General features: G+C 47.2%; 2 protein-coding genes, 2 long non-coding RNA genes and 1 pseudogene across 4 annotated transcripts in view; 4 read left to right on the top strand and 1 right to left on the bottom strand.

The window, feature by feature from the left end:
- The first annotated feature begins 8,163 nt into the window (after positions 1-8,163).
- On the top strand, positions 8,164-9,602 carry LOC123465803. The gene is made up of 3 exons (XR_006641113.1): positions 8,164-8,462; positions 9,061-9,145; positions 9,562-9,602. It is a non-coding gene; the product is annotated as an uncharacterized LOC123465803 (long non-coding RNA).
- Positions 9,603-11,326: 1,724 nt separating this feature from the next.
- On the top strand, positions 11,327-16,621 carry LOC102398118. Its single transcript, XR_006641147.1, has 3 exons — positions 11,327-11,337; positions 12,019-12,706; positions 15,786-16,621. It is a non-coding gene; the product is annotated as a leucine-rich repeat extensin-like protein 3 (long non-coding RNA).
- Positions 16,622-20,405: 3,784 nt separating this feature from the next.
- LOC102398873 lies at positions 20,406-21,719 on the top strand (annotated as a pseudogene).
- Positions 21,720-28,041: 6,322 nt separating this feature from the next.
- BTG2 (BTG anti-proliferation factor 2) lies at positions 28,042-32,176 on the top strand. Its single transcript, XM_006072404.4, has 2 exons — positions 28,042-28,285; positions 29,708-32,176. Exons 1-2 carry the CDS (start codon positions 28,168-28,170, stop codon positions 30,040-30,042), a joined length of 453 nt encoding a protein of 150 aa, XP_006072466.1. The 5' UTR covers positions 28,042-28,167; the 3' UTR covers positions 30,043-32,176.
- A 28,620-nt stretch (positions 32,177-60,796) lies between these two features.
- FMOD (fibromodulin) overlaps positions 60,797-60,948 on the bottom strand; it is a 10,105-nt gene continuing 9,953 nt past the window's right edge. The window contains exon 3 of the mRNA XM_006072403.3: positions 60,797-60,948. This exon is cut by the window's right edge and continues 1,468 nt beyond it. The gene's annotated coding sequence lies outside the window, so the exon portion shown is untranslated.

The following is a 60,948-nucleotide window of genomic DNA, read 5'->3' as shown; positions in this document are numbered from 1 at the left end:
GATAGTAATCCTCTTCCAGTAAGATCACCCTTGCCCTTAAGGGACTTCCAGAAGCCACTGGCACAGCAATCCTGGAGAATTCCTCCTGAGTCACCTACGCACCTTTCACCTGCTGACCTAAGTGTTGGACCACTGTGTAAAGAGTAGGGATACATTGTGATGGGGCTTCAAACAGTATTCCATTTCCTTCCCTCCCAGGACTTCCTTTCTTTTGCCTTGTAATTACCATCCATTCTATAGGCCCCTTCTCACGCAGCAGGCCCCCTTTTCCTTCTCTGAGCCCTTAGGAGCGCCGGGGGGCAGTACCATCATCTGAGCACCGATGGCCAGGTTGGCTGCTGCACTGTCAGTGGACCCTTCACAGACATCCTGCTTTCTTCCACCCTAAATAGACTGTGAGTTTGCCGACAGTATGCACGTGCGTGCTAAGTTGCTTCCATTGTATCTGACTATGTGTGACCCTATGGACTGTAGCCCGCCAGGCTCCTCTGTCCATGGGATTCTCCAGGAGAGAATACTGGAGTGGGTTGCCATGCCCTCCTCCAGGGAATCTTCCCAACCCAGGGATTGAACCCCTGTCTCTTATGTCTCCTGCATCGACAAGTGGGTTCTTTACCACTAGCGCCATTAGCTGACAGTACAGACTCTGCCTAATTTACCTTCATCTGCCAGTACCTATGTCACTTATATGCAGAACACATCATGCAAAATGCTGGGCTGGGTGAAACACAAGCTGGAATCAAGACTGCCGGGAGAAATGTCAATAACCTCAGATATGCAGATGACACCACCCTTATGGCAGAAAGTAAAGAAGAACAAAAAAGCCTCTTGATGAAAGTGAAAGAGGAGAGTGAAGAAGTTGGCTTAAAACGCAACATTTAGAAAACTAAGATCATGGCGTTCAGTCCCATCACTTCATGGCAAATAGACAGGGAAACAATGGAAACAGTGACAGACTTTATTTTCTTGGGCTCCAAAATCACTGCAGATGTGACTGCAGCCATGAAATTAAAAGACACTTGCTTCTTGGAAGAAAAGCTACAACCAACCTCAATAGCATATTAAAAAGCAGTGACATTACTTTGCCAACAAAGGTCCATCTAGTCAAGGCTATGGTTTTTCCAGTAGTCATGTATGGATGTGAGAGTTGGACTATAAAGAAAGCTAAACGCTGAAGAAATGATGCTCTTGAACTGTGGTGTTGGAGAAGATGCTTGAGAGTCCTGGGGACTGCAAGGAGATCCAACTAGTCCATCCTAAAGGAGATCAGTACTGGATTTCATTGGAAGGAATGATGCTGAAGCTGAAACTCCAATACTTTGACTACCTGATGCAAAGAAGTGACTCATTGGAAAAGACCCTGATGCTGGGAAATATTGAAGGTGGGAGGAGAAGGGGATGACAGAGGATGCGATTGTTAGATGGCATCACCAACTCGATGGACATGGGTTTGAGTAAACTCCAGGAGTTGGTGATGGACAGGGAGGCCTGGCGTGCTGCAGTCCATGGGCTGACAAAGAGTTGGACACGACTGAGCGACTGAACTGAACTGCCAGTAGCTACATTATAGTAGAGGCCCACTAAGTCATGAGTCTGTGGCTTTATGAAAGAAAAGCACATGGAATGCAGTTATATTCAGGGTTTGGTGTATGCTAGGGCACAGAAGGGGCTCAACAGTGGAGTTCTCCTTTCTGTGAAGCTCTATCATACAAGGATTAACTATGGAGGGGGGACTACACAGCAACATGCCTTGATGTTAGAACTAAATTGCCTACCTATTTCCTCTTACTATTACCTCCAGGAATAACAGCTCACATTAATATAATATTTACTGTGTGCTAAGTACAGTTCGAAGCATTCCACAAGGATTATCTCATTTAATTCTTATAATATTTCAAGATAGGGAACATTATTATACACGTGACATGCATTTCAGAATCAGAGCTATTTCAGGGATAAAGACTATGAAGTGTTGGTGGGAAGGCCAAACTTGTGTGCTGAGAGATCAACGAACAGATCAGGAAAAAGGATTTCATCCGTGTGTAAACCCCACATATATGAAGTAGCATAACATTTTCACAGCAGAGTCAGTTCCATCTCTATCATGCCTTCAGTCCTGATACGTCTCAGGAATGTCATTCAGAATTTCCCAGTTCTTGAGGTTTAACCTTCAAAAACCCAACCCAGGAATCAAGGGTCCAATGTTTGTGAACATTTATTTGTATGCTGGCCATTTTTTACTTATTCAACTGGCTTTCTTCCCATTTGAATTGGGAGTGAAGTAAATATGAAATCACCCTTCCCTGTCCTTATTTCCCACCTGCTTCCCAAAAAAGTCTTCCTAAGAAAGGATCCTTCCCTCTTTAACTTCCACCAGACAGAGACCCTATGGGGCAGGGCCATGTCAACCCACTCAGCGGGACCTCTCTGCTCCTCCTTGCCCCACCAATCCCATGACTAGGAACCTCTCTTGATCCTCTGTCACTAGTGGTGAGCCCTTGGCCCCACTCCCAAGCACCTCTCTCTATCCTGAGAACATGCTCTCTGGGCTCCCAGCTGGGAGTGACACATCAGATACTCCTGGGTGCTCCTGAGTAGTAGAAAGAAGACAGAAAGGCAAGGACTGGTGACAGGGTGTGAGAAAGCCAGAGAGCAGGAGAGACTGGAGAAGGCAGCAAATCCATTCCCCTCCCTCTCAGCTTGGAAACTGGGCTTGTAAATAACATCCGAGTTGTCTCTGCTGCTGTGTTTGAATCATGGCTTTCTACACCCCAAATAGACCTTGACTATCTGCTCCAGGCATTCCATGGGCACCCGGGGTAGGACTGGACCCTGTCGTCCCCACTCAGGGCACTCTAGCCGCAGGATCCAGGACTCATAGGCTAACGGCAGGGCTCTGCTGAAATATGGTCAGTGTGACCTTTGCAACAGGCCTGTGTCCCTGCTTTCAACAGTTCATACGTGTGACAAATGTTGCTGTATTTTCCCCTGGAAATAAACAGATTCAGATATTCAGGGGGCACAAGATTGGGCTCAAAAGAAATGTGTGTTTAAGCCCCTATAGAAATTCATCCACTCACACCTTCCCCTCAACAAGTTTTGGGCCTCCCAAGAAGACTCTGAATGTGCAGTGAAAAGACCCCGTGCAATTGCTGCTGGAAATGGCTGAGAGGAGGCAGGGTGGAGGAGAGGACGGTCAGAGCTATACAAACACGCAGCTGGGTGTTCTGACCACTATAGTGTGTCTCCATGCCACCCTCCATGCCTCCTGCCCTTTCATGTTTTATGCTCCAATAATTTTTCTTCCTTCTACACAGCACAGAAGTGACTGAAGAATCTGCTGCCTCCCCCAATGCCCAGCTCCCTGTGCTAGGGTAACCCAAACAATTTAGGAAAGTGAGATAAGATTCTTGCTGCCATTAAACATGGACAGGTCAGAGCATAGTGCTCAGCTGCGTGAAACTCCCTGGCTGCTGCTGCTAAGTCGCTTCAGTCGTGTCTGACTCTGTGCAACCCCATAGACGTCAGCCCAACAGGCTCCCCTGTCCCTGGGATTCTCCAGGCAAGAACACTGGAGTGGGTTGCCATTTCCTTCTCCAGAAACTCCCTGGCTAGTCTGCAGGGAAACAGGGAGACCAGAGCAGCTGGGCCATTAAACATGGATGGAAACCAACCCATGGAAGAAAGAGATGGCACTTCTGTTGGCCAGAGGGAGGGACAAGGAAGATTTAGCAAAGGTCAGCAGGGCTCATACTGAGCAGTATTTAGTCTCAACTACTCACACCCTTCACATTCTGTCAGTTGGACAAAAAAAGCATGGCCTCTAGAGTCAGGCTGACTTGAATTTAAGTCTCCATATGGCTTTAAGTACCCTGAATCTTAGTCTGCTCAATTATGTGCTTGCTTGCTAAGTCGCTGTTCAAGTATAAAATGGGCTTAATACTTAATTCCAAAGATTGTTATAAGGATGAAATGAAGTAGCATTTATAACATATATAGCACAGAGTTGGGCCAAAAGGGGTTAGTACTCAAGGTTAATCCTCCTTCCCCTTCCTCCTGGAGGGGGATGAGTTTCTTCCCAGGGACACCTGACTCCTGCGACTTCCAGAAACCCTGATCGCATTACAGTGTGCTTGAGATGGTTGGATGGCATCACTGAATCAATGGACATGAGTTTGGCTAGGCTCTGGGAGTTGGTGCTGGATAGGGAGGCCTGGCGTGCTGCAGCTCATGGGGTCACAAAGAGTCGGACATGACTGAGCGACTGAACTGAACTGAATTGAACTCTTACCCCATTAGTCTGGAAGCACCTTGAAAACAGCTATCTTGGCACTACTGATTTTCTACTACCCAGCTCAATGTCTAGCATATAATAGCTGTTTGGAGAATGTTGAATTAAATTGAAAAAAAATATTTTTTTAAAGGATGTAAATTGGATCAATGAACTACAGGCAAATTACAAAAGATGAAAGGAATTGAGGTCATTTTGCGAAGAGAAGGTCATCACAGCCTGTCGAAGCTCACAGGGACCTTAGGAACAGTTGGTTCAACACACTCACTCACTAGTAGTGAGTGTAGTGGAAGGGACTGAAGCTCAGCAAATTGATGGCAGAGCCTGAACGTTCACAGGGCTCTTGAGTCCAGGCTCCATGCTGGACGACCAGCCTCTGTCCGCCTTCTCTGTGAGCAGGGCAGGACACGGCCCTGCTCAGGTGACCGGAGAGGTTGTGTGACTGACTCTCAGCCACAGTCTGCCCGGGGTGGACCTGGCCCCAGCCAGCTCTCTGGACACTGGGGCCAGCGCTGCCAGCCCTGGGGCTCCTGACGCGTCTTGTGTGCAGGCTGAAGGGCGCTCAGCTTTGCGGTCTTGGTTCTAGCAGTGGTGTCACGTAGTTCCTGTCCTCTGCGAGGTCAGGGGTTAAGTGGGAGGATGTGAGGAGGGGAGAGGAGTAGCCCTTTTCCCTTCACACTGTCTGCTCCCAAATAACCCACTACCTGTTCTTAAGTCCCCCTGTCCTTGTGGGACCCTGAGCTCTGCCCCCATGGAGCCACCTTGCAGCTTCTGCAATGGAATAGCCCAGGGCCACGCTGGACCGGCCCCTCCTCACTCTGAGTGGCCTGCTAGAGCTGAGGTCCCAGGGGGCCTCTCTGATAATATCTTTACAGGCTATTCTGTGGGACCATTATGGAGGTTAAATGATACAACATATATGAAAGTTCTGGAATATAAACACCGTCATTATATAAAATATTTGTCAGGTGAGGGACTGAAAACAATCAGGTCAGGGACGCTCCACCAGGCAGATTTCTTACACTGAAAAGACTCTCAGACTTTCTACCTCCTGGTGCCCAGAGCGACTGCTATCCCATCATCACCCAGAGGAAGGGACTGAACTTTTTGCTCTTGCTGAACCAGGAGTTCAGAAGCCAAAAGATGTGTGTGTGTGTGTGTGTGTGTGTGTGTGCGTGCGTGTGTGCGTGCGTGCGCGCATGCACTTGATTCAGAAGTGTCAGAAGTGTCAGGGAGAGAACTTTCTTTCATAATAGCAGAGAAACAGAATAGGAGACTTCTTGAAGTCCTTTCTCATAATAACAGTATTCACTGAGCCCTAAGTGTTATGTACCCCTTACCTCATCAGCCACAAACAATCCTATGTGATAGAAACTCCTGTAGTTCCCATTGTACAGATGAGGGGGTTGAGGCACAGAGAATATTAGGTTGCTTGTTCAAACTAAGGTTTGAGCCCAAGCATTTGACACTGCAGCCTGAACCCTGACCCCTCATTACACAGTTCTGACTCTGTTACAGAAGATCATTCTGGGGGTGCTTGCTGGGTGAGGAGCAGCTCTTGTTACAATGATCAACCACAAGGAAATTTCTCGGGACCTTTGGAGAGAGATTCAAAACCCCTCTCCATTCCAGTTCTAGGTCTGCTCAATAAGCCAGAAACAAAGCTATCCTGTGCCTTCTAGAACCTTCTGCTCCTTGGGGCAGCAGGGAGTTTATTTGGCCAAGGATTCACACCCTAGAGGCTCATTTGCCTCAGCAACCAAGGGCAGCTCACAGATGGCATGCAGTGCCAGCCAGCTTTCGGACAGGAAGCTGCTGGGTATGCTTGCTCTCTGCCACATCTCTGAGAGATGACATGGCCTGGGAGGGACACTCTTCAGAGCTGGAACCATGAAACTTTATCCTCTAAAAGGACGGACTCCCCCTCACCCCACCCACAGGGTTTGGCTTTGCTCAGTTGCCTGGTGGTTCAGCTGGTAAAGAATCTGCCTGCAATGCGGGAGACCTGAGTTCAATCCCTGGATTGGGAAGATCCCCTGGAGAAGGGAACTGGCTACCCACTCCCGTATTCTGGCCTGGAGAATTCCATGGATTGTATAGTCCATAGGGTCGCAAAGAGTCAGACACAACCGAGCGACTTTCACTATCTGGCCTCCTCCTGGAGGCAGCTGACTTTTTGAATGCCTACTGCTACTACTAAGTCGCTTCAGTCGTGTCCGACTCTGTGCGACCCCATGGACTGCAGCCTACCAGGCTTCTCCGTCCATGGGATTCTCCAGGCAAGAACACTGGAGTGGGTTGCCATTTCCTTCTCCAATGCATGAAAGTGGAAAGTGAAAGTGAAGTCGCTCAGTCGTGTCTGACTCTTAGCGACCCCATGGACTGCAGCCCACCAGGCTCCTCCATCCATGGGATTTTCCGGGCAAGAGTACTGGAGTGGGGTGCCATTGCCTTCTCCCTTTGAATGCCTAGTGGATCCCAAATTAGCTTGATCCATAAGTTCAAAATACACAAAACCCCTCTACAGCCAAAAATTGACTTGTCTATGAAGCCTCATGTGTTAAAAATAAAGTTTTACCCCCAAGAAGCTGTCTGGCTGTTTGCCCTCTCCCAAGTACACGCTTCAGTTCAGTATACTTGTTACTCTACACTGTGGGGTAACACAGGGAATGAGCTTAAATTTTCATGATGCTGAGAAAGGGGTAGAAGCAGATAAGACAAGCACACAAAGAAAGAAAGTGTAGTCACTCAGAGGTATCTGACTCTGCGACCCCATGGAGTAGCCCACCAGACTCATCTGTCCAAGGAATTCTCCAGAGAAAAATACTGGAGTGGATTGCCATTTCCTTCTCCAGGGGATCTTCCCTACACAGGGATCAAACCCGGGTCTCCCGCATTGCAGGCAGATTCTTCACCATCTGAGCCATACCTAAAGGGAAGCAGGTAAGACAAGCACACAAACCATGGAAAAAAACTTAAAAGATGTTTCCCACACCCTTAAGTAACAGACACTCTTCTCCATGGTACAATCTGGGTAAGTCCTGAGGACACAGTAGCTGCCCAAGGGGGGGAGACTTGATTTGATGTTTGAGGAAGGTGTCTCCCTTTTGGAGATGGTGGTGGCCTGGGCTCTGTGTGAGTGGCAGGCAGAAGTAACAGCGCACGCTTACAGCGCTTACACCTTCACCACCACGCTTCATTTGACCCTGATGACCACTCTGTAAGCAGATTCCTCCACCCTCGTTTCTCAGACGAGGAAGCTGAGGCTTAGAGACATTTCTGAGTGGCCATGAACTCAAGTGGCTTCTGACTCAAGTTCTTTCTCTTATGTGGCAGTTTGCCTGGGGAAGTCTTGTAAAAGCTCACAGAGCAGGAAACCTTGTCTTCTACAAAGGCAGCTTCCTCCCAAATTTGGGCAAGGCCCACTGCAGGCCTTGGAAAGTCACAGTGGTAAAAAGTAAGGGGGCCATGCTGATGAGGGCTGGTGGCTGGACAGCAGCAGGAGCAGCCAGGAGTCCACGGGCCTAGCTCGGGCCAGGCTGCCCACCCCCCGTGGGGTGGCTCCATGGCCCACAGAGATGGGGGGCGGGGGTGGCCCCAGGCCCGGGCGTGGAGGCCTAGCCTGAGGGGCACCTGACTGAGTAAGGGATTTTGGAGGCCAGGAGCAGGCGTAAGATGAACTAGTCTCCTATTTTACTACCAAAGAGGGCGGTTCTTTGTTTCCAGGAACCAGCAGGAGAGGAAATGGGCTGCGGGGTTGAGGGTGTGGGGCAGAGGAGTGGGGGTGGATTAGAGCTCTTGCATGAGGAAGTAGAACCTGTTGTCAAGGGACTTCCCTGTTGAACACTTGCTCTCCTCCTGGGAAGAATGGAGCGGCAGGGATTAGAGGCTGGCAGAGCTTTCTCCCAGCCCCAGGAACCTAGAGGAAGACCAATCAGCACAATGTACCCTGAAGAAATGGGGCTGATCTTGGGCTTTGTGTGATGGGAGCAGCAGGAATCCCTGAGTCTGAGCAGCGCCAGGACTTGGCTCCCCTCCTCCCCTCTTTCTGCCCTTCTCTCCTCCACAAGCTCCCAGAGGACACAGACTGCTTCCCCAAATCTACTGTGACACCGCCTTCCAGTTCCATCACTACTAGATTAAAGGAAAGCCATGATGGCTGAAGCACAGGGTGCGTGTGTGTGTGTGTGTGTGTGTGTGTGTGGTGGGGGTGATTAGGTATAGGAGCTGAGGCTCAGAAAGAATTCGCCAAGTGGATAGTTGGTACAGGGGGACAGTTTTCAAAGTCTTTTCACAAACTTTTTAGTCCCTTGACTTTCACAAAAATGGACAGCAGCCAGAAAGGATTCTCCTCCATTTCAGTGACAAGGAGCTCGAGGCCCCAGGAAGGGTATAGCCAGCATGGAAACACCTATTTTGTGCTTCTGCACTCACTGTCATTTCTTTGAGGCCTGGCTGGAATCAGGACGAAGGAGAAACTGGCGGAGGTGATGAGGTACCAGAGGGGTAAGAACACTGAGGGACAGGGACCCCCAAAGGCAGCCCTGGAACACCTGGTGTTGCTGGCTAACTTTCCATGTGGGGTTCTGGAAAGGACTTCTATCACTGCTACTACTACTATTGGTAATAACAGTTACTATTTATTGTTTTCCTTGTACCAGATACATAAATACTGTGGAAGGGATTCATGTACAAAATGCTTTCAAAACATGATCATCTTTAACCCTCAAAAGAATCATAAGATAAATATTTTTCTTTCTATTTTTCAGACAAGGAGCTTGAGGCTCAGAACTTTCCTGAGACCTCACAGGACTCCCAAGGCCACTCTCATAACCACTGAGCACTGCTGCCCAGGTGAGATACAAAAGCTACCCCGTTGTTCTTATTCCTCTATACCTTTGGCATCATTCAGCCCCAGAACGCTGGTGCCTGAGAAAGCACACTGTTCATGTGCTTCTCAAGGCAGAATACTGGTTTGCCATTCCCTTCTCCAGTGGACCACGTTTTGTCAGAACTCTCCACCATGACCCATCCGTCTTGCGTGGTGGCCCTACACAGCATGGCTTATAGTTTCATTGAGTTAGACAAGGCTGTGGTCCATGTGGTCAGATTGGTTAGTTTTCTGTGATTGTGGTTTTCTTTCTGTCTGCCCTCCAATAGAGAAGGATAAGAGGCTTATGGAAGCTTCCTGATGGGAGAGACTGACTAGGGGGAAACTGACATTACTTTGTCAACAAAGGTCCATCCAGTCAAAGCTTTGGTTTTTCCAGTGGTCACGTATGGATGTGAGAGTTGGACTATAAAGATATTTGAGTCCCGAAGAATTGATGCTTTTGAACTGTGGTGTTGGAGAAGACTTTTGAGAGTCTCTTGGACAGCAAGGAGGTCTAACCAGTCCATCCTAAAGGAAGTCAGTCCTGAATATTCATTGGAAGGACTGTTGCTGAAGCTGAAACTCCAATACTTTGGCCACCTGACGTGAAGAGCTGACTCATTGGAAAAGACCCTGATGCTGGAAAAGACTGAGGGCAGGAGGAGAAGGGGACGACAGAGGATGAGATGGCATCACCGACTCGATAAACATGAGTTTGAGTAAGCTCCAGGAGTTGGTGATGGGCAGAGAAGCCTGGCGTGCTGCAGTCCACGGGGTCGAAAATAGTCGGACACGACAGAGCAACTGAACTGAACTGAACTGAACTGTTCTTCATAGTCTTAAATTCCTAGGCTTAAAACATTTTTACTGCCCCACCATTGCCCCCAAACCACCAGCCTAGGCCTCAGTGGTAGGGTGATATCTGCAGCCACGGCAAAGGGCAATGTGGCCACATCCTGGGCAGATCCTCTGACAAGAAAGGTCACTCTCTCCATGCCTGTGACTCCCACTCTCTGACTGGGGCCAGACCTTGGAGTGGGGTACAGTTTCACCCAGGCAGTTCTCTACCAGGGGAACTAGAGAGAGGAAGTGAGTCTTTAGGGACGGGAGAGTGGGTGGGTGAAAAGGGACCGCCTGGGAGGCCCCGGGGACTTTCCCCTATGCCTGAGCTCCTCTGGGAGGGCAGCCAAGTGCCCCTGCACCCCAGCCTCTGGCTGGGTTTCTGACTCTTCCATGTTCTGTTTCTGTCACACCCTCTGTCGTGTAACCCCCCTCGCTTCATTTTAGAATCCCTTTACCACCCATTGTTCTCCTCACCCATTCCTCCCTCCCAACTTCAGCTGAGACAAGGCAGGCCTGGGGGAGGGAGGCGCTCCAACAGGTTCCACCCTGGCAAGCTGAACTCAGAAATGAGCAGCGCCCCCACTCCTGACACTGCCCCCCCACCTGCTGGAGGCTCCATGAAGCCTGGTTGAAATGTGAGCCTTGAGCTTCTCTTGTGATTTCTCTTCCTTTTCTGTTTACTGACCTGGAGAAGGAAATGGTAATCTACTCCAGTATTCTTGCCTGGAAAACCCCATGGACAGAGGAACCTGCTGGGCTGGTGAGTCCATAGGGTCACATAGACTCGGACATGACTGAAGTGACTTAGTACCTGGCACTAGGTACCTTGAAACCTTCCTTTTTTTCTGCTTCTTCCCCTTCAACTCCCGGGCCGACCTGTTTTTATTTGATTTGGCTAGGGTGGTAGGGGGCTTCACTGGTGGCTCAGAGGGTAAAGAATCCGCCTGCAATGCAGGAAACCTGGGTTCGATCCCTGGGATTGGTAGATGCCATGGAAGAGGGCATGGCAACCCACTCCAGTATTCTTGCCTGGAGAATCCCATGGACAGGGGAGCCTGGTGGGCTACAGTCCATGGGGTCGCAAAGAGTCGGACAGGACTAAGTGACTAAGCACAGCACAGCACAGCAAAAGGAAGCAGCTTAGTTAAAGGGAAGCCAGTCCCTTACACCAGTGCCTCCAGTGAGACTTTCGAGGTCTGAGAGTCTCTGGAAGCACAAGTACCAAGACTCCTGATTGTTTAGCAAGGGAAACAATGGAGAGCTGCGATTGTCTTACCCAGCAAAGTTGCTCATCTGTCTCCAAGGCAAAAATACACACCATGGCTCTAAGGTGAAAAGCGCGTGCTTGACAGCTAGAGACAAAACAGACTGCCCAGAATACAAACACCTGCGCCCTCAAAAGGACGGAAAATAATCACTCACGCGACCCCCGTGGTGAACCCACATTTACACACACAGAATAAAGAGGAAGTTCAGAATTGGCTGCCCTGGCACGAGTTAACCTTGCCGGCCCGCCCCCGCCCCCGCCCCCACCAGCGTCACGGCTCTCCCAGTTGAGTCGGGGCCGCCCGCTCTCCCTGCCCCTTTTCCTCTCCCCTCCCCTCCTCCCTCCTTCCCCCTCTCCCACCAGCGTCACTGCTTTCCCAGCCGAGTTGAGGGCGCCCCCTCCCCTGCCCCTTTTCCCCTCCTCCTCCCCTCCCCCCACTGCTCTCCTCCCCTCCCCCCTCCTTCCCCCTCTCCCACCAGCGTCACTGCTCTCCCAACCGAGTTGAGGGCGCCCCCTCCCCTGCCCCTTTTCCCCTCCCCCTCCCCTCCTCTCCCCCCATTGCTCTCCTCCCCTCCCCCTCCTTCCCCCTCCCTCTCCCCCGCTAGCGTCCGAGTTCTCCCAGCCAAGTCAGGACCGCCCCCTACCCCTGCTCCGTTTCTCCTCCCCTCCCCTCCCCCCACTCCTCTCCTCCCCTCCCCCCTCCTTCCCCCTCCCTCTCCCCCGCTAGCGTCACTGCTCTCCCAGCCTAGTCGCGGCCGCCCCGCCCCTTTTCCTCTCCCCTTCCTGTCCCCCTCCCCCCACCCCCCCACTCCTCCCCTACCCTCCCCACTCCTTCCCCCTTCCTCTCCCCCGCCAGCGTCACCGTCACCGTTCTCCCAGCCAAGTCCGGACCGCCCCCTCCTCCTGCTCCCTTTCCCCTCCACCTCCCCTCCCCCCACCCCACTCCTCCCCTCCCCTCCCCCCTCCTTCCCACTCCCTCTCCCCCGCCAGCGTCACCGCTCTCCTAGGCGAGTCGGGGCCGCCCCCTCCCCCAGTCCCTTTTCCCCCTCCCCCTTCCCCCCACTCCTCCCCCCCTCCTCCCCCCCACTCCTCCCCTCCCTCCTCCTTTGTCCCCCCCACCCCCCGCCAGCGTCACCGTTCTCCCAGCAGAGTCGGGGCCGCCCCTCCCCCCGCCCCCCACTCCTCTCTTCCCCTCCCCCCTCCTTACCCCTCCCTCTCCCCTGCCAGCGTCACCGCTCTCCCAGCCGAGTCGCTGCCGCAGGCTCTCCCCATTGCTGACGTGGCCACCGCAGGTGACTACCCGACCACCGGAAGCGCAGCCCTTGTAGGGAGCAGAGTCCTGAGAGCTCCGCGGGGCCGGAAGCCGGGCAACAGCCGCCCGAGGTCTCTCGCCCTACTCTCATCTTCCGAACGACTCCCCGGTCCCGCAAAGGTGAGCCAGTTCGGAAGGAAGAGGTGGGTTTCCATCTCCAGAGAGCTGGAGCGCCCAGGGAGGCAGCCTTCCCAGACACTGTCTCCCAGAATGCTCGTCTTATGTTTCTCCTGAGACGTTCAGAGCAGGACTGAAATGCAGATGACAGCTGGCCTTTGATAGACACACTCAAATGATCCCCGTCACGCTCTGGGGCCCTCAAGTCCGAGCCAGAGGCTGTGAGGATAGGCCAGTGCTGCGTGGTGGGAAGGACAGCCTAGCCTCTGCTGGGTAACCTTAAACAAGCCTCATAGTTGCTGCCAGCCTCATTTTCCTTATCACAGAAGTATAGAAGGTTCTTGCCTTATGGAGTGGTTGTGAGCATCATATGGGCGTTCAACTTGTTCTTATAAAACAGCTTTGGAAACTAAAGTGCTGTGCAAAATTCTGGTGGTCATTTTGTACCCTCAGTTCAGTTCAGTTCAGTCTCTCAGTCGTGTCCAACTCTTTGCAACCCCATGGACTATAGCACACCAGGCCTCCCTGTCCATCGCCAACTCCCGGAGCTTACTCAAACTTATGTCCATCGAGTCGGTGATGCCATACAGCCATCTCATCCTCTGTCGTCCCCTTCTCCTCCTGCCTTCAATCCTTCCCAGCATCAGGGTCTTTTCCATTGAGTCAGCTCTTCACATCAGGTGGCCAAAGAATTGGAGTTTCAGATTCAACATCAGTCCTTCCAATGAATATTCAGGACTGATTTCCTTTAGGATGGACTGGTTGGATCTCCTTACAGTCCAAGGGACCCTCAAGCGTCTTCTCCAACACCACAATTCAAAAGCATCCATTCTTTGGTGCTCAGCTTTCTTTATAGTCCAGCTCTCACTGCCATACATGACCACTGGAAAAACCATAGCCTTGACTAGATGGCCTTTGTGGGCAAACTAATGTCTCTGCTTTTTAATATGCTGTCTGGGTTGGTCATAACTTTTCTTTCAAGGAGCTAGCGTCTTTTAATTTCATGGCTGTAGTCACCATCCGAAGTGATTTTGGAGCCCAAGAAAAGAAAGTCTGTCACTGTTTCCACTGTCTCCCCATCAATTTGCCATGAAGTGATGAGACCGGATGCCATAATCTTAGTTTTCTGAATGTTGAGCCTCAAGCCAACTTTTTCACTCTCCTCTCACTTTCAAGAGGCTCTTTAGTTCTTCTTCGCTTTCTGCCATAAGGGTGGTGTCATCTGCATATCTGAGGTTAGTGATATTTTTCCCGGCAATCTTGATTCCAGTTTGTGCTTCATCCAGCCCAGCGTTTCTCATGATGTACTCTGCATATAAGTTAAATAAGCAGGATGACAATGTACCCTGGAAGAGCCTATTCAGGTGCCCCTTCTAAGGAAGGGAGCAACAGAAGCCCAGATGCTGACTTGGCTTCCAGAACCTGCCTTTCTGGAGCCTCACCCAGCCACTCTGGGATGCCCTTTGACCCTATGGAAAAGCTTAAGCTTTATAAACAAAATCACTTGGTGTCTGCCATCTGTGCTGCCGTGGCAGTGATGGACTGTTTGGGGCCCCCACTAGTAAGCAAGTGTGGTGAGCATGCTTGAGATGACCTTTCCAGTTAAACCTGGGAAGGAAACCAGAATTGCCAAAAGCCAGTGGGGGAGCAGTCGTGTGAATGCTTGTACAGTACTGAACTGTCTTCTGCCCCTACTAATAAGACCTGCAAATCTAGCTCAGAACTTCCAGGGCCAGCAAGCTATTTCATACTGGACACCAACTGTCTGCTACTGCCTCCATTCCAACCCCCTTCATAACTTCAGACTGTGTTTGCTGGCAGCTTTGCATGTAAGTCCTCTGTATGCATGCCTCCTCCTTGGCCCCAGCTTGGAATTTCTTGAGGTCAGGAATCATTTCTTTCAAAGTAGACTGAAGAACTTCCACCTTCCACCCTTGAGGATGGGGACCAAGCCTCCTTCCTTTTGATCACTTTAAAACAAGGAGGAGAAAAGGTGTTCAGATCCTGGGGTCAAGTGATTGATTTATGACTTATATACACATGGCACCGAGACATGGGAGGGTCAGACAAGATGAATCTCCGCAATACTCACCTCGCCCTCTTTCTCCACTTCCTGGCTCAGTGATCCCCACAGAACCCCTTCCCTGCCAGGGAGAACTGTGCTGAGTTGCTGAGAAGTAAGTTGCACAGTGGGCTGGCAGTTACCCTCCTTTTGGAGGTGGTTGTCCTCATTAAAGATCAGGCGCTTGAGTGTGACACCTAAGGCCATATTCCCAATGGGTGTTTGTCAGCTGAGGTCCACTGCTTCTTAGGTGCTAGCCAAGATTGGCTCAGAACTTCATTCTAAGGCCTATAGCAAATCCAGTGCCCCTCCTCAAAATATTCCAGATTCCTCTGGGAGCAAGGTTGTCTCTAGTTTTGAGCTTCTCTTTTTCTTAAGTCAAATTAGTTTAGGAGTTGTGTTGCTGATCCATGAGTGTTTTTGCTATATGAGCTGATTGCAGGCCCTTTCCTTACAGATTCTTCCTGTTTTCTTTTGCATGGTAATTCAGCTCTTTCTAATCCCTACCCACACTTCTGTGCCTCTCTACAAATTCAGTGAGATGGGCCCAAACCTTCTGTCTGTTCAAGTTCTTATGCAGATTCCCTCCTCCTGTAATCTGGCTATAAAAGGGTGGTTGGTGTTTTCCTGGACTTACATGCATTTTTAAATAAGGATGCTTGGAAAAGACCCTGATGCTGGGAAAGATTGAGGGCAGAAAGAGAAGTTGGGGAGCAGAGAATGAGATGGTTGGATGCATCACTGACTCAGTGGACATGAGTTTGAGCAAACTCAGGGAGATAGTGAAGGACAGGAAAGCCTGGCATGCTGCAGTCCATACAGTCGCAAAGAGTCAGACATGACTGAACAACTTAAATTCTTCTTTGAATTCAAAACCTGGGGGTCAGGGAGTTGTTCTCTTTCTAGGAGCTTACCCATCCCCACTAAGAACATAATTCATTCTGCTCAACTTTAGGGGCTCAACCTTCTCGAAGCCCTGTTAGACATATCTCATAATATCCCTGTCTCCACTCTCCTCAGGAGCTTTCACCGTGGGACCACATCTCTAATGCTGAAAAGCAGCTGAAAATACCCAGGACCACCTGACTCTCTGACTCAGTGGGACTCAACCCCTGACCTCAGGGGAGCTTCCTGAGCCATGAAGGAAGCCTTGAGCTGAGCACAGAAGGAAACATGGGAAAGGATGTTGATTATTATTTTCCCAGCTATTATCCTGACCTGATTACTCTTGTCATTATGGGCTCTCACTAAAGGTCAGTTGAGGATGACACTAAATGCTACTGAGAATAACTTCAGATTCCTCAGATCCCATGTTCCTGCATTAGGGATTCACACAGATTATGGAAGCGGCAAGGTGGGTCTCCTGGCCCACACTCTCTTATTATAGATATGCAGAGTGTGGCTCAGGGAGGTGACTCCCAGTCTGCCCACCAGGCTCCCTTCTGTGAACCACGTGGATGAAATGCTCAGCCTTCCTGGGCTGGGAGCCATGCGTGGCTGAGAAACACCTTGGGCCCTGAAGCCAGAGCTGGCCACTATGGTACCTCTTCTTTAGATTCTTCCTCGTGTCCCCATTTCTTGAGTCTGTCTTTCCCCACACGTTAGCCCCTTCCCCGGGGGGTTTCTGGTCATCACAACTGTGATGCCAGCTTCCTGCCTACCCCAGACACCTAGCCACAGGAGGCCCAGCCCATTAAGGTTTTGCCAAAACAACATCTGCGGCAGCTCTTCTCTTGTTTTCTGTCTGGAAATGAAGGGGGTTTGTCCTGGGCTTCAGGGAGTGAGGATGAGGAGTATTTACAACGTGTCTGTCCTCTCAGTTTGGGAAAGAGGCAATAAATTCAGCTTCAGATGTGCTGCTGTCCCCAAGTCCTGTGTTCCACTGTTGAGTTTCGGGCACTTGCAGTCACACCTTCTAGCACTGTTGGAGAAGGCCCAGAGGGTGAAGGTGTGGAGGTCACATTCTTGGGGGAAGGGGCCTCCAGGATATCAGACTTTTAACAGTTTCTATCCTTTTGCTCTTATGATGCACCTAGGGAATTACAAAGGCAAAAAATCATCTCTGGGGACCTTTCCAACCAAATCCTGGTCTGACCATCTGTCCACATCTTCCCTGCTCAAGCTCCCACCCCGCCACTCTTTCACTCTCTGTCACGCACACTCAGGCCCTACTGCAGGCCCATGCTGGTGAAGGAGATCGGAGCTGGAGCACTCCTCTCATGGGTCAGCAGCTGAGAAGCGACCCTCAAGGGCACCGCCGTCTTTGGGGGAGCAGATCCCCTTCATACCGTCAGCCTGTGTCACAAGTCTGATGAGTTAGTAACACTTTCCATCACTACCCCCAGCAGGAGAGAGAGCCTGCATGAGCCAGTGCGGTGAAGGATGGCGTGAAGGTGTGAAAGGTGGCTTTGGGAAGCGAAAAGCAGGCCCTGAGAGCCCAGCCCCAGGAACCTGGAGGCCTCAGTCTTCCAAGCCACAGAGGCCACCTGCAGTCCCCTGACTGACCCCTGGGAGCAACTCTCTGGGCCTCATGTCTTTATGGCTGAGACCCTAGGCTCAGCTGTCTCCCGAGGCACAGGCAGGACTGAACCTTCACTCCTTCCCACACTGGCCACTGTGCAAGGGACAAACACACTCACTCCCACACCTCTGTGTAAGTGCCCTCCACTAACATGACTCCCCCCACCTCCCTCCCGAACCCTCGCATCCAGCAAAGTCCTTGCTAACCTCAACCTCATCCAAGCACTTTCTGCAACTCCTGACCTTACCTGAAACAGGACCCTCTCGAGGGGAGCTTGTTGCTCCATCACAGCCCACACCCCTCCAGGCCCACTTGGTGAGTCTGCATCCTCCTGCTGTGCCTTCCCTATTCCAACCATCACTCCTCATCACTTTCTCTGAAGGTCGTTTCATCCTGCTGTACCATCATCTTTGACCCTCCTGGTCACTCTTTCTCACTGACCCCGTGTCTTGCCCCTGCAAGGCTCCCAGTCTTTCTCTCTGTCCCAAATTTCTGCCTCCCGCTGAGGAAACATCACCATGTGTATGCACAGCTGAATTTTTCTGCCCCATGGGCTCTCCACCTCCCACCCCACCTGACCGTTTCCTGCCTTCAGCCTCCCAACAGCTGCCACTTCAAAACCCACCACTGTTCCTCCAGAGCCTGGCACCAAGAGTACTCAATAAATACTCCCTAAGTAAGAGAATAAATGAATGAGGGGATGAATGAAGCATGTGTCACAAGAAGGGATGTGGAAAAATGGGAAGGGCTCTCTAGAGGTGAGAGACAGAGGTTCTAGTCCTAATCCTGCCCTAAATAGCTGTGTGACATTGGGCATCTTTTCCCATCTCATGGTCTCCTTTTCTTCATCTGAAAAATTAAAAATTTTGTGTAGATGATTTCTGAAAACCCTGCTTCTGACTGTTAGCAATACCAGGCTGTGGTTTACTTATTTATGATATTTATGTCAAAAATAAGTGTACATACTTATCTATGATATTTAAGCATTACACTAAGCACTTTCTATATATTACTATTCATCTACCCAATAACTCTGGGAAGAACTTATTGTCTTCATTATAAAGATGAAAACAGTTGAGGATAAAAGAAATTAAAGATTTGCCTTGTCATAGATAGTAGGTGGCCGATTCAGGATTAGAATCCAAACAAAAACTTGTTTTTGTTGTGGTCAACAAAAACAAGTGTGTCTGAATGTGTCTCAAGTATCAAGATGAAAGAGGCCTCCTGTTTAAAAGAGACTGCTATTTGCTCTTCTAAACTAGGCCTCTGAGGGAGCTTTCCCTGGCAGTCCACTGAAGGGGGCACAGGTTTGATCCCTGGTCAGGGAAGCTAAGATCCTGTATGCCATGTGATGCAGCCAAAACAACAGCAATAGTAGATAATATTAATAAAGGATAAACAAGGTGACTCTGAGGTGGCCTTCAGAATGCTGTCTGGGGGTACAGACCACTTTTTGCATAGGCCTGATCCCCACCAGTTCAGCCAACAGTTATGAGCCTGGTGCTGCAGCAAGGGAGGCGCTGACACAGATCACGGGGTCTGGGCAGATGTGGCAGGTGTTTAGGTGCCCTAAGAGTGCCTCTGAGACAGGCTGTGTTGCGTGAGGTTCATGGACCATTGCATCAGAGTGGCCTGGGTTCTTATGACAAATAGGCCTACATCTCATCTCAAACCACAGAATCAGAGCCTCAGGGAAGAAAGAGGCTGCTTAATCTGAATTTTTACCAAACTCTCTAGTGATCTGAGTTACTATACTAAGACGTCCTAGGGTGCGGGAACTTGAATGCCAGAAAAGGGATACTTGATTAATGCTGTAGGCAATGGGAAGACTTTGAAGTCTTTTAAAAGCTGAAAAAGTGACATGTTCAGGATATTGTTCAAAGAAAATTATTCTGTCAAGTCTTCAGTGTGGATTGAAGTAAAGAGAGACTGGAGAGCAGAATAACCAGTCAGTCAGTCAGTCAGTCACTCAGTCATGTCCAACTCTTTGCGACCCCATGAACTGCAGCACACCAGGCCTCCCTGTCCTTGCCAACTCCCAGAGTTTACCCAAACTCATGTCCATTGAGTCAGTGATGCCATCCAGACATCTCATCTTCTGTCGTTCCCTTCTCCTCCTGCCCTCAATCTTTCCCAGTATCAGGGTCTTTTCCAAGGAGTCAGTTCTTCGCATCAGGTGCCAAAGTGTTGGAGTTTCAGCTTCAACATCAGTCCTTCCAATGAACACCCAGGACTGATCTCCTTTAGGATGGACTGGTTAGATCTTCTTGCAGTCCAAGGGACTCTCAAGAGTCTTCTCCAACACCACAGTTCAAAAGCATCAATTCCTTCGGCGCTCAGCCTTCTTTATAGTCCAACTCTCACATCCATATATGACTACTGGGAAAACCATAGCCTTGACTAGATGGACCTTTGTTGACAAAATAATGTCTCTACTTTTTAATATGCTCTCTGGGTTGGTCATAACTTTCCTTCCAAGGAGTAAGTGTCTTTTAATTTCATGGCTGCAATCACCATCTGCAGTGATTTTGGAACCCCCAAAAATAAAGTCAGCCACTGTTTCCCCATCTATTTGCCATGAAGTGATGGGACCGGATGCCATGATCTTAGTTTTCTGAATGTTGAGCTTTAAGCCAACTTTTTCACTCTCCTCTTTCACTTTCATCAAGAGGCTCTTTAGTTCTTTTCCACTTTCTGCCATAAGGTGACCAGTAGGCTATGGCAATAGTCTAGATGGAACAGAAGGACTGGGGAGGGAGAATTTTGCCCATGGTAAGAGGCAAAAGCAGGAACGATATTGCAAATGTAGTTGTGTTGTTGTGTTGGTCAGTTGCTAAGTCATGTCCAACTCTTTGTGACCCCATGGACTGCGGCACACCAGTCCTTCCCTGTCTTTCACTGCCTTCTGGGGATTTTTGTCCCTAGAAGGGACAAAAAAATTCATGTCCATTCAGTCGGCGATGCTATCTAACCATCTCATCCTCTGCCACCCTCTTCTTTTACCTTCAATCTTTCCCAGCATCAAGGCATTTTCCAGTGAGTCAGATCTTTGCATCAGGTGGCCAAAGTATTGGAGCTTCAGCTTCAGCATCAGTCCTTCCAGTCAATATTCAGGGATGATTTTCTTTAGGATTGACTGGTTTGATATTCTTGCTGTCCAAAGGACTCAAGAGTCTTCTCCAGCACCACACCTTGAAAGCATCAGTTATTTGATGTTCAGCCTTCTTTATGGTCCAACTCTAGGCCTTGGCAACTGATCAGAAGGGGTAGGGTTAAAGATGTCGGCCAAACTCGGCCTGGTGTCTAGACAATGAACATTAATGCTATTTTGAAAGAGAATGAAATCAGAAGTTGAGCATAAAGGAAAAAAGTATCTTGACTTGTTCAGTCTGACACGACTGAGTGACTGAACTGAACTGAACTGAGCAAGTCAAGATAATTTTTTCCCTTATGCTCAACTTCTGATTTTATTCTCTCAAAATAGCATTACCATTCTTGTTACTGGCTTGTTACAGGCTGAGATTAAAACACCAGAAAAAATATTTCAAAATGTCCAGTTCTCAGCTGAAATAAAAAGCAGTTGGCAGTTCATCAGGAAAGTTAGGGTTAGAAATGATAGTTTGACATTTGCTCTGTATAGGGAGATGCTAATTCAAACACTTCCAGGATCAAGGTAGATAATGCAAATGAAGATTAAGTATATAAAAATCATAATAAATCCCAGCCTTTTCCCTTCGGCTCACCACTGGAAATCCTGGTGTCACCATGGGCCGCTGCCCCGCCCGGTGTTATAGATATTGTACGAACAAGCCGTACTCAAAGTCTTCCTTCTGCCGAGGTATCCCTGATTGTAAGATCCACATCTTTGACCTGGAGTGGAAGAAGGCAAAAGTGGATGAGTTCCCACTCTGTGGCCACATGGTGTCAGATGAGTGTGAGCAGCTCTCCTCCGAAGCCCTGGAGGCTGCCTCCATTTGTGCCAACAAGTACATGGTGAAAAGCTGTAGCAAAGGTGGCTTCCACATCCGAATGTGACTCCAACCCTTCCCTGTCACCTACATCAACAAGATGTCCTGTGTTGGAGCTGATAGGCTCCAGACAGGTATGTGTGGTTGCTTTGGAAAGCCCCAGGTCACAGTGGCCAGGGTCCACATTGGCCAAGTCATAATGTCCATCCGCACCAAGTTGCAGAACAAGGAGCATGTGATTGAACTCTGCAGGGCCAGGTTCAAGTTCCCTGGCTGCCAGAAGATCCACATCTCCAAGAAGTGGGGCTTTATTAAGTTTAATGTGGATAAATTTGAAGACAGTGTAGCAGAAAAGCAGCTCATCCTGGATGGCTATAGGCTCAAATACATCCCCAGTTGTGGCCTTTGGACAAATGGCGAGCCCTGTACTCACAAGATCCTTGGTGTTATCCCCTCCTTACTCATGCCCACCAATAAATCCTACTTTCCTATCAAGTAATAATAATTATAATAATCAACCCCAGCATCCAGGCATGGTAAGTGATAATCACAACTTGGTCTTAGCAGGGATGCTATAAAGAGTGGGTGGGAACTGGACAAATTGAAGGACACATTCCCTGTCTTAGGTACCAGTCATCGGTAAATAAGAATGTGGAATCAGTGTAAACAGATATGTTAATTTTTAAATAGAAATTATAATTCTAGGGTTTTATTTTGATACAACACTGCTGCTGCTGCTGCTGCTAAGTCGCTTCAGTCGTGTCCGACTCTGTGCGACCCCAAGATGGCAGCCCACCAGGTTCCCCCATCCCTGGGATTATCCAGGCAAGAACACTGGAATGGGTTGCCATTTCCTTCTCCAATGCGTGAAAGTGAAGTCGCTCAGTCATGTCCGACTCTTCGTGACCCCATGGACTGCAGCCCCCCAGGCTCCCCATCCATGGGATTTTCCAGGCAAGAACACTGGAGTGGGGTGCCATTGCCTTCTCCGGATACGACACTACCTAATAGTTAAAAATTGAGAGCTAATATTTTAAATGCTTAAGCACTATTCAAACCAAACAATGTATATTGTGATTGAGTCTGCTTCACAGGCTTCCAACTTGTGACTTCTGAGCTATATGGACAGTAACTGGTAGAGAGAGGAAATCCAGAGACTGTGTACTATGCAGAACCAAGACCCTCCTCAGCTCCCAAGTTTGCCTGTAGGTAAGCCCGGTAAAGCTTAGGCAGGCCTGTTATTTTGGCCACCAGGTGTCCGATGGGCTCCCAGGTTGGGTGGCAGGCTGTATCTGTCATGGCTGTTTCTATTCATCACTTGGAAACTGTGTGGGAAGCTACTGAGGGTGATCCAGTGCAGGTTAGAGGCTGCACGCCGCCAGCAGCTGCCCTCTGTGGCGATCTTCAGCCTTCACTCTGAAGATTTTGTGTACCTCAGAGCGTCTGAGTCCTGAAGCAGATATCTTGTTTAGCAGATCTACTTGTTCGCTTTCCTATAAAGAAGTTCTCTTGCCAAATTTAGGTGTTTTTTGTGCAATGGCATCTTCTTTTTGCATCTTCCTTCAGAGCCATTGGGAAATGGGTTACCTTTTAGCTTTCTGACTCTTCTCCAACCCTCAAAAGTTTCTCAGAAATAATCCTTACAGACTTGAAAATTTTTGTGACCAGGGGATTAGAAAGTCCTTTTCATATTTATATTTTCCCAAGCCTTCCTTCAGTCCAGATGGGTAGTTTTCCACTTAACCCTAATCATCTTTGCACTACATGTTTCTGTCCCTGTTCTCAGTTCACTTTGGGGTGAGGAAAGGGAATTAAAGACAGATACTTAAAAATCACTAACATCCCCAATTTCTTAGTCTTCTTTAACAAGTTCTAGGAACAATGTTATCTTCTTTTTGTCCTTGATTCCTGTTCCTGATTCTAAAGAGTAACTCTTAGACTGATGGTCTAGAGCTGATCTTGAAGGGTACAACTTTGTGAGACAGTGATAGGGAACTCAAAAACATGTCCTGAACATTATCCAATGATGTTTGCAAAGAATTATGAATATACTTAGCAATATTTTCACTCTGATTAGAAGAGGCATTCATCCTCCCTGGGTGATGTTTCTTATCAGCTCTGGGCAGCAGAGCAAGGTTATCACCGATGAGGCCTGAAGAGAGGAAAGATCAAATTAACATCTATACCAGCCACACTTAGACACACCTGCCAAAATATACACTCCACCCAAACACAAACACTTCACAAAATGATGTCCTTAAATATATACTGCTTCTACTGCTGCTAAGTTGCTTCAGTCGTGTCCGACTCTGCGACCCCATAGACAGTAGCCCGCCAGGCTCCCCCATCCCTGGGATTCTCCAGGCAAGAACACTGGAGTGGGTTGCCATTTCCTTTTCCAATTCATGAAAGTGAAAAATGAAAGGGAAGCCGCTCAGTCGTGTCCAACTCTTAGCAACCCCATGGACTGTAGCCCACCAGACTTCTCCATTCATGAGATTTTCTAGGCAAGAGTACTAGAGTGGGGTGCCATTGCCTTCTCCATCAATATATACTATGTACATGCTAATATCTGCAAACATATATCCACAGTCCCTTCTATCCACAAATATCATACACATTTAAGCATGTACATTCATATATACTGCCTACCTACCCACACGGATACGCACATACATACACACATACACATACACACTCACACACTGACTTACTGAAACTATGCACTGCACAGTGTCAGAATGAGCTGATATAATCTTCCTAGGAGATCACAGCCCAGCCTCAGCCTGCAGATCAACTTTACTTAACCTCAGGTTTCAACATATGGTCAGGAAACTGGGAGGTAGTCTTGACAACCGAGCTAAGGCCCTGCAGGGAGAGCTTCAGCAGGCTGCTGGGAGAGATGGTCACATACAATGATCTGATTGTGCCACATTGGGAAGTGGAAAGCAGAGCATGCGTGATGACCCCACAGACAAAGCTAGGGCTGAGAACTGAGGAGAGGAACCCAGTTCTGGGTAGGGATTCGATCTGAGGAGGGTTGTTTGGGAAGCTGTGGGTCACTCTAGAGAGGCCACACAGGTAAGCTGTGCAAGTGGGTGCGATGGGCATCCAGGGAAACAGTGGGTTGGGGTCACATGCACAGAAATATTTCAGGTCCAGTTGAGGCATACACTGGCATCACCCCCACCTCCACACTACCTGCCCAACATGGCAGTAGGTAGAGTCATAGTTCAGCAGAGTGTTAGGACATTTAATGTTCAAAATTCAACTCAAGGCATTTGGGGAGAGGGGAAGAGATGAGTAAGGAGGAAGAGGAACAGGAAGAAGAGAAGAGAGAGGGAGGGACCCATGGTTCTTATCCAGATGCTAGAACTATACCTTGGCTATGCCAAGAAATGGGAGGCAGCAGGCAACAGAAGTGAAATCTGGACTTCAGAGCTTCTCAGGACCCTGGTCCTTGCAGTTTAAGGGAAGTTTCAGAGAATTCCAAAAGTAATTTGGATTATTATAATGTATTTGCCTTTAAAACAAACTGATTGAAAATCCAAATCCTGTAAAGTGACTTGGAAACTTTGCATGTTGGATACATTAAACTTCCTCTCCCTAGGCTTGTGTGTAGAAAGAAGAGAGGATGAGAAAGTACATGAAGTGCTTTCTGGTTCTTATTATCAATGCCCTCTACAAAGTTCAGAAATTAACCACCAATGATGAGACTAAGACACTCCCTGGGTAATGGGGGAATCTGTGGGATAAGACCTTGCTCCTATTTCAAAATGAAGAATGCTGCTGCTGCTGCTGCTGCTGCTAAGTCGCATCAATCGTGTCCGACTCTGTGCAACCCCATAGATAGCAGCCCACCAGGCTCCCCCATCCCTGGGATTCTCCAGGCAAGAACACTGGAGTGGGTTGCCATTTCCTTCTCCAATGCATGAAAATGAAAAGTGAAAGTGAAGTTGCTCAGTCGTGTCCGAGTCTTCACGACCCCATGGACTGTAGCCCACCAGGCTCCTCCGTCCATGGGAGTTTCCAGGCAAAAGTACTGGAGTGGGGGTGCCATTGCCTTCTCCGAAAGTGAAGAATATTCCCCTCCAATTCATTGCATCATCAACTAGAATAACAGCTCTGTGGGATGAGGTGGGACTAGGGGCCACTGTAGTAGAACAGGGGCTCCATGGTCTAATGAGAAGGGCATGATATCTGAAGTCAACAGATCTGCTAGTCCTGGCACTACTGAGCACTAGCTGTGTGACCTGGTGAGTGATATTAAAAAACCTACATAAGGACAGAATTCTATTTCCTAAGGCAAAAAACAGGTGATGATCTGTCACAAAACTTTTCCCCCATCAATTATGGACTAGAGCAAGGCCCAGAACAGCAGACCCCTGTCAACAGCATACCCAGGAAGATGTTATTTTCAGATTTTGGTGCTAAATCACTCTGCACACATGTTTATACCTTGCCCTGTTTCCCTGGTCTTGCTGACAGCTGATCTTTTTGTTTGATGTTCTCTAAGTTATCTTGTTTCCAGTTCCAGCCCTGTCTCTGAACACACATTTTTTTCCCCCTCAATGAGCAGAGGTACAGCCTGATCCAGCTTTGGGGAGGAGTCAGTGAAGAGCTCATCTAAGAGATTTGTTCAATGCCAAAACACTAGAATTCCAGGGCATTTTAATGGGTTATATGAAGCAATGGAGCAGAATATTTTAAACCCGAACTGTCCTAGAAATATAGAACATATGAGCATAGTGACCTGTTTTCCAGTAGTCTGCAAACAAGATGTGAGCCTCTAAAAAGATCATTAATCTTATCAAACAACAGATTATAAATGCCAAATGAATGGTATGGATAATGTTAATTCTGTAGTGAGAGAATGATCAGCACAAGTTTTCAAAGTGGAGGACCCAGCTTAAGCTGTGCCTTCAGGAGTGTGAGGGATTGGGAAAGATGGCAAGGAGGCAGCGAGGTATCCAAGAGGTAATGGCATGAGTTACAGTGCAGCAAGGCCATGCACATTCATAGCACATGGAATGGGGACCATATTACAGGGCAGGGATAGGGATCATGGGCAAATGCTGGGGGCCCTGGGATGCAGAACTGCTCTGATGCTTAGAGAACAGTGAGGAGAATCACCTGGGAGCACAAAGTGGCAGAAACCTAAAAAGGCAGATGCAGCCAAATGATGAAAATTCTTAACTATTACACAAAGGAGTCCATACTTAATGCAGTAGACAAATGGAGGATATCTCAGAATGATATGAGCAAAAGAAGAGCACGTGAGTGCAGAACTTTAGGAAAGTAAATCTACTAACAGTGAGAAGTGTGGTTTGGGGACTGGATTTGATCGTGTCTACCGCAGTCATCTAGACACGAAGAAACAACAGGTCTTGAGACTGGATCTAACGAAAAAGTAACAAGCCAAAAGTGAGTCTGAGTTTTCTGAGTAGAGTGACTGGGGAACCGGTGGTATTTGATAGAAATGGAGGTCAAGAAGGAGGCTGGCCTTGGAGAAGTCAGTGGAATTTATACTGACATTGATGTAGTGGCTGGACATCCAAGAGGAGAGGCAGAGCAGATAGGAGGAGCGGGATGAACGGACATGTGAACAGACTTGCGGATAGGAAAGTCACTGGTAAAAACAAAGTAAATATCAAAGTGGACAAGATGAACCAGATCTCTGTGAGGAAAAAAAGTGGAGAGAAAAGGAAGAGGAACCAGTGGACATAATGAGGAAAGGGGAACAGGAAGGGATCCATGGGAGACACAGCCGGGGAGGAAGGAGGCAGAGGAATCTGGGGTCAGGGAAGAAAAGAGGAGACTGCCCCCAAAGTGAAGGAAAATAAAGATTTACAGAGGCCATCGGGTTTGACTCGATATTAATATATATGTACGGGGCACCTACATATTCTGAACCCTGGGATGTTGGTTAGGCGTTATCTTCATTCAGCAGACCTCAAGGAGAGCCTGTGGCGGCGCCAGGTTCTGAGGATGGCCCCCATGTGGAAGAGCAGGACCCGCCAGTCTTGCCGCCGCCAACACTGCCGCCACCCCCGCCCAGCAGCATTAGGTGAGAGTAGGCCACGGTTCTAGGCAAGAGGACAGGCATTTCTGGAGAGGAAGAGCAGAACTCGGGGAACTTGGCATTATCGTAGAAGTAAACAGGCTAGTCTCCGTTTCCGGAGAGTCAAGAAGCCACTCTGACTGGTGGGAAAGTGGTAAAACGGGTGAGTGGCTTTGACAGGGTGTGGCTGAAGATGTGGGAGTCAGAAAAGGGGACCGCCTGGGGGAGGCGGCGTCAAGGAAGGCCTCTCGTCGGAGGTGTTCCTCAAGCCGTGTGGAAGGGAGGAGAGGGGAGGTCAGACCACGCCCAGCCTGACGCGCTGCTTTCCTTCCCAGAGACCCCGGCCGCTCCCAGCCTCCCTTTCCCCTGCTTCCCTCGCCAGCAAGCGGAGCTCGCGTTCCCAGCACTGACGTCACGGGCGATGACCTCAGTGCGGCGGGGGCGGCGGGGGTGGCGGGGGCGAGCGCGCGAGGGCGGGGCTTATATAGGCCCCGTCCCCTTCGCGCCGCCGGCCAATGACCTCCGCCGCCAGCACCCCGCCTCTCGCCGCGGCCTGAAAAGCTCAGCTCGCGTTACCAGCACTGACGTCAGCGGGCGATGACCTCAGGGCGAAGGGGCGGGGCGGGGCGGGGCGGACGCCAGGCACCGCCCCCTCCCACCCCCACCGGCGCCGGAGGCCCCACCCCCCCATCCCCGCCTCTCTCCGTGGCCTGAAAAGCGCGTCTCCGGGCGAGTCCCCGCAGAGCCGAGGGGCGGCGAAGCGAGAAAAGGTTACCTGGGCAGGCTGTCCAGTCAGAGACCGCTCAGGCCCACGACAGGAGCCAGACACGCAGGGCCGAGAGGAGAGCAGACATGCTCCCGGAGATAGCCGCCGCCGTGGGCTTCCTCTCCAGCCTTCTGAGGACTCGGGGCTGCGTGAACGAGCAGCGACTGCAGGTGTTCCGCGGGGCTCTCCAGGCGGCGCTGACGGGTGAGCACGGGGCGGAGGGCCCGGCGCCCTCGGGCTCAGTCCCCACGGAGGGCGGGCTCCCCGCCGAGCGGCCCCGGCCCGTTCGCTCCCTCGGGTCGTGGTCCTCGGCCCAGTGCTTGGGGCCGGGTGCGCTGTGGTTCCAGCTGGCTGCTGCCTTCTGCGCTGTCGTGGGCGCAGAGTCCTGACTGCGACCCCGGGTCGCCGCTGGGTGCCGCGGAAGTGGGGTGCCTGTGGGTCTGCTTGCGGGCTCTTCTCTCTCACTGGACCCAAGACCCTGCAGGCGACAGCCCGACCAGCCGAGGGTCCTTATGGAACGAGAAGGCGCAGTGGAACATTCCAAACAACTCGGGCTCCCAGCCGAGGCTCTTCCGGCCGCGCGGGACGCGCCGGCCGCGCCGTGCCTAGGGCAGTGGCTGGCACCTCAAGTTAGAATCCGGGTCCCCTTTCTATCCTCCGGCCTCTCTTAGCCATCTGCCACCCTTTCTGGTACCGAGAGAGGCTTGTACGCAGTAACTGCGCTCCGCGGGCCTATGTTGGGCTTGGAGGCGGCGCGGCGTGAGATGAGGAGGTGGGCAAGAGATAAGCAGCTGCTGGCTGGGGAGAGACCTGGCTCCTAGCTGTTGGCTGGCGGGCTTGGGCAGCAATAGCCACATTTAAACGTGCCCACACAGTCCCGCTTTCTGAGGGACAACGTATGTTTCGTTAAAACATCCCAGTTCTGCCTCCCTTAGCCACTGTGACAGGTCTTTGACTTTTCAAGGCAGAGGAAACCACCGAGGTACTGGGTGGGAGACATGACTTGCTGTGGGTCCGACAGTGAGGACAGCCTTCTTGGCCTTGAAATTTTGGCTCAGAGGTTCCCAGAGGCCCTGCCTGGACATGTCAGTCCCAGGCATATCCTCCTCCTTAAACCGGGAATGTGCCAAAGGCAATATACTGGCCACAAAGGATTGCCCCAGAGCTCTGGGACACCCTCTGGATACACATACACCCATGTCTTAGAAGGAGGGGTCTTTCCAGATTCCATAATTTTTTTTTTTTTTTTTTTTTTTTTGCTACAATGTCAGGAGGGTTTCAGGAGGGTCATAAAACTCATGAGAAACCATGTTGCTTACCTAAAATAACTAGGCCCTTTCCTCTCCTGTCATCACCCTCACCCGGGTGTCGCACCTGCCAGTACAGAGGACAGAGACTTGGGTTCTGTCTCTGGGTTGGGAAGATCCCAGGGAGAAGGGAATGGCAACCCACTCCAGTATTCTTGCCTGGAGAATCCCATGGACAGAGGAGCCTGGAGGGCTACAGTCCATGGGGTCGCATAAACACAACTGAAGCGACTTAGCACACATCCCATCACCCCCCACCCCTTGTGGTCGCATCCATGGCCACTAACCAGTGCATCTCCCCCTTATCCTGTCTCCACAGAGCACTACAAACACCATTGGTTTCCTGAAAAACCATCCAAGGGCTCTGGCTACCGCTGCATCCGCATCAACCACAAGATGGACCCCATCATCAGTAAAGTGGCTAGCCAGATTGGACTCAGCCAGCCTCAGCTGCACCAATTGCTGCCCAGTGAGCTGACCTTGTGGGTGGACCCCTACGAGGTGTCCTACCGCATTGGGGAGGATGGCTCCATCTGCGTCCTGTACCAGGAGGCCCCAGTGGCCACATCCTATGGGCTTCTTACCTGCAAGAACCAAATGATACTGGGCAGGAGCAGTCCTTCAAAGAACTACATCATGGCAGTCTCCAGTTAGATCCCTCGCCTGCCCCAGCTGGCACTCTACTGTACTCAACTCTGCTGTGACAGCAGGCCACATATCTCAACCTGGGGAACTGTATTTTAAATGAAGAGCTATTTATATATATATATATATATATATATTTTTTTTTTTTTTTTTAAGAAAAGGGGAGAAAAAAACCAAAAGATTTTTTAAAGAAAAAAATCCTTAAAGGATGCTGCTTGGAAGTGGCCTCCGCAGGTGCCTTTGGAGAGAATTGTGTGCTTTATCTGGGAGCCAGTGTCTGCCTGTGGGAGGGGGGAACGGTGTCCTGGTCAGGGTGACAGAAGCTTGGCTAACACCCTAGGGAGGTGTGGGAGGGGGCAAACAGGATTAGCAGCTGTGAACAAGAGAGCTCAGGATCTGTCCCAGGACAGAAAAGAGGCTGAGTTCAAACTTCTCACTCTCCCAGCCAGGACACCTGCACCCCTGGCCCCTCTCTTACTCAAGGGCATTCAAGCCTGGACTCAAGTCATACTATATTGCCTAATCTTCTCTTTTATTTTTATTTTTTATGAGATCCTAGGCACAGAATGAAAAGGCCTTTCCTAATTCCTTCTGTCCTGAGTAGCTTTTCTTGAAACCGTGACTTGTTTCTAATTCTGTTCTCAGAGACCTGTAGATGTTGCTTCCCACCAAGAATATAAAGCTTTTTGTTCTGGAGGTCAGGGGAGTGAGGCAGGGGTTGGAGGTTAACGGGACAGAAGGGCATCATGTACCGACCCTTGCCTTGCTGTAATGCTGCTCTGTGTGGCGATTAACTTGGGGGTGACTTGTAATGGAATTTTAGAATCCAAAGAGTATCCACTGGAATGTTTTTTTGGCCAAAACTCTTCTTTTTGTAACCAGATGGAAGTCCTAATGATGCTACCATTATCTCTTTGAGAAGTAGCTCAAAAGCTACGGGAACTTCAGGTCCTTGATTATTGCCTTCTTTTTAAAAGCACACACTCCTCTCCAACTGCCCCCCCTGCCCAACCCACCAACCCTACCCCACACCCCTCCCCTTCTGGTTGGGTCATGGAACTACCCTATTTTCTAGGACAAGAGTTCTCACTGTGCAATATGGCCTTCTGGGTCCCAGGAGGAGCTGGAGGAGAACTGGCTGTCACAACCTCCTGGCCGCCCTGGTAGGCTTAGGAAACTCTCTCTCCCTCTGTCCTCAGGACTATGGCTTTATGCTTAGCCTTGCAGGTATTTCTTGGCTGAATGAGAGAATGCCCCAAGTTACTGCTTGGTACTCTTGTAGAACTGACTCTAACAGCCAGACGTTGGGCATTGTTTTTTCCTCCTTGGTGCTCAGAGCACCCGTGGGAGAGGCTGCCGTCTTTCTCCGTACAATCCAAGTTTGTCTACAGACTTGTGCAATATTTACTGTTCTGGGTCTGAGGAAAATGGAGAATTTCACAGGGAAGAAATCCCATTGCTTCAGTTTCTCAGTGACATTGGTGAGGGGTCTTTAAGGCCTTGAGTTTCCCAGACCCAAGTCCCCTTGCGAAGGCCACAGCTGGGAGTCTGGTGAACCTGGCTGCTGTCTGGCTGTGGCCCGTAGTGAGGGACTTTGCTCTCCACTGCCGGTCCCCTTTCCTGGATTGCTTAACTACTCAATTCTGACTCAGAGGTGCTATTTACCAAACACTCTCCCTACCCATTCCTGCCGGTTCTGCCTCTTGAACGTTCCAAATCCCAAGCTACCTTCCCAGGCCCTGTTTCCAGTCCTTGTTGCTTTAATGTTGACTTCAGGCCCGTAGACCCAAGTGCTCATTTTCTGGCATATGGGTTGAAACAAAGCTGTGAATCCCTGCAGATTGTTGTTACATCTTGTCTGCAAACAAGTTCCTGCCTTTTTATAAGCAGCCTCATGGTTTCATACTTAATCTTTTCTCTCTTCTTTTTGAAATTCACTTTAAAAACAATAAACACCCAGAGCTGGACTGTTGAGCAGGCCTGTCTCTCCTTTTAAGTAAAAATAAATATATTTGTAAGCTATTCTGACAGAAATGACAAAGGTTACTAATTGTATAACAGTGTTGTTATATGGAAGAATGTACAGCTTTATGGACACATGTACACTTTTTGTGGTTACTTTAATAAAAATGTAGCAGATGAAGTCCTGTGGTGTAGAGAAGATAAAATTCCCACATCGCTAATTTGCATTTCCCTCAGATCCAAATCCTTTGTGTCTCATAGAGTTTCTCTTTAGCTGGATTCAGAAGTCCTGTGGCATAGGTGGTAGGGACATTTCCAAGCATTTCCTCTTTCTTGGGAAATAGCTTCTTACTCCCTTCCTTTAATGCATATTCTAACTTCCATGTGAAAATGCTAGATGGGCCCATGATCTAATCTGAGCTTTCCTAGGTTACCCAGGGCTCATCTTACGCATCCTGTTCTTGCTCAGCCATACTCATTAGTTAAATTCAGCAAGCATTTATTGTATGTGCTAGGTACTAAAAATATTAAAAATGATTAAGACAAGGTCCGTTCACAGACTGGGGTAGTGAACAGAGGACACTGAACCCCTTTCCAGATTGGGGCAGAATTTTTAAAATTCTTGTCCTGTTCCCTTGTAATCTTTTGGGGCTCCCACATGACACTGACTATTCTTATTATGTGAGAGCAGTTGAGCCTCAGGATACAGGCATTGGTGCTGAACATGTGACAGAAGGTTAATGTTACCAGTTAACTAAAATGTGGCTACTTCTGACATCAAACACCAAAAGCAAAGGTTTGTTACCCATTTATGACTCTCTGACTTTACGGATGGGATCTGTGTAAGGACATACGAGCAGCCTTCCTTGTCCCTGACTTTTGTCTGTTTTGAAACAGGCTTCTCCACGCCCACTTCACTTGCTAGCTCTGCAGTTCACACTGAAGTCACAAGTGAATTTTTGACCTGGGCTATCTTTTTGTTGGCCATAAGTGGGCTATGCATGCGTGCTTAGTCACTCAGTCATGTGACTCTTCATGACCCTCATGGACTATGTAGCCTGCCAGGCTCCTCTGTCCATGGAATTTTCCAGGCAAGGATACTGGAGTGGGTTGCTGTTTCCTACTCCAGTGGATCTTCTTGACCCTGAGTCTCTTGTGTCTCCTGCATTGGCAGGCGGATTCTTGACCACTGCATAAGTGAACTGTACTTAAACTTAATTTTAAACATGTCGACTCATGAGCAGTGGCATACCCCCACCATATGCATACTTCATACCTCCATGACCTTCATCAACAAACACGCAGTTTGACCTAGGTGTCCTAGATAGGAAGTAGGCCTGGGAAGCTATGTGTGATACACTGGGAGGGTAGGTGAGCCAGGAGATGGCAGTCAGGGAAGCTAGCTCTTCTGTATCACAGATAGAATTGGTTAGAGACCCATTTGTGTTGAGGAGTTGTTTAAAAGAAATGGCCCCATTTCCATGGCTACCTTCTAACACAAATGTCCTAGGTACTCATTTGTCAAGGACCTACTTTTTTGGTAGGTCCTTGACAAATGAGGTTAGGGTTGAATTTTTGCTCTTCTCCTATTAGGTACAAAATCAGCATCTATCTTCTTGTTTCCCAATAGACTCCTCTCATGAAGGATATTTCATTGTTTAGTCAAAGTCCTGAAATTCAGGAAGGGTTGTCTGAAAGTTAAGAGGATACCATCAACCACTTCTGTTTCCAAGCCAGGGAAACCGTAGAATGGCAGGTTGGTCTTGGAGTTGCTCTTGGTTCTAGACAGACTAGTAGTCCCTCAATTTACATAGAGGGTTCTGTGATCGAGCAGTGTGTTATTTACTTTAGATCTGTCAATAAGAGTGTAGAGCTGCCCTTAGCCAGGTGAGGAAACAGGCTGTGAACAGGAATTGCTTGAAGAGTTGCAGTTGGTGGATTTTTTGTGTTCAGGGCCCAAGTATTGGTTGGTCCATTCTGCTCCTAGCTTCTCTACTTGGTAAACAGTGCTAGCCTGGGAGACCTGTGCTCGGTCAGCTGTTTCTGGATGATAGGCACCACCCCAGAGAGTGTAGACAGGGCTCTAGGAGCTGCAGATTAACAGCCCATCCTGGCTCCTGATAAGAAGGTTTGGGTGGGAGAGTCCTTGGTGCTGCAGCAAATGAGCCCCAGTGGAAAAAAACCCACTTCAGTGAGGCTGACGTCTGCTCCTTTACCAGCCTGTGGTCAGGAAAGATCGTGGGAAATCCTGGCTTCCAGGAGAGTGCTGAAAAGAGTGGTGCAGTAGGGAGTTCTGGGCTGGGAGGGAGAATCTATGGGTTGTGGTCCAGGTTCTTCTTCCCAACTGACTGTGTAAGTTTGGATAAGTCCCTAAGTTTTCCTATCTCAGAAATTAGGAGGTGACCTCTGTTCCTTTCTTCAGCTTTTGGTTCTAAATCATCTTCTTTATCCTGGCAATCACTGGAAGGCAAATTAGCACATTTCTTATTCATTATTTTCAGTTAGTTGAACCGAAAGTTCATTTGGGCTAGGAAATGGGATCAGTAATAATCTTCCCTTGTTTGGATCAGATTCCTGCCTGATAAGGTTTCAACTCCCAGGTCTAGTGAGGCAGTGCTGCCAGGGGGTTGGGAGCCCAGACGCTAGTGTCAGACTGCCTAGAAACCTAATCTAATCTCAGCTCAGCTCCACCACCTACCCTGACAGTGTGTTAGAAAGCAGAGACATCACTTTGCCAACAAAGTGAAACAGTCAAAGCTATTGTTTTTCCAGTAGTCTTGTATGGATGTAAGAGATGGACCGTAAAGCGGTCCCTTGGACTGCAAGGAGATCCAACCAGTCCATCCTAAAGGAAATCAGTCCTGAATATTCATAGGAAGGACTGATGCTGAAGCTGAAACTCCAATACTTTGGCTACCTGATGTGAAGAGCCAACTCATTGGAAAAGACCCTGATGCTGGGAAAGACTGAAGGCAGGAGGAGAAGGGGGAGACAAAGGATGAGATGGTTGGATGGCATCACCAACTCAATAGCATGAGTTTGGGCAAGCTCCAGAAGATGGTGAAGGACAGCACTGTCATGCTGCAGTCCGGGGGATCACAAAGAATCAGACACAAGTTAGCGACTGAACACCACCACCACCTACCTACTGGCTGTGAAACCTGGGGCACATTACTTCACCAGGCCTTCATTTCACCATTTGTAAAATAGGATTAGGAATAGAATCCATCTCAAAATGTTGTGAGGATTAAATGAGATCCATATTCTATCTATATTCTTGAATAGTGCTTTGCAGTATTCTATTAATTACTAAACAAATGAGAATTGTAGTTTTAAGTAGAACTTGACCTCATCTCTTCAAGGGCTCTGAATTGGTCCCGAGATGAGTAAGGACTCTGACATTCTGATAACTGGAAGGAAACCATTATAAAAGTCATAGTTCCTGTAAGGGCCTCCAAGAGCAGCTACAGAGAACCCCATTCAAGCAGTCTCTCTAAGTACCTGATGAATGAATGAATGAACTGATGTCTGACCTTTGTTATTGTTGCTGAAATGGACAGTGTTCTTTGCAGACAGCTGATCTCATTGGAACTTAAACAGTTTTAACCTGTTGGCTTCAGGTTCTGCTGTGGATTTATACCAAAGTGGCTACATGCTCATTCACACACCAAGTGGGTGGAGAAAGAAATTTTCCAATAACGACTTTGCTTACCTCCATCCTGCCTACTTAAGGAATCACACCTACCTGCTCTCCCTCCCCAGAAGACAGAGAAATGGGGAAGTTGAGAAAGGCAAGGGTGATGAGTTCTAGAGAGTTCTGCCTTTCTTTCTGCACCATTTGTTTACAGAGCTAGCAAGAAAAATGTTTGAGCTTAGTCTAAAAGATTACCAGGGCGCTGGATAACAACGATTTTATACAAACAAGTGTACCCCACATATGCAGCCAGGCCTTCCCCTGGCATTGAGAGAAGCCAGGTTCTCTGATCTCCCATCAGCTCCAGGTCATTTTGTTCCCACCAGAACCCTGGCTGTTCCACTGCCCACCCTCATTCCCATAAACAAGGATGGGTCTTAATTCAATCCTAGCCTAGTACACCTGATGGGTTGCCCAGAGCACATCAGGTAAGAGGTGATGGTTGGGCAGGCTGGAGCAAGAGCTACTTGATTTACCAGCAGGGAGGGACCCTTTAAAGTTTGGTGGGTAGCAGGGAGGTGAGGGAAAGACCAGTCAATGGATGAGGCTAGCTGGACAGAGCACGCAGTGACCTTGCAGAGCTAGCGCAAGCCTTGTCTGAATAGGACCCCATTTATTAGCTCTAGTTATCCTGGGAGACCAGTAATACCAGCTACTGTAATTTTTCTAGAGAAACCTGAAATGTAGATTTCTATTTCACATCTCCCTAAGTTCTAATCACGAAGATTACATCTGCCTAGGCTGCCAGTTTGTGACCTATGATACCTCTAGGGTGTGGGGGTTCTGACCCCCGCCCCCACAGTGAGGCTCTGCACTAAGGACACCAGTGTGGACTGCCACGGTGGCCGTGGTCTTTAGGAAAGAACACCCCTGATAGAGACAAAGGCACATCTGGGGCCTCTTCCCCCTCCAAGGACTCAACTAGAAGTAGCTCTCCCTTCCCTCAACATGTGCCTGGGACTGTGGTCTCTGGGCCTCTTCTCAAGCCTGCTCTGCCCGCTCCTACCCCCTCACTTGATCTGGTTAACTCTTGTCTATCAAGATGTAGACCTGGGATGTGCGTTCCCAGGATACTCGGTTTTTTCCACTGTCCTAGTCCTTGTAACCTGAGTTTACAGCTAGAGTGTAGGCCAGGGCCTTACCTGAGGAGTGTTTGTCTGATGTAGGTGCTTTTGAATATTGGTTGAATGAATGTCAGAGTAGCCAGGGAGTGTGTGTGTTAGTCACTCAGTTGTCTCCAACTTTTTGTGACCCCATGGACTAGCTCCAGCAGATCTTTCCAACCCAGGGATTGAACAATGCAGGGATCTCCTGCATTGCAGGCGAATGCTTTTCTATGGAAGCCCAAGAGCAGAGGCTAATAGATGAAAGGGATTTATTAATAGATCAGGGGTAGAAGAAAAACTCAGGTCCCCTTAAGGTCTTTCAGTGAGAGGTCCCAGCTCAAAATACCAACCTGTGATTGCTCCTTCTTAAAAAAAAAAAAATTCTTAGACTCTTGCAGTCTCGTAGATCTTTAAGCACCTGTTGTTGAAATGTAAATATCACTTAGAGACGGGTGGACACACTTTAAATCATAATTTGGGAGAGCCTCAGTTAACAATTAACTCCCTAAATGGGTCTACCTGGAGGGTAATCACCTGGAGAAAACAAAGGCTGGGCTGCTGTCATACAGGAATTCTGACTGAGGTGAAGGAAAGACAATAGACTCCACAATTTCTGAACACTGATCCTGTCTGCAGAAATCCTTCCCAGTGTCTAGCTGTGGGGTGGCAAAAATAACTCTAGGTTTAGGAGCTGGGAAATCGGGGCCTTAGTTTCAGGTCTGATAATATCTAGTAATAGACACTTTTGACAACTTAGAAGTCACTTCCCCCTTTTGAATCTTGGTTTTCTCATCTGTGAAATGAGCTATTTATGCTTACTTGCCTTCTCACCATTCCATTTCCATATAACAGGAAAATCTGATTCTCCCCTCCCATTACACCAGCACAGAGTCCAAGTCTGTGCTCTGGACATGTCACAACTGAAATAACACAACAGCCTTCTACCTGCTTTACTACCTGGCCTGGTCAGCAGCCTGGGATAAGTGCAAACTGTACTTATCATGCCATTTCCTTCCTGCTGCCTTTTTTGGTCATTCTGAGTCCCTTAGTCCAGTCTTTCCAACCTCAAACACTCTGTGCAGTGGCCTATCTGCACCAGGACCCCTCACCTTGTCAGTTCTCACCTGCTCACCTTTCCTTGTGGTCCTGTCCACATTTGCAAGTTTCTCTACTCTGATAATTATGGCCAAAAACTCCTCATAGAAAAGCCTTTGACACACTTTCTCCTAGAATATGAGCACTGACCGTGTGCTGAGCATCAACTATTACCAGACGTTCTGCCTGGTGCCTTACACATGGACTGTCCCTTGAAATGTCCACAGCGCACTGTGAGATACTGTTACCTCAGGCTCACAGATGGAGCAAAGCACCAGTACCTAGAGGAGGCAGTGGAAACAGGTTTAAAGCCTAGGGGACACTCTAGGGTTTCTTCTGCTGCCTCTTCAAAATACTTTCCCTGGATAATCCTACTAGTCCTCTTTAAAAACATTCTTATCTCAGGGCTTTTCAATATTTGTACACTTTTATTACACATTTCTTACTTCAGAATCTCTTAATGATATATACGTGTCACTTATCACCGTTCATACTTTCATAACAAAGAGTCAGCACATCTTCGTGTTTCGCTTTTGGCTGATGTCTGGTGGCTTTGCAAGCTTGCATCCCGTCTCCAGTTGTTACCACAGGAGGAACCACTGTGTTTTATTTCTTTTTATGTGTCCATGTGCTGTTCACCACTTGCATGAGATAGTCTAAGCACACTGCCTGAGTACACTGGCAGTTGAATGAAAGGATCTGGGCTGAGTGAACTGTGGTATGCCCACAGGTGGCTGTGGGGCAGCCACCTCTCCTCACTGCTCTCTTCTAATCCTCCTCGGGACCTGAAAAGGAAACTCCAATTTGGGAGTTTCCTAAGAGAGGGTGAGGAAGCTCTGTGAGCTGAGACCCCCTGCCTACAACACAGTTCCCAACATATGATCTACACACCAGCAAGCTCTGACGGTAGGACTTCATTTGGTCTTTTCAGTTAGGTCTGTTCCACATACAACTGGAACCATAACTTGAAATAATAAGCAGTAAGTAGGTGGCTCAGTGGTAAAGAATCTGCCTGCCAGTGCAGGAGACGCAGGGGACTTGAGTTCTATCCCTCGATCGGGACTATCCCCTGGAGGAGGAAATGGCAACCCCGCTCCAGTATTCTTGCTTGGAAAATCCATGGACTAGAGGAGCCTGGCAGGCTACAGTCCATGGGGTCACAAAGAGTCAGACACAGCTGAGCACAAGTCAGCATAACTGACTGAGCGAACAAGAGCATGCATAAGCATGAGGCAGGTATGCGCACATCTAGATAAATAAGTTTGGAAATAAATGTAGACATCTTCAGGAAAATGCTTTCACATTCCATAGGCTGATACATCATTTAAGGATTTTGTCTTCATGCTTAGACCATGGGTTTAAATTTACATGGTCTGAAAGGGATTAAACATTCTGGCTGAGACTGAGGAGGCTATTGAAGGAAGGAGAGGGCCAGAGGCACAAGACTCCTCAGAGTCTTTCCTTTATGAGTGTTTTTGCCCTAGTTCCAGGAAAGCTGGTGCTGGAGAGAGTTGACCCCTTCCCTGTGTGTGTGTGTGTGTGTGTGTGTGGTGGGGGAGTGACATGCGTTTGAGCAACTCAGCCATTAGTTCTCAGCAGCTGGTGGGTACCCAGAGAAGGACGGTTAAGCAGCTGCGCCCCTCCCCCAGCTCCTGGCTGACCCCAGTAATCCTGAAAACCCTTTCTTCTTCTGGGCAGAGCGTCTCCCTGCCAGCTGCCCGGTCCTCCAGGTGTTTCCTGTAGCTCTTTGTTTGCTGGCTTGGGGGCTGCGGGCTGCGAGAGGGAGTCTGGCTTGGCTTCCTGTTAGCCAATGGAAGCAGTGTGGGGGTGGGCCCGGCCGCCTGTACCTGGGGGAACTGCCACAGGCAGCAGCTGCCTCCTGACACCTGCCTTCCTGAGAGTGTGTGAGCAGTGCTCGGCCGAGAGGGAGAAGCAGAGCAGGGCAGGGGCTTCAGCTGGGTCAGAACAGAGCGGTCATTTCACAAGTGAAATGTCCACTAGTTTCCCACCCCAATACCCCTTTCCCCAAAGGAGAGGATCGGGGTCTAAAGTGTGGGGCCATAGGGACCACGGGACAAAGGCCTGGTCGCCCTCAACACTCGTGCTCACATGACAAGGGCAGGTGGTGCTGGGTCACCCTCCATTAAGTGGAGTGCATTGCTGCTGGACACACAGGCGAGAGTAGAAGGGGCCATCTTGACAGAGCCTCTGTTATCTTATCGAAGAGCTGAAGCGACCATACAGTCCGTTTTCACCAAACCTCTCCAACCCCAGACAGTCAGTATGGAGACAAATGCTGTCTTGGGTTTCTCCCTAGCCACTCTTCCCAGGAGGTAGGGCAGTATTTGCAGTTCAAGTGTTTCCATTTTAGTCAAAGTGATCCACTCATCTGGATGATTACTCCATCTATGTCTCCCAGGAAGGCTGTTGGCTTTGGGAGCTTGGGCTGTCTATCTTGATGCTACGTTGTATCTCCAGTGCTTGCATAGGGCCTGGCATCTAGTAGGTTCTCAACAATATTCTGGAGACTTCCCTGGTGGTCCAGTGGTTAAGACTTCACCTTCCAATACAGGGAGTGGGTTCGATTCCTGGTCGGGAAGCTAAGATCCCACATGCCTTGTGGCCAAAAACTACAACTTGAAACAGAAGCAGTATTGCAAAATTCAACATAGACTTTAAAAATGGTTCACATCAGAAAGAAAAAAAAATCTCAAAAAATATTAAGCGATGAATGGGAATGTTACCTCCCTCTTTTCTGCCTTTGTGTTTGCAATGGGCTAACAGAATAACACAATAATAAATGGCACTAGTGCATATAATCTCATATATAGTGCATCAGACCCAGATGCTGTGGTCTGGGTATTGAGAAGCATCAGAGGGGCTCTCTAGGACCTTAAGTTGAAATATGACACGTAAAAAAGAAATCTGAGGAAGACATACACATACAAAAGGCCAAATGAGATATAATGCTATAATATAATCTCATTAAACCCTCAGAGTAACTCCATGGGATGACATTATTACTCTTAGACTACAGATGAAGAGACTAAGACTCAGGGAAGGTGAAGCAAATTACCTTCAGGCATACTGCTAGTAAGTGGTTGAACTGGGTCAAATCCAGGACTGGCTGAATAGAGGGGACAAAAAGAAGAAGAAAGAAAAACTAAGGTAAAACTGGACACAGGGTGTCTTGTCTTCTAATTTTCCTTGTCCCCTTTAGTCCTCTGGTCTTCTGGATTCCGGAAACTTTTATACTGAGCCACAGTTCATATTGCAAATAGTCAAAAAAGGTAAGAAGTCTGGAATCTTAACCTTACATATATTTTATGTTCAAACTCAGACTGCCTGTCCTCTGAAATCCTGCTGTTTATCCTAGCCTTGACTAACTATATAACAGCCCTCTGAATTCTTATAGGAAGAAGTTGCCATTCCCTCCCTTATTCATGTATTTGATCTTTTGTTTGTGTATGTCTTCCTCAAATTTCTTTTTTAGGTGTCATATTTCAATTTAAGGTCCTAGAGATCACCTCTAGTATTTCTCAGTAGCCACCACAGCATCTGGGTCTGATACAGTACCTGGGTGTGAGCCTGAGCGCAATAAGGGCTGGAGGACAGAATAGTCTAGTCTATGCCCTTCAGTGGAGTTCCCCCGACTGCACAGTGATATCTCTCAATCTGCCTCTCTCTCTCTCCCTCTCTCCCCTCTTTGCTCTTTGCATCTATCCGGCTGGAGAAATCCCAATCCAGTAGAGACCAACCGGCCACATGGACTGCTTCATCCTCAGCTGCTGACTTCCCAGCTCTTGTACAAAAGAAAGGAACTCCTTGTGTTCATTGTGACCCACTTCCTTTCTTATTAGGACCTGCTCAGGGTGGAAGCCTAGGTCTCTGTGGATTCTCTAGTTTTTGCAAAAGGAAAATAATCTCCCTGTCATAGTCACCAATAGACTTTTCCCATGGCACCTTCCAGGGGGGAGAAAGAAAAAATGGAACACTGTGTCCTGGGATGAGATTCAAAGATACCCAGGAGAGTGGAACAGGATATAAAAGCACTTGATTATAGTGTTATTTGAATATGAGGGGTTAAAATGGGTCAGTGTAGGCCTTGGGATCCAGGGTCTATATCCAGGCTCCAGCACAGGGCCAGTTGCACATGCAGCTTGAAGGACATTTTTATTCTGTTGAGTTTTCAGTTTTCTGCTTGGCAGGCAATTATGTGTCCTGGAGTAAGGGCTCTCTTATGTCCAGAGATGGTTCCTTGTGAGAAACACAGTGTAGGGGTGGGCAGAGCTGAGGTTTTGTCCACAGGATGTTGCCAGACCAAAGGAGTTGATGGGATAATTATAAATGTGAATACATAAAACACTAATATGGGATTAAATACAAACTAATGGAACTATATAGAATGATACATTATACATAAATGCTTAGATGGTTGCTAGACAAATGGAAAAGATTAGAAATGAGTAAGATTAGATTGAGTAAGGATTGAGAGAAAGAGGTTTAAGAAATGCCTTTGTTATCTTATGCCAGAGAGAAGAAACCCCACACAATTCTGAGCACAGGCACCTTGGCCAGCACTAACAAGGTGGGTGGGTGGGGAGCCAGGTAAGAGGAAAGCAGTGAGCTCTGTTCTCTGAGCCGCTCTACCCACCCCACCCCCCAGCCCCTCACTCCAGCACTACAGCTGAGTTCTTCAGCAGAAAGAGCAACCTGGGGCATTCAGCCCAGAAGAGTGCAGGCTGTGGCCTCAGAATCATAACTTTGCATATGCTATACCTTTTTACTGTTTTAAGACACAGGTAATGATGCCTTTTATTCTGGATTTATTAAGATCTCTTAGCACCTTAACCTAGAGTTCCCATTAATCCTCCCAAACCAGACTGGATTGATGTTGGAGGGTGGAGGGAGAAAGGAGACAAAAATCAGAAATTCAGGAGATTAGGGAACAGGAGGACTGTTCACCCCTACTCTTTTTTAAAAAAAAAAAAGATCTTTGCATTGCCTGGACCTTTCTGGTCTCAATTGCCTCACAAAATAATAGATGCGAAGAACTTTGAAAAATGTTTCAAGTCCCTTGCCCACTCCACCTCCTGGGAGTTATAGCTGTCAGGAAATTGAAAGTAAAGCCTCAATGGGGGACTTCTCTGGTGGTCCAGTGGTTAAGACTCTGCGCTTCCACTGCAGGGGGGCACAGGTTAGATCCCTGGTTGGCGAACTAAGATCCCACCAGGAAAAAAAAAAAGAAAGAAAAAGAAGGAAAGAAAGGAAGGAAGGAAGAAAACAAAGCCTCCTATTTGTGGAGCGTCTGCTGTTTGTAGAGCATTGGATTGCATATCAGCTTACTTTTGATATACAGGTGGCAGGTAATTTTTTTGCCATTTATGGAGAGGAAACTGAGGCTTAAACAAGCTCAATGACTTGCCCAGAATTATATAGCAGGCAGATGATAAGTTGAGCGTGGAAGCCAGGTCTCCTGATTCTTGGTCCACTCCTTTTCACCTAGCCTCTTAATGTTTGAAAGCACCCATGTGTTATTTTGATAGGATCCCACTTTAGAACAACCCAAACTATTTTACTTAATGACAGAGTACCCAGATCCCACCATTCTCCACCTGTTCCCAAAGTCTTGGGTTTTTCCATTCAGCCCTATTTTTGAAGAGGCAAAACAACAGCCAGTCAAGGCATTTTTACTGAACGAAAACCTTCCAAGCACAAAGCCCCAAGCTACCACAGTGTAGCACTGCTGCGCCAAAGCGAAGCCTCGCTTCCGGGGCCTGGCCCTGCACAGAGCTGGCCAGAAGCAGAGGAGGAGCGTGGGGTAGAGCGCCCCAAAGGACAGCAGATGGGCTGGCTGGCCGCAGCGTCAGCACTCTGAATAACGCTTTTCTTTTCCAGCCACACATCCGGGGTCCGTTCCCCTCTCACCTCCGGCTTCCGCCAGCCTCTCCCCCTACCCTACCCCACCCGCCGTCTGTCTTTCGGCTAGCTCTGACGAGCTGATGCACTCTGGAGGGACAGAGGCCGTTCTCCATTATGACTGGCAGATGGATGAAAAGAGGCTTGAAGCCCGTGTGGGGCCGCTGCTGCCATCTGTCTGGTGGGACGGCTGCGCGGATGGCCTTGCCCATTCACTCCTTCACGCACCACTGGGCTCTGGCCTTTTGTTTGGTCGACTGCGGGTGGGGCTGCAGTCCGTGGGCAGCGGAGGGAGGCAGTGGGGGGAGAGAAGCAGCTGCTTTGTGTCTGGAGCAAACTTTCAGTGATTCATCAGGGTGATTGACACGAGGAAGCTGCCCAAGCCCCCAGACACCCTAATGACTGACAACCCCAGCCCTCTTCCTTCTTCACACACCCCTTCACCTCCGCTTTGGCCAAGCAGCTCCCTGGGGTTAGAGGGGGTGGCCCCGGCTCCTTTGCAGGGATGAGGAGCAGGAAAAGCTGCCCTGGTCTTTTCTGTCTCTCTGCCTACCCTCTCTTCCTATTCGTTTCCGAGGTTGAGGTGGGGCCGCCCTTACAGAATTTTTCTTTCTGTTTGGTTTCTGTGTGTACAAGGCCTGGCAGCTGGAGCAGCCAGAGCATGAGGAAAGACCCATTAGCCACCCAGCAGCTGAGCAGGAAAAAAAAAAACGGGGAAATTGAATAGAAGTGGTGGGGTTGGCAGTCTTTCAGCCCAGCTCCTGGTCTTTGAAAAACACCCCAGGTCAGGGACTGGGATCAGTATGTGGAAGGCTTTAGGGCATTTAATTATTTAAACGTCTCAATAAAAGGAACCAAAATCCTGGGGAAGGGGGGGATAGGCAGATGGTGTGCCCAAGCTGCTGGGAACCTGGGAACCAGGTGCAGGATGGGTGAGGGTGGGGGTAGGAGAGTTTAGGAGGGTTGAACCAGAGGTCAGAGCTCAGGAACTAAGAGAATAGGGGAGGGGAAGTGAAACAGAGATTGCCCTCCAGACCCAAGCAGGCCCTGCACATAGCCTTTCCCTACACCAACTGGGGCAGGTCTCTCTCCTTTCTGCACTCCTGCCCACCACGCCTCAACTTCAAAATTCATATCAGCCCTAAGAGGTATATATTTTGGAAACACACAATGAAACTGTGAAGTGAAGGGGATTACCCCTTCTCTATTAGGTTAGTGCAAAAGTAATTGCAGTTTTGACAATTGAAATTTGCCGTCTGATATTGGAATACATTCTTTTTTTTCTATTTTATTTTTTAATTAATTTATTTTTTAATTGAAGGATAATTGCTTTACAGAATTTTGTTGTCTTCTGTCAAACGTCAACGTGAATCGGCCATAGATATTTCCTCCCTCTTGAACCTCCCTCCCATCTCCCTCCCCACCCCTCCCCTCTAGGTTGGTACAGAGCCCCTGTTTGAGTTTCCTGAGACACACAGCAAATTCCCATTGGCTATCTATTTTACATACGGTAACATAAGTTTCCATGTTACTCTCTCCATACAGCTCACCCTCTCCTCCCCTCTGCCCATGTCCATAAGTCTGTTCTCCATGTCTGTTTCTCCATTGCTGCCCTGCAAATAAATTCTTTGGTACCATCTTTCTAGATTCCATATATATACACATTATTATATGATATTTATCTTGCTCTTTCTGACTTACTTCACTCTGTATAACAGGCTCTCGTGGTGAAATTTTTTATTCTAGTTCTGTGGAAAATGCCATTTGTAATTTGACAGGGATCACATTGAATCTGTGGATTACATTTGGTAGTACAGTCATTTTCATAAGATTGATTCTTCCTACCCAGGAACATGAAATATCTCTCCATCTGTTTACACTTCTCCATCTGTATACACTTCATTAGAACTCAAATGCATTCCTTTTTTATGGCTGAGTAATATTCCATTGTTTATATGTACCACAACTTCTTTATCCATTCATCTGTCGATAGACAGCTAGGTTGCTTCCATGTTCTAGCTATTGTAAATAGTGCTGCAATGAACAATGGGATACATGTGTCTTTTTCAATTTTGGTTTCCTCAGGGTATATGCCCAGGAGTGGGATTGCTGGGTCATGTGGTGGTTTTATTCCTAGTTTTTTAAGAAATCTCCAAACCATCTTCCTTAGTGGCTGTATCAATTTACATTGCCACCAACAGTGCAAGAGCATTCCCTTGTTCTCCACACCCTCTAGCATTTATTGTTTGTAAACTTTTGGTTAATGGCCATCCTGACCAGTGTTAGGTGATATCTCACTGCAGTTTTGATTTGCGTTTTTCTAATAATGAACGATGTTGAGCATCTTTTCATGTGTTTGTTGGCCATCTGTATGTCTTTGGAGAAATGTCTGTTTAGGTCGTTTTCCCACTTTTTGATTAGGTTGTTTGTTTTTCTGGTATTGAGTTTCATGAGCTACTTGTATATTTTGGAAATTAATCCTTTGTCAGTTGTTTCATTTGCTATTATTTTCTCCCATTCTGAGGGTTGTCTTTTCACCTTGCTTATAGTTTACTTTGCTGTGCAAAAGCGTTTAATTAGGTCCCACTTGTTTACTTTTGTTTATATTTCCATTACTCTAGGAGGTGAGTCATAGAGGATCTTGCTTTGATTTATTCCATCGAGTGTTCTGCCTATGTTTTCCTTTGAGAGTTTTATAGTTTCTGGTCTTACATTTACGTCTTTAATCCATTTTGAGCTTATCTTTGTGTATGGTGTTAGGAAGTGTTCTAATTTCATTCTTTTACATGTACCTATCCAGTTTTCCTAGCACCACTTATTGAAGAGGCTGTCTTTGCCCCATTATATATTCTTGCCTCCTTTGTCAAAGATAAGGTACCCATAGGTGCATGGGTTTATTTCTGGATTTTCTATCTTGTTCCATTGATCTATATTTCTGTTTTTGTGCCAGTACCATGTTGTCTCAACTGTAGCTTTGTAGTATAATCTGGAGTCAAGAAGGTTGATTCCTCCAGCTCCATTCTTCTTTCTCAGTACTGCTTTGGCTATTCAGGTCTTACTTTTTTCTTCTAGTTCTGTGAAAAATGCCATTGGTAATTTGATAGGGATCACATTGAATCTGTAGATTACATTTGATAGTATAGTCATTTTCATAATATTGATTCTTCCTAACCAGGGACATGGAATATCTTTCCATCTGTTTATGTCATCTTTGATTTCTTTCATCAGTGTGTTATAATTTTCTGTGTACAGTTCTTTTGTCTCCTTAGATAAGTTTATTCCTAGATATTTAATTTTTTGTTGCAATGGTGAAAGGGATTGATTCCTTAATTTCTCTTTTTGATTTGTCATTGTTAGTATATAGGAATGCAAGTGATTTCTGTGTACTGATTTTGTATCCTGCAACTTTGCTAAATTCACTGATTAGCTCTCGCAATTTTCTGATACTATCTTTAGGGTTTTCTATGTACAGTAGCATGTCATCTGCAAACAGTGAGAGCTTTACTTCTTTTCTGATCTAGATCCCTTTTATTTCTTTTTCTTCTCTGATTACTGTGTAACTAGGACTTCCAAAACTATGTTGAATAGTAGTGGTGAAATTGGACACCCTTGTCTTGTTCCCGATCTTAGAAGGAATGCTTTCAGTTTTTCACCATTAAGAATAATGTTTGCTTGCTGTGGGCTTATCATATATGGCCTTTACTATGTTGAGGTAGATTCATTCTATGCCCATTTTTTGAAGAGTTTTAATTATAAATGAGTGCTGAATTTTGTCAAAGGCTTTTTCTGCATCTATTGGGATTATCATATGATTTTTATCTTTCAATTTGTTAATATGGTGTATCACATTGATTGATTTGCATATAGTGAGGAATCTTTGCATCCCTGGAATAAACTGTTCATGGTGTATGAGCTTTTCAATGTGTTGTTGAATTCTGTTTGGTAAAATTTTGTTGAGGATTTTTGCACCTATGGTCATCAGTGACACTGGCCTGTAGTTTTCTTTATTTGAGTTGTCTTTGTCTGGTTTTGGTATCAGGCTGATGGTGGCCGCATAGAATGAGTTTGGAAGTGTTTCTTCCTCTGCAATTTTCTAAAGACTTTTAAGACAGGCATTAACTTGTCTCCAAATTTTTGATAGAATTCTCATGTGAACCCATCTGATCCTGGGCTTTTGTTTTTTGATCACAGCTTCAATTTCAGTGCTTATAATTGGGTTGTTCATAATTTCTATTTCTTCCTGGTTCAGTCTTGGAAGATTGAACTTTTCTAACAATCTGTCCATTTCTTCCAATTATCCATTTTATGGTAATATAGTTGTTCATAATAATCTCTTATAATCTTTTGTATTTCTGCATTGTCTGTTGTAACCTCTCCTTTTTCAATTCTAATTTTGTTGATTTGATTCTCTCTCTTTTTTTCTTGATGAGTCTGGCTAAAGGTTTGTCAATTTTGTTTATCTTCTCAAATAACCAGATTTTAGTTTTATTAATCTTTACTATTGTATCTTTCATGTCTTTTTCACTTATTTCTGTTCTTAGCTTTATGATTTGTTTCCTTCTGCTAATTTTGTTTTTTGTTGTTGTTCTTCTTTTTCCAGTTGTTTTAGGTGTAAAGTTAGGTTGTCTATTTGATGTTTTTCTTGTTTCTTGAGGTAGGATTGTATTGCTATAAACTTCCCTCTTAGAACTGCTTTTGCTGTACCCCACAGGTTTTGAGTTGTATTTTCATTGTCATTTGTTTCTAGGAATTATTTGATTCCCCTTTTGATTTCTTCAGTAAGCTGTTCATTATCTAGAAATGTATTGTTTAATCTCCATGTGTTTGTGTTTTTTACAGTTTTTTTTCTTGTAATTGATATCTAGTCTCATAGTGTTGAAGTTGGAAAAGATGCTTGATATAATTTCAATTATCTTAAATTTACTGATATTTGATTTGTTACCCAAGAGGTGGTCTATCCTGGAGAATGTTCCATGTGCATTTGAGAAGAAGATGGATTCTTCTGCATTTGGATGGAATGTCCTGAAGATATCAATGAGATCCATCTCATCTAATGTATCATTTAAGACTTGTGTTTCCTTACTAATTTTCTGGGTTGATGATCTGTCCACTGGTGTTAGTGTGGTATTAGAGTCTCCTACTATTACTGTGTTACTGTCAATTTCTCCTTTTACGTCTGTTAGTGTTTGTCTTATGTATTGAGGTGCTCCTATGTTGGGTGCATAGTTATTTACAACTGCTATTTCTTCCTTTTGGATTGATCCCTTGGTTGTTATGTAGTGTCCTTCTTTATCTCTTGTAATCTTCTTTATTTTAAGGTCTATTTTGTCTGATATGAGGACTGCTACTCCAGCTTTCTTTTGCTTCCCATTTGCATGGAATATATTTTTCCATCCTCTCACTTTCAGTCTATCTGTGTCTTGAGGTCTGAAGTGGGTTTCTTGTAGACAGCATATATATGGGTCTTGTTTTTGTATCCAGTCAGCCAGTCTGTGTCTTTTGGTTGGAGCATTTAATCCATTTACATTTAAAGTAATTATTGATATATATGTTCCTACTGACATTTTTTAAAAATTGTTTGGGGTTTGATTTTGCAGATCTTTTTCTTCTCTTGTATTTCCTGACTATGTAAGTCCCTTTAACAATTGTTGTAAAGCTGGTTTGGTGGTACTGAATTCTCTTAACTTTTGCTTGGTTTCTCCATCAATTTTGAATGAGATCCTTACCAGTTTCAGTAATCCATGTTGTAGATTTTTCCCCTTTCAGTACTTTAAATACATCCTGCCATTCCCTTCTGGCATGCAGAGTTTCTGCTGAAAGATCATCTGTTAAATATATGCGGTTTTCCTTATATGCTACTTGTTGCTTTTCCCTTGCTGCTTTTAATATTCTTTGTGTTTAATCTTATTAGTTTGATTAGTATGTGTCTTGACGTGTTTCTACTTGGGTTTATCCTGTATGGGACTTTTTGTGCCTCTTGGACTTGATTAACTATTTCTTTTTCCATGTTGGGGAAATTTTCAATTATAATCTCTTCAGAAATTTTCACATACCCTTTCTTTCTCTCTTTTTCTGGGATCCCTATAATTTGAATGTTGGTGTGTTTAATATTGTCCCAGAGGTCTCTGAGGCTATCCTCAGTTCCTTTCATTCTTTTTACTTTATTCTGCTCCTCAGCAGTTATTTCCACCATTTTATCTTTCAGCTCACTGATCCGTTCTTCTTCTTTAGATAATCTGCTATTGATCCTTTTAAAGTATTTTTAATTTCAGTAATTGCATTGTTTGTCTGTGTATGTTTCTTCTTTAATTCTTCTAGGTCTTTGTTAATTGATACTTGCATTTTCTCCATTCTGTTTTCAAGGTTTTTGATCATCTTTACTATCATTAATCTGAATTCTTTTTCAAGTAGTTTGCACATTTCCTCTTCATTTATTTGGGCTTCTGTGCTTCTAGTTTGTTCCTTCATTTGTGCTGTATTTCTCTGCCTTTTCAGTAAAAAAAAAAAAAAAAAAAAGAAACTTATTGTGTTTGAGGTCTCCTTTTCCCAGGCTTCAAGGTTGAATTCTTTCTTCCTTTTGGTTTCTGCCCTCCTAAAGTTGATCCAGTGGTTTGTGTAAGCTTCGTATAGGGAGAGGTTTGTGCTGAGTTTTGTTTTGTTTTGTTTTCCTCTGATGGGCAGGGCTGAGTGAGGTGATAATCCTGTCTGCTGATGACTGGGTTTGTATTTTTGTTGTGTTTGTTGTTTGGATGAGGCATCCTGCACACAGTGCTACTTTTGGTTGGGTGATGTCAGGCCTTGTATTCAAGTGGTTTCCTTTGTGGGAGTTCTCACTATTTGATACTCCCTCCAGTTAGTTCTCTGGTAGTCTAGGGTCTTGGAGTCAGTGCTCCCACTCCAAAGGCTCAAGGCTTGGTCTCTGGTCAGGAATGAAGATTCCACAAGTGGTTTGTTATGACATTAAGTGAGATTAAAGCAAATACCCAAAAATGAGAAACCAAAGGTGAACCCCAGACAAATGGCAGTTATAAAATCAGGCAAGTAATACTTAAAATAATGGAATATACACATATACACCCATAAACAAAATCAAAACAGTCCAACAAAAATAAAGTACAACAGATTGACCCAGCAAACAAAGGAAACCAAAAATGATATCTACCAGTTAAGAACAAAACTAACTAAAGCACAAACTGGAAGACAAAACTAAAGCAAGGTGCCAAGTGGGGAATAAAGCAATTAAAAAAAAAACTAACTAACAAATATGTTGAGAGGAAAGGAAAGAAAGTAAAGAAAGAATAGATATGCAAAGTTAAATAGAGGTAGATAAAGAAGATTTATATACATTAAAGATTAACTGCAAGGGGGAAAGAACAGTAGGAAAAGCAAACAAAGGAATAAATGTAGAAAAAATAATAGGTTTAAAATTTTTTTTAATTAAAATGTAGAAAGAGAAAAAAAAAGTAGGACAAAAAATAAATAAAAGCAAAACTCCATAGAACTGCAAAAGGCCAACGTAGAGGCAGAAGTTTATAACAACAAGAAAAAGTGTAATTGGAAAAAAAAAAACCTCAAAACCTTAATGAGATTCCATAGTGCTAATAAAATCAACAACTACAACACAGGAAAATAAAACAGAAAAAGAAAAAAAATCCTAAAGAAACTGCAGAACAAGTCAAAATATATGAATAGTAAATATCTTTCTTGAGTCACTGCTGTCAGGGTCCTTTCGGTCCCTGGAAGTCACAGTCCACCTCGCTCCCTTAGGGTGCCTTCCAACACTGTCTTGGTCTCTGGACCTGCTGTGGGGACAAGTCAGATTCTAATCTGGTGCTACTCCTGTGTTCTTGCCTCCAATGTCCACAGCTATCAGAGCTAGTGCGTTTTCTTTTGTGAGCACTCTCAATATTCTTTTATATATTCCAGACACAGAGTCTGCCTAGTTGATCTGCTACTTGTACAGCTGGTGGGAAGGTTTTGGGTCTTCTTCCTTAGTCACACCGCCCCTGAGTTTCAATCATGGTTTTATTTCCACCTCTGCATGTGGGTCGTCCACTGGGGTTTAGCACCTGAGGCTGTCCTAGATGGCTTGGGTTTGCCCCTGTGAGGGCCAGGTGTGGACGTGGTACAGCTGCTTGGGTCACAAGGGTTCTGGCATCAGGTACTCAGGGAAGTTGGTAGCTAGGACAGCAGGAAATATAGTGCTCTAGGAGGGTATGGCAACCAGTAGTGGCCAATATGCTCCAGTATTCTTGCCTGGAGAAGCCCACTGACACAGAAGCCTGGCAGGCCACAGTCCAGAGGGTCTAAAGAACTGGACACGACCGCCATGACCCCGTGTGCATAGACAGAAGACTTTTTTTGCTTGTGGCAGCTCTGCCCCTGTAAGCATGTAGATGGTGCAGCTGCTTGGGTCACGGGGACCCTGGCAGCGCCAAGTATGTAGGGACAAGGACTGCCTCCGCTGCAGGAGTTATGGCCCTATTGGAGTCTTTTTTCGAGCCTTTGGTAGCTGGCAATCAGAAGGCCTCTTTGGCCAGTCTTTCTCCATAGCTCCGCCTATTCAGGCACTTAGAGGGCTCCCTCGCCTGGGGTCCTTCTCTGTTGTTCAGCACATCAGGCACATACAGGGGCCGCCCTGGCTGGGGTCCTACTCTGTAGTTTGGCGCATCAGTCACTTAAAGGAGCACCCTGGGTAGGGTCCTGCTCTGTAGTTCAGTGTGTCAGACGTTTGATGGGCCAGCCTCTCTATTGTTCAGCTGCTGATGCTGGCTGGGGAGAGCGAGGCTATGGTGATGGTTCCACCCCCTACGTGTGACTTAGCAGTATCGCCTTGCTTCCATGGCTTCCCAGCTTTCCTCCACAGGCATTTCCCACCACAGTCTCCTCCCTCACATCCCCTTCATCCATCTCTCCACAACCAACAGCAGCCCTCGCCATGGGACTGCTCAACAATCCCTAAACTCCAGCTCCCAGCTGCTGCACCTTCCAGGGGACCTGCGTCCCTGTCCAGGGTCTCTATGGCTGCGGTAAGGACTGTCTGATTCTCATTCCATTTAGGCTGCCACAGGTCAGCTGTTTCACTCCCAGCCTTAAATGTTTCTACTCTGACTCTGACAATTGCCCCGCTGTGGGGATGGGACTCCTGTTTCAGTTCCCCCACCCTCCAAGGGCAGGTCCAGTCCTACTAACACTCCTGTTTCTCCCCCTGGTTCCTTCATCCTCCCAAGTTTTGCGTGGGTCTATATATTCTTTTCCAGTGGCCATGTTCTCCTGTCTGCTCTCAGCTGTTGTTCTGCAAGAAGAATGTCTGGCTCTTTGTAAGCACACAATAAATGTTATTAAATATTATTGTCATTACCATTACCAGATCAGGAGGCATTCATACAGGCTACACAATGGGAACTGAGTGAAACGGAATTTGATGGTGTTATCTGCCTCTGCCCGTTCTCCCATTTGTAATGAGCTATGGTTGAAGTGTGGTTTTTGCTATTGCTAAAATAGTAGTTTTGTTTGGGTAGCCCCCCTGTCTCACCTGCACCCCCTTCCACCTTCACCAGGACGAGTACACAGCTCCAGGTGTGGGGCTCTGATACCCTCTGGTCCAGACCCTTACTTCGTGGCAGTTTGGGCATTATTGTTAGCAGTAATTTATTGACGGGATGACAAATTCAAATGGCTAGGGGACCTGAGATATAATTCTGCTTCCTGAGGCTCTTCTCACTCTCATTAGCCCCGCCGAGGCCACAAAAGCACGAGGAATGAGGGGGTCCCTTGGTCACCGTGGGGCACAATGTAATGTACCTCAGCCTGTCCTCCCTTCTCGGTGTGGTCAGCCTCAAACGTCGGGGGTGGGCTGCTTTCTGCACCTTCCAGCGACACAGTTTTCCACTCTCAACACGCCGGGGACAACGGTGACGCCTGTCAGCCAGGGACGGCCGCGGACTACCGCGAGGGCTGCGCGGACTCACACATCCCCAGCGAGGGCGAACTGCGACCGGGTACCCGGCGTGAGGGCGCGGGCGTAAGGGCGGGCCGGGCCGGGCGCGGGCGTGAGGGCCGGCAGGTGTCTGCCTACCTCCCTCCCGGATGTGGGGCGAGGGAGGAGCCCGCGGCCACTCACCACGTCACTCAGTCCCTACGAGGAGTTGGCTAAGACCTAGACACGCTGCGAAACGCGCTCGCTACTCGGTTTTCCTAGTTTGGCAACAGGACAGGCGCCGCAGCTTCCGCCCACTCTGGGAAGCTCGGCAACAAGCTGCTGATTGGCTGGCCGGGGGTCAGAGCGAACCAATCAAAGCTCTCCCCGACGCCTGCGTTCTGGGAGAGGCGTTAACAGAGCGGGAGAGAGAGGGAAGGGCCGGTGGGGCCGGGGGCTGGCGGGGGCCGGGGGCCGGGCGGGGGCGGGGTGGGGCGGGGCCGGCGAGCGGCCGCTGTGCCCGCCCCCTCCCTTCTACCGCTGCTGCCGGAGCGTCTCGGGTTCTTCAGTCTGAAGGTCTCCCTCATTTCTCAGACGTCCCCCACAGCCTGACGGACGGCAAGGCTGGTGCAGGCTTTTCTGAGTCATTCTGGAGGTTCTGGGTTTATGGAACTTCCTCGGCCGTCTTTCCAAAGCCCCTCTGGATCTGAGCATTTGTTTTCCCACGTTTGTCACTAGGGCCCTTCTGTGTTCTTATCTGTATGTGCGGACGCCCTTCTGTGTCTCAGCCACCTTCTAAAACCAAATGACCCATCCGTTTTATTACACAGTACCTTATTGGCAGCAGCCTCCTAGACTTAGTAGAGTATGCATTTCTGAGGCTATACATTGTGAACTCGGTAAGACAGAGCATTTCGAATAACCTTGTTCCCCACCTCAATACACACAAACATACACACAAGTACAGATTCAAAGAATTTAGTACAGTAGCAACAAGATTAAGACTCTAGAGACGGCGACAGCGTGCGATTCCAGATCTGCCTTTTACTGGCTGTGTGACCTTGAGCAGATTCTTAACCTCTCTGAACCTCAGTTTCTACCAATGAAAAATGCTAGTGGTGGTAGCACCTACTTCCTAGCATTATTATGACAAACGTCTGACATAATGCCTAATAAATTATATTATTTTAGGTATTAATAACGAAGGAAGGAGTGTTCCTTTCCCACGTTTACTGTCAGTCCTCCATTCTTGGTTTAGGTGCTAGAGGTAACACCTAGATTCTAGGAACATGTAAAATTTCTATCATTAAAGCAATTTAAGATTCAGGTTAACACTTAGCACATTCTCATAGCCCCCAGCATTCACATGGATCCTGCTTTTAGCTCATGAATTTTATAAAGGGAGAGACCTATTGGCAAGATAGGATTATTTTTTTCCTCAAGAACTTTATTCAAATTCATCCCTTTCAAAAAATTTATAACAGCAGCATCTGAAGATTTACAATAATCCCATTTTATAGGATTTAACATTCTCCTTCTTTCATGGACTTCTGAAGTGCCCTTACCTGACCTCTCCATATACTTACATTAACACCAAGATTTGATTGTTTTTCCTAAATCTCTTCTACTGAAGTCCTTTCTTGTCTTCTCAGAAACTCACCTTCTCTGCAGTCTTTGCTTCTCCAAATGCTACACACTGGTCCATAGATTTTCTTCAGTGAACACAAAGGCTGGCAATTCAGTGCTCATGGACCCCTGGTCCTGCCATGGTCATCCTGCCATGTTCCATCACCTGCCGTGCCCTGTTGATGTCAGAAGTGACCTTTGTTGATATGTTGTGTTGTTAAGAACAAAAGCAATCATGTCTGGGACATCTCAGTAATCCCAAATGCTGGCGACAGGGAGGAGGCAAGGTACACAAGGATGCAACACAAAGCCCTGGGGTGTAATTCAGTGGGAAGCCAGTAGACCTGGGTTTCGGTGTTGAGTCTGTGCCATTAGGGGCAAGTCAATAAAGTGTTTGGTCTCAACTACCCTATCTGTAAAATGGGTGAGTCAGACCTGTCTCCTTACTTTATAGATATTTTGGGAAAATAGAATATACTGTTGAAGGTACTTGATATTTTTTGGGAAAAAAACGTGTGTGTGTGTGTGTGTTGTTGGCTATTAAATCTATTTTATGCCACTATTTCCATTTGGCCCCCCAAAATGTGTTCTAACAGTTGTTATTAAGCCTTACGAACCCAGCTTTGTGCTAACTGTTATTGGCTACATGACACAGTCTCTACCTTTAAAGAATTTTCAATCTAACCAGGTTGCTCAACTAACACATGACATGATGTGGGTACTGACTATGGGATCCCCACCTCTTCTATCTTACAATAAGGGATGATCTGGTGGTGTGACAATGGAGCCGATACGTGGATGTGCCTTGCTCCAACTGGCACATCTGCTGGCCTCTTGCCTCTCCCGTTCCATCCTTGGTGGAGTATGGGGTCTTACAAAGCAGCCTCTCTGCTGCCTTCACCAGTGTTCACCAGCCATGGCCTGAGGCTTTGCGACCTGAGTATGGGGAGATGCCAGTGTACTCACAGGGGCCTCCTCTCCTGCTCACGTTTGATGCTGCCCTTCACTTATGCCTCGTGCTCCTGACCTTTCCCCCCGTACCTGCCGCCGACACTGCTTACACTGTTTACAAAGCTGCCGCGGGGCCGCCACTGCAGCCGCCGCGGCTGCTCTGGAGCGGGCTTTGGGTGGGGCACTGGGGGTGTTCTTCCTCTGTGCCCAGCAAAAGAGGCCATTTCCTCTCCCTTTTTGCAAAAAGAATGGTGCTAGTATACCCCTTCTAATCGCTGTTTGCTCCCCAGGCCAGGTAGACTAGAAAAGATGCAAGTTGCTTACCTTTCCCCACAGCACAGAATCCTCTTTGTGGACTCCCTCAGCCTTCTTGGTGGAGGGACCTACTCTTCGATTGCGTGGAGGACCAGTTCTGTTGCTGCATGCTCAGCAGGCAGACTCCAGCTCCAGATTCTCAGTGCGGGACCAGCAGGGTTAGCACCTGTTCTTTTTGGGGACTGTCAACAAAGCCTCAGCATAGCCTCTAAGAAGGAATAGATCAGTGTAAGGAATAGATCATCTTTGACAATAAAAGACGGGCATGCAAATTAAAATAAATATCAGTACCAAGTCTCATCCATCAGACTGTCCAAATCACTAAAGTCTGAAGCTACTGGCATCATGGGGATGTGGAAAAATGGGGACTCAGGTACAACTGGTATGAGTACACATGGTGGCTCAGATGGTAAAAATCTGCCTGTAATACGAGAGACCCAGGCTCCGTCTCTAGGTGGGTCAGGAAGATTCCTTGGAGAAGGGACTGGCTAACCACTCCAGTATTCCTGCCTGAAGGATTCCATGGATGGCGGAGCCTGATGGGCTACAGTCCTTAGGGTTGTAAAGAGTAGGACAAGACTGAGCAACTAACACTTTGGAGAGCGGTTTGACAGCATCAAGTAGAGGAAAATTTGTTCGTACTTCGCAACTTAGCAGTTCCCCCCTGGGCATATATACCAGTGGTTGTTAACAGGTGGTACTCCTCCCCCCGCCCCCCACCGCCAGCAACATTTGGCAACTCTGGAAATATTTTTGATTTGGACTGGGGAGGAGACAGATGCTACTGGGATCTAGTGGATAGTGGCCAGGGATGCTACTAAACATTCTACAGGCAGTCCACCCTGTCCTCCCACCCCTTCTCAACAAAAAAGTATTCAGACTCAAATGCCAGTAGTGTGCTGTTAAGGAATCCTGATGTCAACTCTAGAGAGACTCTCAAATGCAGTGTCAAAGAGACAGGTAAAAGGAGGTTTACTGCTTTATTTGTTTCTAACATTACAGTATTGAAAATAATCTAAATGTCCCTCAAAAGAAGAATAGAGAAATAAAGTATTTCCATAACATGGTTGGAATGAATGAACTGGAATTTACAAGAATCAGTGTGGATAAATCGTGAACACAATGTTCACTGAAAGAAGCAGAGTAATAAGAAAGTGCTACCGTGTGAAGTTTAAAGACAGACAATTCTCTACTTCGCCTGTGGGCGTACTACAGGTTGGTGATTGTTGTCTCCACCAAATTCCACAGCAAGAACCTGGAGACCTTTACATTCATTCTTTCATGAATGTAAAGGTGCATACTAAATGCACCAGCAATTAATATTATCTGTCTCAGGGTTTTGCATAAAGAAAAAATCTGTTGAATGATTGAGCTGTGCTCGTAGAAAGATAAGACAATGATTTGCCTTCTTTTCTTGCCTTCCCGCTATGATTTGCCTTTCTGCCTGTCTTTCCATGGCTCAATTTGGAGAGGGTCCTGGAACTTGGATGATAAAACACTCAATCTTCATTTAGCATTCCAGTTATGAAGGTACCAAGTTATATCAATATTAGCAACCTGAAGCTTTGTAACCCACTGAAATTGGGTGTATTTTCATATCACGTTCCAGTCACTGAAGATACTTAGAAATGCCACTTGTGCTCGTCTGCACTTTGAGATGACTGTGGTTAGATTTGTTGCTGGATCTCATTATTTATTACATGAATATGCAATTTTGATAACTGTATTTCAGTGTAATTGGTTTTCTTTGGAATCCAATGCATTTTATTTTATACCTGTAAAAACATTTTGAGAAGAGGTCCATAGGCTTTGGCAGACTGCCACAAAGGTCAGGACTCCCTGGTTACACCACACCTTCTGATGTTTTGATTGTTTGTTACGTGTCCAGTGTACTGGTCTGAGCCAGATAGGAGAAAGTGGGAACAGACTGCTGCCTTGAAAGATTCCAGGGAAGGGCCTGATGGTGTGAAGTGAGATGCTGCCTACTAGTTGCTGAAGACAGAAATGTGAATCGAGCTGGGCCTTGGAATGTTAGTCAAGTTTCTTGGTACTTGTGTCTGAAATAGAATAAAGGCAGTAGATGGTTTTAGCCCTGCCTACAGCTCTAGTCTCGCCGTTCCTTGTCATTGTGCCCCCAGCCATGTTTGTCATCTTTCGGTGTCTAGGGGGCTCCCTGCATTAGGAAGTCCATGTATTCTGTTAGCTGTGATGGACTCTCCTCTCATCTCTTCATCTCCCTTCATATCTGCTCCGGTCCTCCAGTCTAGGCCAGGCCTCTAGATACTCCTCATGTAAACCCGTCCTCATCTCCTTTACAGCCCTTTCTCATTTGTAACTATGTGGTCTTCAGGTGATTCTTTAGTTCAGGGCTTGTCACCACACTGGATTATAAATCCCCAATGGCAGGGAAGGCTTGCTTTTGTTGTCTACAGTATCTCCATTGCCTGACCAAGGGCTTATTGTAAGTATTTATTGATGAAGAGTGAATTTTAATTGGAAAATTTATTAAAGGATTGTGAATACTAGCAGAATGAATTTAGGTCCACAAAAAATAAAGTCAGATGGCCTCTGCCAACTTGTGACACCCCATCTACCCCCAAGTCTCCTCCATACTCCAGTAGTTCTGCATATACCAGGAACTGTGAGGTCTTCAGGCTAGCGCGGTAGAGACAGGATAGCAAGACTGGCAGGCTGGGGATGGCCTGGGCACAGATCCTGGCCTTGATGCTTCCTTCCTGGGTGACTTCAGCCTCTATGTGCCTGTCTTTCCACCTATAAAATATTGAAAGTAATAGCTCCTCTGGCATAGAATGTTTAGGAACGCTAACGAGGCAACCTAAGTAAAACACCTAACCCGTAATAAGTGGCAGCTTAAAGGAAGAGAGCTGACTGAGCCTGATGGATAACCCAGTCCTGCTGTCAACTTAAGAAGCCCTGGATTTAGAAATCAGGGAAGCCTTGCATCACGGCTGAGCCTGGCTCTAGATTCTTGCCCTGCAGTCTTGGTTGGGATATTCATGAGAGCTGCTAAAAAGCAAAACTGAGAGCCAAGGGATGCGTCTTTGCAGCGTGGCTGGACCCCTTTCTGTGTGTCCGTGTCTCCACCTCCTTCATGTGGCATCTCCCCGAACTGGAGCACCAAGGCAGATGTACTGACCCTGCTGTGCTTGAAGAGGTGGATGGCTAAAGTTGTGACTGATCTTTTTGCATTCTCAAATCCCTGCTTAACTCTTGCTCCCGAGGATTATAATCAAATTAGCTCACTCTGGCTTCAGATGAAGTTGTATCATTTGTAACACACTTGGCACAGAATTTCACAGAATTCATTAGTAAATGTATTCAGTAAATAATATATTCAGCTCAATAAATATCAGTTGTGGTTATTTCACTATTAGAAAATGATGATTTGTCCTTAAAGCACAAGGCTAGCCCACCCTCCTGACTTACATAACAGTTGCTAAGCATCATGTTCTTAAAGGCTTTCAAGTAATGTGCATTGAGAGGTTGAACAAAAGAGCAGATGGGTTGTGCTGTGCTGTGCCAAGTTCTTTGTGAATCCTGTCCGATTCTTTGTGACCCTTTGGACTGTAGCCCGCCAGGCTCCTCTGTCCATGGGATTCTCTAGGTATGCATACTGGAGGGGGTTGCCATGAGCTTCCTGACTCAGGAATGGAACCACGCTACTGGCTGCTTAGTTTCCTCTTCAGGCGCTTTGCAGTACTTGACTGCCCTCAGTTCTGCATGGTTGCCACTAGAGGGCAGGGGCACTTAAGACAATACCCTAGACCCACCAGTGCCAGAATTACAGGGTAGACAAGGGAGAATGGTTGAAGGAGAAAAATGTTAGAATGACTTGGTGGGTGTGGGGGGGTGGGGGGCGATGGGGGAGGCGGGGGGACTGGAAAGCAAAACAGTTTTTTTCTTTATCTCTTGGGGACCAAACGGAAGGAAATGTGAAGCTAGTGAAATTGAAGTTAGATTTAAAGAACTTCCAGAGCACGAAGTTTTCTGTAGAGACACAGGTGACTTACAAATACAAAAAACCGTTAGCTACATCTGCCCAAGCAGAATAGATGAGAATGTGAGCTCCTCCAGTCTGAGGCCTATGTGATGGCAGGAGGTCCCCTTAAAGTAATCTTTCTCTGTGTTTGCCTTAAATGACTCCATTCTTGCACGTGCAATTGTAAAATAACTTTATTGGTTGGGTTAGCCACCACTCATGCTTTTCCTGTAATAAGGATCCTTTATAGAGGCATGATGGTGTCCACATGCAGATGCTTTCTGAAGAGCCCTGGGGCAAGGGGCAGCCTTGCCCCTCACATCAGAGC

The sequence above is a fragment of the Bubalus bubalis genome, chromosome 5 (assembly GCF_019923935.1).
Source record: "Bubalus bubalis isolate 160015118507 breed Murrah chromosome 5, NDDB_SH_1, whole genome shotgun sequence".
NCBI classification, from domain to species: domain Eukaryota; kingdom Metazoa; phylum Chordata; class Mammalia; order Artiodactyla; family Bovidae; genus Bubalus; species Bubalus bubalis.
This window is presented reverse-complemented; position numbering and strand designations above follow the sequence as displayed.

What these genes read in the sequence shown, in the direction of transcription:
- BTG2 (XM_006072404.4), top strand. Translation starts at nt 28,168, where the DNA reads ATGCTCCCGGAGATAGCCGCCGCCGTGGGCTTCCTCTCCAGCCTTCTG. An exon ending in TCTCCAGGCGGCGCTGACGG is followed by an intron (nt 28,286 to 29,707) that starts GTGAGCACGGGG and finishes CTGTCTCCACAG; the next exon opens with AGCACTACAAACACCATTGG.